The sequence below is a fragment of the Nuphar pumila genome, chromosome 15, assembly GCF_984573655.1.
Source record: "Nuphar pumila chromosome 15, dmNupPumi1.hap1.1, whole genome shotgun sequence".
NCBI classification, from domain to species: Eukaryota; Viridiplantae; Streptophyta; class Magnoliopsida; order Nymphaeales; family Nymphaeaceae; genus Nuphar; species Nuphar pumila.
In genome coordinates this window covers 73,129,197-73,201,285 of record NC_143263.1, presented here as the reverse complement: position 1 = coordinate 73,201,285, position 72,089 = coordinate 73,129,197, and the positions used below count along the sequence as shown (strand labels likewise).

The window sequence follows — 72,089 nt, the reverse complement described above, 5'->3', positions numbered from 1 at the left end:
TGTGGATGCTCTTCAACATGATCCACAAATGATTCTTCTTGAGTTGGTGTATTATTAACAGAATCAACTTCTGTTTCATCATTCGAATGAATAATGAAAGGAAGTTTTCAATTTTCAGGTGGAGTAACTTTATCCTGAATTTCCTCAAAAGAGAGGTTTTGCAATGCATTTATTCCAACAAAACCATCTTCTAAAAATCTAGCTTTATCCGTTTCTACTATTTGTGGTGTATGAGAGGGACAATAAAACCTGAAACCTTTTGACCTTTCTGGATAACCAATGAAGAAACCACTGATTGTCCTGTGGTCAAAAGCTTTAATGTGGGGATTATATAATTTTGCTTCTGCAGGACAACCCCATATGTGCATGTAACTTAGACATGGTTTTCTACCTGTCCACAACTCATAAGGTGTTGTTGAGGCAGCCTTAGTAGGGACCATGTTTAAGACATGTACAACTGTTCGCAGAGCTTCACCCCACAGGGTGATGGGAAGGGTTGAATAATTCAGCATTGCACGTATCATTTTTTTAAGCGTACGATTTCTTCTTTCAGCTACACCATTCTGGTATGCACTTCCCGGCATGGTGTACTGAGGGACTATTCCTTCTTCCTTAAGAAATCGTGCTAATGGTCCTTCCCGTTGACCCATCTCAGTGAAACGCCCATAGTACTCACCCCCTCAATCTGATCTAACTATTTTTATTACGTCCCCTGTTTGTTTCTCTACTTCTTTCTTGAAGTCTTTGAAAACATTATAGACTTCAGACTTTTCAAATAATAAGTAGAGATACATGTATCAGGAGTAATCATCAATGAAGGTGACAAAGTACCTTTCTCCTATATAACAAAGAGAGAAGGGTCCACATACATCCGTATGAACAATTTCCAACTTGTGGTTGCTCCTTTTGGAACCTTTCTTGTATGTGTTGGTTTGCTTGGCCTTTATGCAATCCAAACACGGTTCCTTAACTGTGAAATCAATGGATTTAAGAATCCCTTCTTTCACAAGTCGTTGGATCCTATCTTTAGAGATATGACCGAGTTGACTGTGCCAGAGCATATAGGATTGCTCATCTAATAAGCCACGTTTATTGCCAATCAACACATTTTCTGAGGAAAGGGTTTCATAAAATTGGACATTAGTTTCCAGACGATACAATCCATCACTTACATTCGCAGAACCAACAAGAACTGAATTCTTATAGATAGTCATTTTTTAATTTTCAAATTTAAAACAATATCCAATGGAATCCAGTTTTGACACAGAAATGAGGTTTCTGCTGTATGTAGGTACATAAAATGTATCAAATAAGTCCAAAATAAAACCATTTCCCAAAGTTACTCTGCAAGTTCCAACGGCCTTAACATGTGAGCGCATCTTATTTTCTGAGAAGATGCTCCTTTCATGATCCATTGGATTCCTTCTGTTCAGGAAGACCTGCAAGGTATTGGCAATATGTACAGTGGCACCCGAATCAATCCACCAGCTATTAGTTGAAATGTTGATTAAATTACATTCATGAGAGACGAATGACAAATTACCTTTCTTTGCCAGCCATTTCTTGTGCCTCATGCAGTCTGCCTTTAAATGTCCCTTCTTCTTGCAAAAGAAGCACTTGATAGAAGATTCTTCATGGGACTTGGGGACTGACCCATTGGACACATACGCATCTGAGTTCCTCTTTGCCTTTTTCTTAAAGGCATTCTTCTTTGGTCCATGCCTTTTGTGACCTTTATGAGAAGATATGTGAGCACTATGTATCTTCTCTCCTTTCAGTCTCTTTTCTTCCTCAACACACTTGGACATCAAGTCATTGAATGTCCATTCATCATTATGAGTGTTGTAGGAGATCTTGAAAGGTCCATATTCACTAGGCAGAGATGTCATTATTAAGTGGACTAGGAAGGAATCAGATATGCTGACTTTCATGTCATTCAATTGAGTTGCCATATTTCTCATTTCTAGAATGTGTTGTCGGATGTTCCCCCCACCGGTATATTTCATAGATATTAACCTTGTCATCAAGGTGCTAGCCCTTGCTTTATGTGAGCTGACAAACTGCGCCTCTATAGCTTCCAGAAATTCTTTTACTGTTCTGCATGTGGGTATGGCGCTCCTGATATTCTTAGCCACACGAGACTGCAAAAGCAGTAGACTAAGTCTATTTGAGCGCTCCCACTTATCAAAATCAATTTTCTGTTCAGCTGTACTATTGTCAGTTAAAGGTGCAGGCTCAGGCTTGCACAGGGCTAAATCTAGATCCATATAACCTAATGTGAATTGTACAGTTTCCTTCCAATCATTAAAATTCGAGCCGTCTAGAAAAGGAATATGACTTGGACCATCAGAAACCACAGAATTGGACACTGTAATGACAAAAAGAACATTAATAAATATTCAAGCACATTCAAGATTTGAAAAGGTAAATGCAATAATAAGACCTTTTTATCATTTACACTTTTCTAGGCAAGTGCTAGGGGTCATTATGGTCCCACTTTGGTGAGTACCCATAACACGCAAATGCACTTCGCCTCCCACTATTTGATAAAACTGAAAAAGACATGTAGCCAGAGACAAGTCGACATGGCACCTTTGGGTGCTACATGTTTCATGTACTGGGATACATTCTTTTCATTTTATCCTGCTAGACTCTGAACATGACATCACTGTCTTTGGGCAGTCTATCATTTCATCAAGTCTAACACAATTCTAATATTGACTCATCCCATTATTGGTACAAAATAACTTAATTAAGCATACATTTGATCACTTTGGTGATTACAAATGCATTTTAATCACAATTCAAATACCATTCTTTATGTCAATATTGTTCATATGATGCACAAAAATACATATTTCTAAGACATTAATGAAAACATCATGCATCAAAACATAATGTGAGAAATAAACTTGTTATACATGTAAAGTGCTTAAAACTTCTTAATTGATTCTAAACTGAATGAATCAATCACAACCATACTCCAAAATGGTCCAAGAGAGCCCCCAAAAACATTGAACCGACACCATAACCATTCAAACCGATCATAAAATATTCAAAAAGACTGAAGAAACGGTGAAAATGGCTTCTGAACCGGTCATAAAGCAGTGAAACGGTCCAGAAAACCCCCAAATCAGTTTGAAAAAGCTTTGAACCGATCAAAAAAGTACTGAAATAGACTAGAACAGTCAAAACCAGTTCTATAAAACATTGAACTAACCCTCAAACGCCTAGAACCGGTTCGGTTATGCCTAGAACCGGTCCCAAAAAACAAGGAACCGGTCTGAAACTGATAGAACCGGTCCCAGAACCGGATGAACCGGTTCTGGAACGGGCTTTTCCAGTTCCGAACAGATCGGTTCTGGAACCGATTTGTTCCCTGTTATCCGGTACGGGAACTGGATCGGGTCGGGTTCAATGAGGAACAATATCTGGGATCCAAAATCCAAATAGATCCGGGTACCGGGTCATTAGTCCGGGTTGGATACAGTGTCAGACCCGGATCCAGAAAGCTTTATTGGATCTGGGTTGCGGGTCCGGGTCTCTGAATCTGAAGGAGACCCGAACCCCAACACGGGCTGGGTCATGACTCCCCCGGATCGGGTCTGCAAACACCAGACCCGATCCAAAAAGTAAAATAAAACCTATTAGGGTTTTATTTTCATTCTTCTCGAAACCTCAAAGAGAAAAAAAAAGGGGGGAAATGGCTGGCGGTGGGCCGACCACCAGCGACCGGTGGGCTGACCAGCGGTGACTGGCGGGCGGACCACCGGCGACCGACGCCTCTGGAGGAGCACAAAGCATCGCCGTTTTCCGGCATTGAGGCTCGACCCAAAAGCAAAAAGGGGGTAAAGACGAGGCAGCGGCGAGCGGACGTCGGTCCTCCGGCGACTGGCGTCTCCGGCAGCAAGGAGCAGAACAATGTCGGGAAAAGGTTTTCCCAGCGTCACTCAGCCACCTTACGCCGGCAGACATCCCTTGGATGCCGCATGTCGTCGGACGGCGAAAGCAACCCACTCCCCTCCGGCGCTTCAGCCCGCGGCGACCCCGGATCCGGCTGTTCCGGCGGTAAGGCCCTTCCCTTCTCTAGTTTTTTTTAGCAGTATCCCGACGACAAATGCCGTCGATCGAGACACGAGAGAAGAGAAAAATGGCATAGCCAAGTCGCTGAGTCGCCGAGTCGGGTCTCGAACCGAAACGGTTCGATTCCTGAGACGAACGATTCGACCCGGTTTAATAAAATCGGGTCTCTCTACGGGTCAGGTCCAACTGGATCTGACTCAGATCCAAAAGGATCCGAGTCAGAACCGGTTCCAAAAATGGACTCAGCCCTAAGGAAAAACACCGGTTCATGTTTTCCCTCTTTTCTGTTTTAACAGAAATACAGAGAGAAGAAAAAACATGGATCGTAGGGGGACGAACCAGACTTATAACCGTGGCTCTGATACCCCAATGTGGAGAATCATAGGAGAAACACATTGTGTATAACACGTTGGTGAAGAGATATCGTCACATACCTATCCCTGCCATGGCGTTTATGCGAGAGACGGGCAATCTCCTCAGCCGAACTGCTCATGTCGATGAGTACAGGCTTTCAAGCAGTGGGTGAGCAGGGACCGATCTCTGTAAGCCTTTAATTTCACACACAACCACTGCCCATCATGTGGTGTATATGTAGGTATCCAAAGGATACTTCCGAAGGGTCACCATGCATCATACCAAAAGGTATGATGTATGGGAAGAGGCACTTACGAAGGGGCACCTTGTTTCCCAACATTACTGAGATGGGGGAAAGAGGGATTCAAGGATAAAAAGGCGAATAGAAGCTGCCTTGCATCTCTCCAAGTAGTTATTTGGTGTCTTTGGAGCCGTAGAAATAAAATTGTTTTCCAGGGAATCTGTTTCTCCTCTCAAGAAGTATTGGTATATTGTATTAGTGTTGTGTGAGAGAGGTTTTTTTTATTCATTGGTTACAACAACAATCATTCAGTTTTCAAAAGAAAGTGGAATGTAGATCGTTGGTCACCCACTAGCACCAATTGGATCACAAGTAACATTTGTTATGGTAATGATGATTGATGAATGAAGTTTAAAAACAAAAAAGGAGAAGCCAAATAAGCAGCTATCTATTTCAAAAATTTATCTACGTGGCCTTCATTAAGCGTAAGCCCTACTAAACCATGACATAAAACTAGGAGTGTCAGGTTGGGTTTGGCTAGGACCAAGTGGAACTAGACTTGGACCAGATTTTCGAGTATGGTATTAGGTTCGGACCGAGATCTAATCAAGTCTATTATAAGAGAAACCATACCCGGATCTGATAAGAACTACATGAGACCATACCTGGTAAAATAATATTTTTTTTATTTTTACATATAAAATTTGGGGGTCTTAATTGGAACTCAGGTCTGGTCCGAGTCTGATATAAAATTTCACAAACTGTACCCGGGTCTATGTGCTAATAGGACCTTCGAGTATGGACCCAGGTCTTAATTGGGTATTCTTATTTGTCACCATACCAGGACCCTATAGGGTTTGGTCCGGGTTGGGTCTTGCTAAACCAGACCCATTGACACCCCTACATAAAACCGACCTTATTATGGGCATCTGTTGACATCTAATTCTAACAACTTATTTTGTGACTTTTCTACCTAGACCAATACGTTTTTTAGGATATTTATCTTAAAATAGAATCTAATGCTGCGTCGGTTTCACTTATATGGACGGATTCGGATTGCCATTTTCAGTCAGAGCTCCAGATGAAATCTAATCTATGCATTTTTTTTATATATGTAATTACCAGCTAAAATCAAACCTGGACTTTGGTCTTACTTCAGATTTGGATACAGATCAAACTTACTGCTTAAAATCAAAATTTAGATTCAGATCAAACACGATTAATCCTGTATTGTATCCATTTGAACACCTAGTTTTGCAGAGAGAGAGAGAGAGAGAGAGAGAGAGAGAGAGAGAGAGAGAGAGAGAGAGAGAGTATCAACATTACGAAAGGTTCAACAGACGTTGAAACCGGCAAACAAAACACACAGGACTCAGATCGACAAAGAACACATAAGCCAAAAAAAAAAGGGCACAAAATACAAATCAGAAACAAAGGCGATCAATCCGGATCCGGGGGAAGCCTTAGCGACAAGTGGCGCTGAAGATCAGGAAGACAGATGCATAATGAGGCATATACATCTGCCAGAATATAATTTACTAACTTGTTGAAATTAACCGGGATCAGTCTGAAAATAGCATTGTTGCGCGACATCCAAACAACCTACCAGAAAGAAAGCAACCATGTTCTCCAAATGATCTGCCAACTTTTACATCTACAAACTGGTTGGGGGCCCCACAAGAGGTCCACAGCGAAAGACTCCTAACCTTAAAAATATTCTGAAAGACCTGGCATTCCCAGAATAAGTGCAACGCAAATTCCTGACCCCCCTCGCAGAGAACACATTTACTCACAATACAGAAACCTATAGACTTGAGGAAGCTATTCGTCTGCACCTGATCTTGCAGAATAAGCCAAGCAAAGAAGTGCGCTCTCGGAGGAGGACATTTGCCCTAGATAATACTCGTAGGGAATCAATTCACACCTGCCGAAAACAGAGAAAGGTAGGTGTCTCTGATGCGGAAGGAGCCGTTCAGGGTGATCGCTCTACAAAGAAACTGGCTCTGAGCGACATCGTCGCCCTCGCCACCCCACACAGCAGACCAAGCTTGAATCCACGATCTACGTAGGTGCGAAAGGAGCGTCCTAATCGCGCGCTGACCCCCAAACAAAGACTCCACCGATCCGTATTTAGCCAGAAGAAAGTTTGCACAAGGGGACCCCGGTTGGTACGCAAGCTAGCTTTGCTCAACAACCAGAACAATACTTCTTAACCTGGAGTCCGAAATCCCCAACCCCCCTCTATTCTGCGGCAGACTTATATTGTCCCAACTCATAAGGTGACGCTTTTTATTGTTACCTTGCCCAGACCACAGAAACCTGGTCAATAACCCAGAGAGCTTCTTATTGATCCCCATAGGCATAATGAACATAGACATAAAAAATTTTGGCATCGCATTTAAAATATGCTTGATGAGGGTAAGTCTGCTGGCAATCGAAAGGTAGGAGGCTTGCCAGGTCAAAATCTTAGTCTGAACCTTTTGGAGAGTGGTGTTCTAAGCAACCGATGAAATACGTGAGAGCTGAAGCGGCAGAGCAAGGTAGGAGAAAAACTTATCCGAAGTGGCACACTGAAAGATCTTCTGACCTGTGGCCTACATATGCGAAGGAACATTGATCATGGAAACACATCACTTTATCATTGTTCAGTGAGAGACCCGACATCAATAGGAAAAAGAGGATGATGAGCTTGACTCTTAACATTTGTTGGATGGAGCCAACGCCGAAAACAATCATGTCATTGGCGTAAGTAAGAATATTACTCTGGAACTCCTGAACTCCGAGTGACTTAATAAAACCACACCCCACGACTCTCTTGAACAAGACCACAATACCTTCAGAAACGCTGTTAAAAAGCAGAAGGGACAAGAGACATCCTTGCCGAATACCACGCCCAATCTTGAACTGCTTACCACGGACCCCGTTAATCTGAATTTGGGATTGTGCATTAGTGACAACTCACGCACCTAACTAGAGAAGCGTCGACCAAATTCAAAGTTCTCCAACATGTGAAAGAGGAAAGGCCAATGCACCGAGTCATAAGCTTTGTGGAAGTCAAGCTTAAAAGTAAAGAACGGCCTCTCGCTGGACTTGAAAGAGCGAACCACCTCTGTGGCCAGAATAAACTAATGTTGCAGCCGTCTACCGGGAATGAAGGCAAATTGAGCTTCTGAAAAAAATCTGATTAGCACTACATCCTGGTAGCCAATACCTTGACGATGATCCGGTAGATTCCCAAAGAGAGAGAGAGAGAGAGAGAGAGAGAGAGAGAGAGAGAGTAAAACATTAAAATAGTTATGAATGTTGTTCGTAAGGTGGTGATTGCAGTGATATATGAAGAACACATGTAAATCGTGCTTCGGGTAGCAAATGGTTTGAAAAGAGCTCTTAGCCACGCATCCCTGGTGCCTTCTACCAAAAGCAAAATACCAAATTGTAAAAGCTACATCGGTGATCTTTTGATGACAGATGACTTTTTCCAGTAATTTGCGTCCTTTATTTACCTCAGCAACATGAGAAACTCCAACCCAGTGTTGTCAGTATCCGTGACGCGTATAACTATCGTATCGCCAAAAATAGCTTTAAATTAATTTTGATATTATTTTAATGGTGTCTTGATTGACACGATAATATTTTTTAAATTATTTTTTAGCCGATTCAGAATGATTCATTTGAGAATCCTGAATCGTTAGCCAAACGATACAGGTCAGATCCGGATACTGACAACATGGCACCAACCAAAAATACCAAATGAAAACCGAAACCTGGCTGTCCATTTGAACATCAAGCAATAAAAAGCAAGGAAGTAGATCCAGTGTGCTCCCCAACTAGGGGAGCCCCCCCCCCCCTCTCTCTCTCTCTCTCTCTCTCTCTCTCTCTCTCTCTCTCTCTCTCTCTTTCAAAACAGCCCGAAGACAACCTTAATTTTTGTAACCAACCAATATGAAAAGGCAGCAAGCTTATCCTCTGTTAGTTTTGGGAGCGATGACCACTTTATATATATATATATATATATATATATATATATATATATATAGAGAGAGAGAGAGAGAGAGAGAGAGAGAGAGAGAGAGACTGGAATATGTTTATCAACTAAATATGTTTGCTGGTATGAATCCAGATTTTCACAAGTTTTTTTGTGCAAATCTAACCCTGCAGGTACATGACTGTTGGATCATGATCAAGAACTGTGATTTTTTATGCTTGAAAATTTATGAAAATTTTAAGCTGTTGATTTTCAATCTTTAAAAGATCCTTCTTATACATCATAATTGGATAATACAAGAGTCTATCTCTACACAACTAAGTCTAAGTGTCTAGATCAAATCCTTTAGGTGAAATTAAAAAAAAAAGTCAAAAAAGCTATGAAAAACATGGTTCATACCAGTAAAGATATTTGGTTGGTAAACATATTTTAATTAGGTATCATATATATATATATATATATATATATATATATATATATATATATATATATATATATATATATATATATACTAGAATCTAAGATGTGATTTACAATTTTCATGGATTTTTTTTTCTTTTCTCTTGAATCTAAGATGTGATCTATGTGCTTGGTTTTATAAGAACCCACTCTTTAATCATCTGATTTTGATGCATAAATAAAAAATTTTAATGTCTTAAAATCAATGGCTCATAGTCTTCATAAATATTCAAGTATTCAAAAATCTTATTATATATATATATATATATATATATATATATATATATATATATATATATATATATATATATATATATATATATATATATATATGAAGAGAGAGTAGGGTGTACGTTACATCGAACCAATGTGTGTTGTTGAATGCATGTGGATCAACAGTGCACTTTTTTTGTGTTGTTTACACTTTTAACTTGGTCTTGGGACCGCCGCTAAAAGTTTCAAAAAATGCAAAAAAAAAGAAAAGAACACGAGGATGCCCCTGACGCCTTCGATGCTAGGGTGTCTAGTGTTACTCCAGACTCTCTCTCTCTCTCTCTCTCTCTCTCTCTCTCTATATATATATATATATATATATATAGAGAGAGAGAGAGAGAGAGAGAGAGAGAGAGAGATTCCGCACCCTACCTTTTTTATTTTTATAATCTCCTTCCCAACATTTGTTGTTGGCCATCCCCTGGTAAACACGCAGATCAGGTCCAATAAACCTTGGATGCTTTTGTACCCAAGGTTCCTTGGGATTCGTTCATCTCTAAGATGAACGATACACATCCAAAATGTCTTAAGTTGGATGGGCCCCATATTTGAGGAACCTTGGATACATTAACGTTAAAGGTCCTCCGACCTCCTAATCTGCTCTCGAAAGCACCTATAAGGCTATAATTCGGGCAGGAACCTTGGATACATTTACGTGGACAGGTTATATGTTCCCCCCAGGAACATGCACTGTAGCTACAATGAGTATTCCTGGGTCCCCACTGAGCGCCGCGTGGCACTCAGTGGGGTGTACGGGGGAGCGGTACACTGTCGTACATCCTGCAGGCCAATGTACGGTAGTGTAAGACTCCCCCGTACACCCCACCGAGTGCCACGCGGTGCTCAGTGGGGACCCCAGAACACACACTGTAGCTACAATGTGTGTTCCGAGGGTGCACACGCAACACCCTGTGATTGAAATTTCTATTACCCCTAAGTCAGGTCGTACGTTAATCCTCTTGCCAGCTTGACAGATCTTTCTTTATTTTTAAAAAGCCTGCAAAGAAGTTTTCCAAAATTAACATGGCAGATGGAGATATCATGACTTAATTTTTTCAAATTCAAGTGTTGACACGAAACAATCTTTGACCTCGTGAGTGGGGGTCTTCCTAAGTCAAACCCACCCATTGAAGTTGAAGTCCTCCTCACTCTTGTTGCTCTCTTCCATTTTCGATGGTTGAGATCTCTAGCTCTCCTCACTCCACTTACGTCCTCGTCGTCGATCCTCCTTCGCCGCCTTCTTTATTTTTGCTTTCCTCATTTGACCAATCGACAATAAATGCTGCCACTAAAGAGAGTCCCTCTTGGCACTTTTCCTTCGCTTCGTTGGTCGATTGGATTCTGTGTAACTCTACCGAGTTCCTAATTTTCTATCCTTAAATCAAGCAACGATCTTTATCGAGATCTTGATTGGTCTTTTCATGATTATCTTTCTTCAACTTCGGAATCTGCGGTGGATTTTATCGGTAGGCCTGCTGCTGGAAAAGATCATTGAGGAACTCCTTAGAATTTTTCTCTTCTGGTCAAATCTGAATCGAAGGCGAGTATGGGCTTATGGATATCTTAAGCTTTGTTTTCAAAGATTTCTAAAGTTGCCTCTAAAACTTGGACGCAAATCTCAAATCTTTGTCTGAAATAACTGAGACAAGTACTCTATGTAACTTGGTGATCTCATCTACATATAAGTATGCTAGACTCTCTATTATCTAATTTATCGTAGTCGGTAGAAAGTTTGCCAACTTCATAAGGCAATCCATTATGACCCATATAGTATTGTACTTGTGTCGTGTTCTGCACAGACTTATCACAAAATCCATGGTAATGTCTTTCCATTTTTATTGGGGTATCTCAATCATCTGGAGTGTTCTGCTAGGTCATTGATGTTCTATCTTGACCTGTTGGCATACCAAGCACTTCGACACATACTCTGCAATATCCATTTTCATCTTGTTCCACCAGTAGTTTTGTTGCATATCCTTATACATCTTGGTGCTACACGGATATATAGTATACTTAATTCTATGCGCCTTATCAAGTTGATGCTTTTGTAGTTGTTGATCCTCTAGCACCCATATTCTTTGATTATACCATATGCTACCATCATCTTCTATATATAGGGCTAACTCATCTTGTTTGCATGTTGCAACCATCTTTGAGAAGCTCGGGTCATTCTTCTGTTGAGATATAATACAATCCATGTATTTGGTTCGCACAACGAGGCTTATGATCCAAATGCTACCTGAATCCACATCAAAGGGTCTCCACTCGATCAGGTCCTCGAGTAGTCTCCACTCGCTAATAATCATACTTGCTAAGCTTCTTGCTTTTCTGCTCAATGCATCGGCTATTACATTGGCTTTTTTGGGTGGTAGGATATGAAAAGTCATAATCTTTGAAGAACTCTAACTATTGCCATTGTCTCATGTTTAAATTTTTCTGTGAGAAAATATATTTGAGACTTTTATGATCGGAGAAAACCTTAAGTTGCTCTATGTATAAGTAGTGTCGTCACACTTTAAGTGCAAAGACTATAGCTGTTAGCTCCAAATCATGTATAGGGTAATTTCATTTATGCACCTTCCATTGGCGAAAAGCATAAGCTATAACCTTGCCATGTTGCATTAGTATGCAACGAAGTTATGTACCTGATTTTTCACTATAAACCACAAATCCTCTTTGGCCTGAAGGTAGAGTGATCACTGGGGTTGAAGTAAGCCTCTTCTTTAGCTTCTGAAAGCTTTCTTTGCACTGCTGAGTCCAAATAAATTTTATTCATTTGTGAAGTAGCTTGGTCATTGGTGTTGTTATCTTAGAAAAGTCTTAAATAAATTTTCTATAATATCCCATAAGACCAAAAAATTTGTAGATATCTAACACGCTCTTTAATTGTTTTCAGTCTAAGACTGCTTCTACCTTAGCAAGGTTCACTGACACCCATATCTTTTGAGATCACATGTCTCAAAAACATCACCTGCTTCAACAAAAATTTGTAATTAAAATTTTTTGCATACAACTGATGTTGTCTAAGTGTTTCGAGAACAGTCTTCAGGTGCTCTCTATGGTCTTCCTCACTCTCTAAATAGATCAAAATATCATTAATGAAGACTATCACAAACAAATTTAGATAAGGATGAAAGATCATGTTTATCAGATCCATAAATATCGTCGGAGCATTGGTTAACCCAAAAGGCATCAGCAAAAACTAGTAGCGACCCTACTGCATCCTGAACGTTATCTTCTGCACATCTGAATCTTTGATTCTCAATTGGTGATATCCAGATCGGAGATCTATCTCTGAGAAAACCTTGGCATTCTGAAGTTGTTCGAAAAAATCATCAATTCATGAAAGAAGATACTTATTCTTGATTGTTACCTGGTTCAACATGCGGTAATCAATGCACAAGTGCATTGACCCATCATTCTTCTTAACGAACAACAATAGAGCACCCCATGGCGAGACACTCGACCTAATGAATCCCTTGTCCATCATTTCTTGAAGTTATTTCTTTAATTCTTTCAACTCTATGTGGACCATGCGATAGAGAGTTGTAGAGATTGGGGTCATGTCAGGAGTCAACTCTATAGCAAAGTTGATCTCCCTTGTAGGCAGTAGGCTTGACAAGTCATCAGGAAACACATCTACAAATTCATGAACCACGTACAAGTCCTCTATCAAGGTTGTGCTGGGTTCTACTAATGAAACACTGACCAAAAAGGCCTCATAACCTTTCTCCATGCAACGTTGGGCCTTAAATGCTGAGATCATTCTCCTTTTACTCTCTGTCTTACTAGCGGTGTACTGAAGCAGAGGCTGATTGGGACAATTAAAACATATTCATCACTCACAATATTCTATACAAGTGTAATGCTCGTATATTCAATCCATACCCAGAATTATATCAAACCCAATCATATCTAATACAATTAGGTTGGCAGAGAGGTTCTACCCTGGAATGATAACCTCCACGTCTGGTAAGTAAGTGCGAGCGATGGTTGTAATACCCGTGATTTTTTATTAGATAAATAAACTTGAGATTTAGATATTTAAGTTGGTACATGGATATTTTTAGTGTTGCATTTGTTTATTCATATTTGGATCTCAGATATCCTATTTGGATCTTCAATGTTGGATCCCTAATATCTTGTTCAGAACTTCGATATTCCATTCGGATCTTAGATATCGGATCACAAACATTTTAATTGGTAACCAACAAGGGATTTTAGGCAAATGGATCAGATCTCTGATATTGGATCCTCAATATCATGGTCATATTGGATACTGGATTCAGGAAGAATTCAGTGGATCAACAAAGTTTAAATTAAATGTTAATGAGAAAAATTCTATTTAGACCTATAACACTTTATTGGGATCCGTAATAGCCTAGGCAATGTTTGGATCCACATTACATTATTTAGATCTTGGATATCGTATCCTTAAATTTTAATGTCAATTTTATATCGATAATACTCGTGTCTAGTTAAAACTTTATTTGGATCCAAAATAAGATCATTTGGGATCCATGATAACGTATTTGGATCCATAGTAATTTAACTTGGGTCTATATTCAAAGTTTTAAAATATTAGTACTTTAAAAACTAAAAGGAGATCTGAATCTGCGAACAAACCCAAATAGGCCAAGTATGAATCCACTGAAGATTTGGGTCGCAGGTCATGAGTGTGGCCAAACCCAACCCCGTGCCCGATAGGGGGCCAAGAAAATAATAATATATAATAGTAATAATATGATACTAACGGTTGGATCCATATAGGTCCAACCCGTGGACCCAAACAGCCAAAGAATCATCAGTGGATCGCAGGTCGTGGACCCGATCGATCTACATCCCGCACCTCATCGTGCGTTAAGTAACAAAAACAAATTGAAACCCGATTAAAAGGGGCGTAGGGTTCATTTCTGAACCCTAACGCTGGGAGAATGGGGGTTTGCGGCAATGCGGTCGAGGTCGGCGGACCTCCCTATCGCGGTAGCAGCAGCCACCAAGCTCATCAAAGGTAGGATTTACTGTTATTATCCTTGTTTAGACGTGACGTGTGTTTGAGTATGTTGTGTGGGTTGCCAGAAATCCATAGTAAAAAGGGGGATTCAGGGTTTGAGGTGCCTGGGAATCCCTAAATCTCGAATTTCCGACAGTAGGATTGGCTACGGTTTTGTAGGGTGCCGAAATCCCAAATCTCTGATTTGGAGATTCAGATTTTTGGACAATATGGTGATACTTTGGTGTTGGAAATGAACTACATATGGGGCTTGGTGATTGTTGGTGTGATTGGATTGCGAATCTGATCCAGTGTATATTCCTTTGAATTTTTCGGTTCAGACCTATGTAGATCCTGTTGAATTTTCTTGATATAGCTGGTGCATATTCCTTGGAACTTTACGGTTTAGATTTATCGTGTATTCTAGTTGTGGTAAGCTGTGTTGAAACTCAATTCCTTCAATTTCATTTCGAGTATAACTATATAGTTTGGTCGATATTGCTTTCTGTTTCAAGGTCGTCGCCTATGAGCAGAACCATATAACCGTAACATTCAGATATACTAAGTCTTTGGAAATAATCAAAGGAAAGAAAAAGAAAACAAAAAACTTCAAATATGGATATACACATATAGCCTCCTGCATACTGAATTCTGCCATAATTCACCTCGGAACGATAACAAGTGGGCCACATCGTGGATGTTCATTGCTAATTTGTCTTAATGTTTAATTTGTTGCAAGCTCTACAATGGAAATACTCAGGCTATACCATGTTCTAATTAGTTTCTGAGTCTAAATTAGTGTAAGTTTTGAAATTTTAATACTCCGAATAGCCTAATCTTATGATTAGTTTATATGCATAAATTCATTACAAATCTGAATTTGAAGAACTCAAACGGCTACAATGTTTTGTTTCGTCTCGATGCTTATCACAAGCTCTTAAAATTGAAATGCTTAGAGTATCGCATGTTCCCGATGGGGGAGGTGGCACATATCGATTTATGATAACCTAGAAAAGTGTACAGAATATGTTGGGCTGGCCTAAAATGTAATAAGCATGGGTCAGTGTCTACAGGTGTAATTTCTATCATAGGTCTGTATTTTTTGTATGGTCATATATGCTGAAAACTACTCATGCTCGTTACCATGTGTTGGGACGTTGCAAGATTGAACCTAATATTAAGGGTCGGCTGGTGCTGGCACTTGAGTGGCCAAGGCAGGGATTTAGGGATTTCACATATGATTGGTTGAACTACTTTCTGAACTTTAGTACAGTAAAATCATGGATTCCAGTTGATTTTAATGAACCCTTCACTTTTGCTTGTAAGGATGGGTCTTACGTATCTGTTTGTGATTGTTCAGGGGAGAGCTCTTCTTGTGGTCCTACTGTTCCCCTCCACCTTCCTTTACTTTGTCTATCTTGTCACTATATATTGTGGATGCATAGTTCATTGCATTTTTGTTTGACAAATAATTTATGCTTTCCAATATGTGGTAGCAGACAAAGGGCTTAGCTTATACTGTTAGGGTAGACTTAGATAACTTGTCTGGTATACACTTAAGAAAATGGATATTGTGGTTTCTATATAACTTGAGTTGTATGTTTTTATATACACATGTTTAGGGAATGCTTCGTAATGAATCTGTAGTCATTCTTATGGTGGGATTTATATAACTTGAACAGTGGGGAATAGTAGTTCATATGCACATTCTCTATGCATAATGGGAATTGCGTTTTGGTTATTGTCTAAACTCTGCATTTTATGCTGAAAATGAGTTGGTATTTTTAGAACATCCTCATGTTATTACACATGATCTTCATCTTTAAACCCTACTTCTTGCAATTGAATGTAAGACGCATGTACTATGAATTACATTTGTAAATCTCATTACTTACAAATGAAAATAAGCAACAAGTGCCATGAATTTTACATAAGGTTGTACTTAAAATGATACTCCTTTTTCAGTATAGTGGTACAACATTAGGTGACTGCATTTTTTATTTGCATGTGCTTATACTCCAAAATGCTAAGTCTCTGCCTGAACCTTCATTCCATAATCATACACTACAAGGTGTTTATGAATTTATAGTTTGCTTATACCATCTGGTTAATAATATTGATGACTTGACAAAAATGATGCTATTCTATTGATACTATTAAGCTGCATATTCTCTTGTGATCAAATGCCTATTAAGCTGCATATTCTCTTATGTTCAAATGCCTATTAAGCTGCTTATTCTCTATTGTGCAAATGCATGTTAAGTTGCATATTTTTCTGAAGTGAAAAGGCCTAATAAACTACATATTTTTTAGAATTATCAAATGCCAACTGTGAACACTCCAAATTTTCCAAAAATTCCAAAAATTCCCTTTTTGTCCCTAACCCACATTCTCTGAATAATCGAGTCAATTTTTAACCAAAATTCCATTCATTTCTCAGATTCACTAGAATCTAGAGTCAATTTTTATTTCTGACCCAATTTTTGATCCAAATCGGATATCTGGATCCAATTCCGATCCCGGATCTCTTATTGTTCCAAAAAATCAAAAATTTCAAATTCTTTTTTTTTAGGGACCAGTCTCAATTTGAGATTCGAATTCTAAATGTTTGATCAAAATTTCTGGACCCGGATCCCTTCCTAAAAACCCAATTTCCAAATCTAACCCGATATTTTCCAAAAACCTCATTTTAGAAAATCTTGAATACTTTAAAATAATAAATTTTACAAAAACCCTTCAAAAACTTCATTTGGGTCCCGCTTCCCTAAAAATCCCTTGCATTTTTAGAACTCCTCTCAAAAACATAAAGAAAGCATTTTAGAAGAAAATAGCCTTTCATTATTTTGAAAAGCCATAAAACATAAAACCTTCTTTTTGAAAATTTCATAAAAATATTGGACCTCCATTGAAAATAAGCCTAACGGTTTTTTCTTATAAAACCGACCCTCAAGGGGGTCGATTCTTCATCGTCTTCACCCCTCCATCCTTCTGATTTCCGGATTTTTTTCTTCCTCACGCCTCTTCTGGCTCCCGATCTCCTTCTCTTCCTTTACTCTTCTTTCTCTTCTTCTTATTCCCTGGCTTTCCCTTGAACAGCTGAAGGAAGCCGACGAATCCCACAACAAAGCCACGGTAAGGATTTCTGTCACTTCCCTCTTTCTTTCTGTTTTACGAATTTTTGAGTTACTTTTATTTTTTTTTTAGCAAGCCTCTTTGTAGCATTGATCTACGTATAGTAGAATCAGCTTACAAATGACAATATTAATAGGAATGTTCTCATTCCGACATATTGTTCATTTTTCCTTCTTTTATTTTTGTTGTTTCAGTCACGATTCCAATCTACAATCAGTTTTATGATTTTTTGATTTCCCTTCATTATTACGATTTTATGTTTGCATTTGATCTCTGATTCCATTTTCTGTAATCAGTTTATACTTTGATTTTCTTTTGGTTCAATTTCTTTTTCACATCTATTTCCTACTTCATGATGTTTCATTTTCATATGGCCCTACACCGCACCATCGATTGCCTGGTGATAGCATTTTGCATCATACAGTATATGTAGCCGAGATGTTGAAGGCTCATGACAGAACGTCGATTGTCATCCTATCTCATGGCATTGTCTAATCTCACCCATTCATTGGGTTCCCTTTTACACGTTCATTGCATCATCTTCTGCTTCAGTTTTACATTATTATCTAAGTTTTAATTTCAACATTATTTCTCATCTGTTTTTTTTATTATCCTTAGCTGCATTCTTATCTTTTGCATTTACTTTTACAGGCTTCTAATTACTTCAATTATCTGTTATGTTTTTTTTTTTGACATTAGAGTTCTTGTTTTGGTTTACAGTAGATCGTCCTCCTAATTACATTTTATAGTTCATTATATTTCACCCATCTTAACTATATTTTGCTTCATTGCATTTCTATGGTATTTGATGTCTTTTTTTTTTCAGTTTGGTTTGCTGTTTTGTTTTCCTGGAAATTTTTTTTTTGCTTCACTCGTTTATCTGCATCTTTCCCCTGTTGTATGTAATCAGCACCGATTTCTCTGCATCATCGTCCACTCTGATTTTGATTCTTGTTGTAGCAACGTGACTGCACCTACTCATCACATTTCATAACAACATGCTATGTTTATTGGATTTCATCAGCAACATGTTTTGATTTTGCAAATCTTTGTTTCCTGTTTCTGCATTTGTTATCTTTCATGTTAGGTAGATACCCATTTTTCTCTGTATTTCGATTTTCATTTTCCTTTGTTGATTTCCTGTCATTGTTGATATTCATCCGTGATTTGCTATTTTCTTATATGTGTACCTATCGTAAACATCACCGACTGAGACAACCGAAAGTCCATTCCTATATCACGATGTTCATTTCTTTGAATTTCATGGCTACTTTTACACAACACTCACTATTTAGCACATGCCCTTTGTGCCATTTTTCATTCTGCATATTAGTTTTCTTTCTTTCTTCGGTGTCACTTTGCATTGTAGTAGTTTAGGTTCATATCTAAATTTACATTTACATCTGCATATCTCAAGACATTGCATCTTCTGCACGCTTCACCCTATACCCATCTGCTTAAAAGCCTTAGCTCCTTAAGGTTTTTCTGTGGAAACAAGAACCCCCACTGCTGACTGAAATTTGCATTATTCTGGACCTGTCAAGTAACCATCCACACCTTCACCTACTGCACCTACATCTTCATTGTACCCCTTTGCAAGCCAAAACTGATCTGCATTCAAGGCACACTGATGTGGAAAATTTGGAAAAAGGAAAGATATGGTTGCATGCTCAAACTCCTATACAGACTTTGCAGCACACTTCTGAAACATCTCAACAAGATGATTGAAACACTAAGTCTGGCTTAATGGTCGTGGGTCAGAAATTCTCATCTATGACCAACAGGGATATAAATTCAAACTTTCAAGCAAATTAAAAGGTAATGTCTGCAGCAGAAGTGCACTACTTACAAAATCAGTTACAACAATAAAGCCGTGGTACAAGTGGACAAGCTATAGGCAAAGAGTCTGTCAACCAAGGCAAGCTCTAGGCAGGTCTGATTCTGGTTTTAGACAGAGCTGGGGCTCCCAAGATAGACATACAAGTGAACCACCATCACAGGCATTACAACTAGAAATTGTTGGCAAAGTTGCATCTTTTGATCCGAATCCATGTGCTAAGACTAAATTTTACAGGCTCAGCTGCTTCATCTTTGATTGTTAGGGATAGTAGTGGTATGAATCATTAGTTATTTGCCTTTTAGTTCAAGCTCTCCCTGCACAGGAAGCTCGAGTCAAGTTGATCATGCCTCAGAACTGGTGCCATTTAGTCAAGTTTCTGGTCAACAAGATGTGTCACAGCAGTGTAGCCATGTTTTTGACCTTTTCAAGATATCCCTAGAGTAAACCCTCTTTTACTATCGCAACATCTGCTAATTGCTCCTATCACAGGCTCCAACTATCACCCACCAATTGTCCCATGTTGCTATCAATAACCCCTTCATCTCAATCACCATCTCATACCCTCTCACCTATTTGCATTTACCTGTACTATGCCACTTTCATCACCTAGCACATAGCCATCCACTGCCTTCACCCTTCACTATCTCACCAGCCATCCCCAGCCTTACACATTGCCGCATATTCACTGCACTACACAGCAACCTCATACCCAGTTCATCCAATCATCTACGACAATCCCTCCTTTTTACAGCACTTTCATGCATATCAATAAAGCATTAACAATTGTATTGAATCATTCAACACCATCTACACACCCACTCCACCACAGTACCATATCTCCAACAATTACCCCTTTCACCCTTGGCATTTCCTGCAAATTGCACTCTTCATGAACACCTTTTCCTTCCAGCACCTCACATCCACAGCTGCTGCTGTGATTTCCCAGCCCCTGTTACAACACACAGCCCCTTCCAGCGGCATTCATTTCCTTCATTACTGCCCATGCCTCATATCAGTCTCTTACCCGATGAAGCTACAACAGTAGCTACCATGCCTCCACAAATTTCGTTCATCCATTGCACAGTCTTAGCCACCTGTTGTGACTTACAGCAACACTATCAGTCTCCAATCCCTTCAATGTATTTTTCTGCAAAAACCACCTGCTGGCCCTTATATAACACATTTTTTTTTTAGCTGCTTTCCACCCTTAGCATCCCTGGTACCCACCTTGATGGATTCTCCTCACTCTTGCAGCCGTACAAGGCATGACTGTGAGTTCTTCGCATCCACAACAGTGCAAAACACTGTTGTGTACTTCTTACATTTGCAGTGACACACGGCCTTGCTGTGACCTTCTTGCATCCATAGCCTATAACATCCACTTGTTATATCATGTATACTTCCACTAGTTATATCTATATTTTCACTGCACTTTTTCACCAATGCCAAGGCTGACTCGTACATATTCATGTTACCATTGAATGTATGCATCTCACATGCATCCTTTCATCAACATCTCCATTTTAGCCTCAAATTAAACATTTTTAATCTTCTTTCCATGCTTGATACTTGTTTCATACTAACTTTATCTTTTTGCAGGAAATGTATGAAAAAGGTTACTTTTCTTCTTATGCTAGGAATTATAATTTCCATTCCAATTTCAGAAATGTAATAGCTAGGTATTAATGAGAATATTTACATTTTCAGCCTTAGATTAGAATGGATGAGCATGTAAATATCATTTGTTTCATTATTTTTCTTTATTTCTGAAAATTCATGAATAGAAACACGAATGGCACGTGCACCATTCTAATAAGAAGTGATTAAATCCTAAGTTGAAGATTTACATCAATGGCCATAGTCAGAATGTGAACAAAATTTAAGATTTTCATCTTTTATGGAATAACATTGGATCCACACTGGGTCCCTCTTAAAAAATCATCATATTTTTTAAATATTTTCTTCTTTTATCAGAGTTTAAATTAAAATTAACTCAAAATATATATCAATGGCCATAGTCAGGATATATTGAGAGTTAATTTTATTTTAAACTCTATAAAAGCACCATAATATATTTTATTCTTTACCTGAATTTAAATATGATTATTATATAATACATTCAATGACCATAGTCAGGGATGTATTATATCTTCAATCTTATTTTAATTCATTTAAAGAATGAAATACGCTTTTCAAAACTCAATTTCAAAATTCTTCAACTCATTTCATCATTTAAGATAGAATTATATCATGTTTTCAAAATTCTTTTCAAAAATCCCAGTGATCTTGAATATCAAATCTTCAGTTTCTATTTCAATTTATCCTTCTATCTTATTTCAAAGATTCAAAATTCAATTTCAAAGTCCAATTTGACTTTAAAATTTCAACTTCATTCTTTATTCAAAATTCTATTTCCAAATCCAAAACAAATTTCAAAGTTCAATTTAACTTTGAGATTCCTGATTCATCTTCTAAATTCAAAACTTCAAAATCAAAATTATTCTTCTTCTTCAAAATTATGCCTAAAGATTGAGTCTTGATTCTCAATTCAAAATCAAAGTTTTGAGATTGATTCTGAGTCTCAAAATTCGATTTTTTCCTAAGTTTTAAGTTCAATATGGGTTTTCAAAACCCATATCCCTCTTCAAGAGATCCAAATTCCACCTTAGGTTCTAAATTTAGAACCCAATTCCATATCGGATTCAAATCTTCCAGAACCAATCTCATCTTGGATCCCAGATTTCGGATCCAGATTCCAATTAGGAGTCCAGATTTTGAATCCAACTCCATTTTAGGAGCCCAGATTTTGAATCCAACTCCATTTTTTCGGATCTCAGACTTCTTATCCAAATTCCATCTAGGATTCCAGATCCCGGATTCAACTTCATTTTGGATTTCAGACTTTGGATTCAATTTCATTTAGGAATCCAGACTTCAAATTCAATTCCATTTTTTATTCCCGATTTCAAAATCCAATTCTACTCCCAATTCCAGATCTTAAGACCAATTCCATCTTGGATTCAGATTTCAAATCCAAGTCTATCTTGATTTTCAGATTCCAAAAACCAATTTCATTTTTCATATCCCATCTAGATCTTTTAAACCCAATTCTATTTTTAAACTCAATTTGGATTTCTCAAATCCCATTTTGATTCCAAAACTTCGAATTTGGAGTTCAATTCCATTTCAAATTTCATCTCCTCTCCTAAATCCAGGTTCAAAATTCAAATTCAAAGTCCATTTCTGACTTTAAAACTTCATTTCTTTTCTTGTATCTCAGCTTCAAATCATTCTTTTCAATTCAAGATTTATTTTTCTGACTCTGATTATTTCAAGACTTAGAATTTCAAACATCTTTTCAGATATATCTTAAGTTCTAAGTTGGATTCAACTATTCAAAAATCATTTTTTCATTCCCTTATCACATTTACTTCAGAATCACTTAGAAAATCTCAGATTTCCAAAAAGTGTTTTCTCAAAAACATACATTTCTACATTTGCATTGCACAAGCATGATTCTTTGTGCATTTATACTTAGAATAAATTCTTAGATCATATTTCAGCAAAGCAAAAGACATAAAATTCGATCCTTGGTTCAATTACCCCTGGTAAAGGCGCCAGGAACGGTCGAACCTCGTACCGACGAGCGAATCCCGTCTCTCCATTTTCCCGCAAAATATTTCAAAATGGAGGCGAGTAATCTTTTAAAATCTTTTCAAAAATTAAGGTCAAGTGAGACCTTCGCAAAAGAGTTTCTCTCTCTCTTCTTCCCTTTCTTTTCTCTTATCTTTTCTTTTTTGTCTTTCATTTCTCCCTTCAAAAAGGAGAAATAAAGGTTGGAAGGGAAAAGATAAGGAAAAGAGAGAAGGAATTCAAAGAGGAAAAATTTTGCGATGATCACACCAACTAAGCTATATATCTTGTGGAATGTTTAAATGTGAATGTGTTTGGAGAAAATCATATAGTTGTATTACCAAATCTTTGAGATTACACTGCATACTCTCTAAAGAAAACAAATGAGTCTATGTTTATTTGGCAAGAGTTGTGAGTGCACATCACCCTGTGTTGGGACACTGCAAGTTTAAAACCTAATGGTATGTTGTGGCAGTTTGCTATTGAAAAAAAATATATAATGTTGATGATTGATGATTTGGTAATCGAGCCCAACTGGTTTAAAGGTACTGAGGCTTTTATGCTTGATGGTTTAAAGGTACCGGAGCACTTTGAGTGGGTCTGCACAATTAAATGGGTAAAGTTTTGGTTAAAGGTACCGGAGGCCTACTACTTTAGTAGTAGGAATCAAATTTTGAGAAACTCCAGTATCTTTGAGTGACTGGGTTCAGTACAGGAAATGCCCAAACACATGGAGAAATATAATTAATAAGAAGAGCAACCCACTCAGATTCGGGCTTACCTTGGAGAGGGTAAGTGGTATACAACTCCGAGGACATGTGTTTCTTGCTTCGACCGACAATGGCTTATTGGTCCCTAGTTCTTGGAGTTAGGAGACCTGAACTACCAATGTGTCCTATGTGGTATCTCTACGTTCTTCTGCAGAAGTTAGGGATGCATCCTATTTGTTTGGGTCTTTGGGAGGTTCTCTCGGTTACTGACCGCTCCCTTAGGATTACAGTTTCAGTTAGAATATTCAGGTTAATAAAACACCAATGAATAATGAACCCTTGAATGTGCTCTTCTGTTACGGTTGCCTTGGCCCACGTGTATCTATGAGATAATTAAAGAAAAACATTAAATCAGAATATCTTAGGTATTACCTTTGAATAAGTAGTGACAAGTTTGCAATTTTATACATGAACAGTTACTTTTGAAATGTAGTCATTTACTTTTAGCATGCAATAGAATTTGTGGCTATGAGATTTTTAAATTTTGCTAATACTTTGACCTGTTAGTTAGTTTTTATAAACTGTTGCGGTCGTAGTGTAAATCCTTTACTTATTCTTGTATATGCTGAAAATCACACACGACACCCACATCACATACTTGATGCATGATAAACCTGCAAAAAAAATTATAGTATTTCCTACTTAGACAATTGTAGTCTAATTCCAATTATCTTACTATTTTTCAGGTGAATAATAGAATGTTATGAGCGACACCGGGTTGGACATCGATCGAGATATTGATTTATTGTATTCCTGAGATATCTTAGATTAAATTTTAATTTATTATTATTCATGTTATTTGGAACTCTGATGTCATAAATCTATTTAGAATAAAATTAATGTTATTGCTTCGATTACTATTGTAAAGTGCTTGAATGCTTAATTAACCCAATAAAATGATTGTTTCCGCTGACATGAAAAAAAATGGGTTAAAATTTCAGGGCGTTACAATAGTTCTATCGCTCGAAGGTGTGATAATTTTCAAAATATAGCCCAATGTTATCGATGTTATATCCATCATTTTAGTGAACCGCGTGAACACAAAAAAGTAATGACCATATAAAAAAGTACTCTAGCATCAAATTTGGTGATAAAAATAGTATATTCGATGACATCGATATCCTCTTGTAACTCTTCTGCAAAAGTCCTGTGAACCCTACCTATCACCTTCTTATGTCCCTGTGCTTGGGACTGCTGTTGCCGCTACTGCTAGGGCTGTTGTGGTCATTGCTGCTATTGCCCTCGTGGTGCTGTATTTGCTCATTTTCATGCTAGTATATTGGGACAATTCTTGATGTAATGTCCCATCTTCTGACAACGTAGACATGCACATGTTGCCTTGTAGCAGACTCCCCCATGCGGCTTCTGCCAGAAAGAATATAGTGTGGTAATTTATTGTGGGCGGCTAGTCCCACCTTGCTGCATCTTGGGCTTCTTGATAGGTGGTTCCTTACTTGATTTGACTGTAGGTCTCTGGGTTCTGTTTTCATTACCCTTCGACCTATCAAAATGCCTAGACTAAGTCTTCTTGGAAAACTCTCACTCATCTTAATATACCGTCTCAATGGCCTTGTTGAGATTTTGGGATCGACTTGTCAGAACTAGAGTCCTCAGTTCATCTCGTAGCTCATGCACGTACTTCTTTGCATGAACCTCGCCAGTGATGTACGTGTTCGGACAATACTTCTCTAAATGCTTGAACTGAGTAGTGTACTCATTCACCTTCATGTTGTGCCCTTCTGGAGGTATAGAAACTTCGGTATCTTGCGATCTCTCATAAATTGAGGAAAATAAGTGTCTAGGAACACCGTAAAAAACTGCGACCAAGTAAGCGCCTGTCGCTGCCACCGATGTCCATCGTGGTGAAGATGCTCACCGATAGAAATTACACCATCCCTTCTCCGGCGCAGCCTCCATTTCTGAATTCCATTCCCCCTGCCTAGCACATTTCTTTATGAAGAAGACTCTGTCATCCAATCCTCAGGAAATAGTATGACAACCACTATGCTTGATCCAAGACGTTGTATGTTGCTCTGGACAATTATTGTATTATAGAGTATGGCATTTCAAGGTTACAGATTGTGCTCCTTGTGTCTTGAGGCTAGTTACCAACTCACTTCTGTTAAGTCATAAGAATGTCAAAAGCCAAAAACCTGACCATAAAGACTTCATGCAAGCATGTCAGAATCATCTGACCCTCAAGCTTTTGATTTGAGATTCAATGAACAAAGATAGTTAGCCTCTCAAGATTGACTGGACACTTGCTCAACCTTGAACTGACATAGAACTTGGGTATGACTGAGCTCAGACCTTGAGCTAGTCTTGAGAACTCTTTTTTACTGAAAGCAAATTTGGCAAGTCTGATAGCACCAATAAGGACTATGTTCTTGTGTTTGGTGATATGGATCCTTCGGATTGAAGAATTTTCCATCATGTTATTCAGTCAAATTCTGTTGCTATTCTGAAGCTCTGTATCATCCATTTGTTGTAAGAACCATTGGATAAAGATATTCTTTTATACAGAACATATAGTTATGTGATTCTGACAATGCCTTTATATTCCAGATTTGAGTGCTATAAGTTTAATATCATTTATAGTTATTATTATCATTTTTAATGTGAAACCAGCCATTTAGCCTCATTCAACTGTCAATTAGCGATATCTTTGCACATTTATATGCACTTTAATACTAAGGCGTGAGTTGCACACTGAATGTTATCGATCGGTTCGTGATTGGATTTAAGTATTATCTCTAATAACCATATAATATCTGTATCAGTATTTAGTGGGCGTCATCACACATCTACATCTTGTCCATTACTTGTACGAAGAAATGTTATCGCAATAATGTATAAGAGAATATTCCATTTATGGATTCATCTTTTGTCTGATATCCCAAAAACAGCTCCAAGTTTTCTGAAAAGACATTTCAGGAACTATATTTTCTAATGAAACTGCCAAATAAGAACTTCATCTGATTAACTTAGTTTAACCGTGAGATATATGTAATAAAATTGTTAAACTGCTCCTATTGTGAGTCGAGCTGAATGCCTATTGTTTGCGTTCAGCTTGCCTATATTATGAGTTAACATGCTCTTTATAAGCTTAGGACAAGCCCAACCACGAGCAGCTCGTCTCATTTTTCAGCTCTAGTTTTGATTGGGGTAAGTGGCAACCAATCCATATCCAACCAATTTTGGGCCGGGAATTGCTAAGAGAATTAAGGCTATGTATGAGAGCCTTGAATCGGAGGTTGTGTTGTGGTTTTCGCCATGCTCTATATTCTCTTGCTGTTTGGGAACAACGGAGTTGTTGAAACAATGCGTTGGGACTGATGTTGGCAGGCTCAACACAACATTTCAACACCTTTCACGGAGAGGGTGTTGTGTGTTTGGGGTCCCGAGCCTTGCATGGTGCTCAGTCGGGTGTACGGGGGTGCCGAGCACCTCCTACACCCGACTGAGCACCACACGCACGACGCTCAGTCGGAACTCTTGAACATGCACTGTAGCTACAGTGCGTGTTGGGGGTGCACATATAACCTGCCCCGCCTTTCACGAGATGATGTTTTTGGCAACTTCATCTCTCGACATCACACATTAGAAAAACAATATTTTGGCGATACACAAGGATTCCAAACATAGAGCTAAAGATGGATACGGTCCCTTATGTCCATTTAAAACTGAAGGCTATTCCTGGCCAATTGGTACAGACGAGGTTACGCTCTCCACCAGAGGTGAGGGCGATGAGGCCTACTTGCAAAATAGACAACAAAGTTGTTCAATGAATTTATATGATCCTCCCTTTCTTAGATAAAAAAAATATTACGAAAATGTCGTCATATGAGAACGGGGCAGGTGTGAGCTTCCAATCTTGAATAAAAAAAAAAAATCTGATGTGGTGTGAGGAAGAGCTGATGTCATGTGGAGCTCACAACTCTAAATCTAATCACGCAACTAATTTCAAATCCCTATGTTTTAAAATTTTAAAAGAGGCCATTTTTTTTATTTATGCAGCCGCCCATATGAACATTTCTGGAGATTTGGGATCGCGAAAAATGCCAAGATGGGTGGATGTCAGCCTCCCTGCACGACGCTACATATAATGTGAACATAATTTATAATTTTTTATTTTTGAAAGGCAAGCCGATGTTAGGCAGACCCTTACTTGTTATACAACTATACCATTGGGTTTTGAACCTGCAACTACCCAAAACAAGGTGATGTGTACTAGCTGCTCCTACCAGATATGCTGAGTGCAGTTGGTAATAATTTACAAAATTTGTTCATGTTCATGCGTCTTTGGCCCGACTTAGGGGTTGAGCTAGAGATTCTTTTCAAATCCTGTCCATTAAACTTAAAATCAGAAACATTCACCGTCCCTAGCCCGAAGTGGGACAAAATGAACGCGAGGGATTTTAACAAACATTGGATATGGTGGATGATCGAAACAATGTCCGCCGCATCCTTAAGAACCTATTCTTTTTTAACACCTTTCCCCCTGTTACAAAAAGAACAGGATGCGAATAACGTATTTAAAAAAAAATCAAGGATAAGGGTCCCCCGACTCTCTCTCTCTCATTGGCAGTTAGGGGTCATGATGCAGGAGATGAGGCTGCCGGCGAGGCAATGTGAGGCCGGTGATGCCGTCAGGGATGAGGCCGCCGACAAGCTTTCTTATTTTCTTTCTTCTTTTTTCTTTCTTCTTTTTTCTTTTTTTTTTTCTTTTTCTTTTATTTCGGTTTGCATCAAATTTCTTTTTAGGACAGTTTTAGGTTTTCATATGCGAGAGTTTTCTTAGATTAAGGGATTTTGTTTGATTTTCATAGATTAGGTTTTTGTTTGATTTTATTGATTAGGGTTTCTTCTTTGTGATTAAGTTTTATTTTTTTTCTATTAATTAAGATTTCTTCTTTTTCATTCTTTCCCATCAAACAAAAGACATCTGTTGGACTTAAATAAAAAGAACAGAATGATTTTCGTCCAACCCTTGACAAGGGTTCAAACATACTCTAAGGGCACATTTGATTTACGGGATGAATGCCACTCAAACAGGGACGTGCAGCGTTTGTTCCCGACACGCAAGAGGTGCAATCCATGTGTCCCACGTGCCCTTTATAAAAATTAAGAGCAGAGACAAAGTGGTGGTCTAATATTCAAACGCGACGTACGTGAAAACATGAGCACAATCAAATTCACCACATCACCATCATACAACACGTTTAGCCGTTGAAAACGGGAGCAGATCATGTCATGCTGACATCGTGGCCATCCGATTTGCATTTTAAAAAGCTCAAAAATTAACAAAACCACGTGGCATTCATCCAAAATGCAAACAGACGGCCACGATGTCCGCATGAGCAAAAACTTATACTTCATCAACCCGGTGGGTACCTCTTTTTTTTTTCACATTATTTTGTTGAAAAAAAGAGGTAAGCTCACCACTTTTGAAATCGGCCGGTCATTGCCCACAATCTCTCAGTGAAAAGATCCGGTGCAATACGATTGTACAAATATTTGTGCATTAAGCACCTGATACCCTCCATCTTGGGGACAAGGCATGTTAGTTTGTGGTCATCTCCCTTGTCATGCTATATAAAAGACAACGCTGCGCACGCACAAACACAAGAAAGGTTGGTAGTTCCTAACCAGTTAACCCCACCCTGACATGCGCCAAGAACAGATCAACCTATTTTTTTAGTTGATTAGGTATTTTTCATGTATACATGATTTTTAAGAGGATGAATTGCTTTATGATAAAAAAATATGTTTTTTGTTTTGTTAAATTAATTTGACACATATTTTTAATCAAACATCAATGATGAATGAATGTACAGCTTTAGATTAAGAAAGAACTGCATAATACTATGTTTTCTTATTTAAATGGTGAGAAGGGATAGAAAGATAAACTACTTAAGACCTACCTACCAGTGAATACACATATGTGCACTGCGTGCACACACACATGGGCACATACCCACAGATATATATATATATATATATATATATATATATATATATATATATATATATATATATATATATATATATATATATATATATATATAGTAGCTGTCTGCCAATTTTTTAGCCTACCACCAGCTTATCGCGAGCAAATGATGTTTTTGAGTTGTTTTTTACAAATCTGACCCTGCAGATGTGTTTGGCATGGTCTATTTTCTGGAAACGATACTTGGATCATGTTTTTTTTATAAGATTTTGATTGATCTTTTCTCCTTCGGGATCTGTGATGGATTTTATCAGTGGGCCTGCAGCTGGGAGAGATCACTGAGGAACTCGCTTGTTTTTTTTTTCTTCTGGCGAAATCCGGATGGGAGGTGAGTATGAATTTGTGGATATCTTTGATTTTTGTGAAATTTGAAAGGATGATCTTTCTAAGGATTTTAGGCGCATTCTATTACAGGGAGACCTTAAATCATGGAATTTGGATATTCCAATTGGTCATGATTCCGGTGTTTGGATTGATGAACTTAGGTTCGATCGCTGCGCTGTTGAGGCTAGGTGTAATGGGCGTCGTTAATGAACAAAATCTGTTTTTTTTTCACTAAAATGCATTATTAATACCTTCTTCTTTTTTCTCTCAAGTGAGAGCTAAGGTTGTGGCTGAGTTTGGATTTCCTATTTATAGGATCATAACATTATTTTCTGGAAATTTTAAATTTAATTGGGAAATCGATGAAGTTTAATCATTTGGCAGTTCAAATGGTTAAACTTGACTATCTTGACAATGTAATTTGTCTGCTTTCCTGCTTAATAGTTGAATTGGCAGGAGTAAAGTGAGATAGGAAATGCATATGTACATTAGCCAAAACACAAAACAGAATACAGTTTTAGTAAGTATACCAATCCCAAAAATGTTTTCCTTTAGATTATGCTTCTTCTGCAATCACATTTCAAAAGAAATAGTACATTGAAAATCCGTATTAATGAAAAACACCAAAACAAGAAGTTCACCTAATGAGAAATTCATGTGATTCGCATAAGTGTGCACATGCCTTTTTATTTTTTTATAAGAGCACATATATGTCATTATGGAGGGATCTTTTTCAATAAAAGCAACTACAAGATCTTTTTTATGTTGGATTTTAAATCCACCTAAGACTTAATAAATTGTATACTTGTTCGTGCCAAATCATAGAAAAGAACAAAATCCAAAACTTGGTGCGGAAGCGTACCTAAATCCATTGGTGCTTAGGTAGATATTCACAGGTATGATCTTTCAGAACCTCTATACGTAGTTTTGCCTTCTTCTCTAAACTTAATGTGAGAGAGATAGTTTTCTCTTGATAATGATGCGAAGCCTGAAGAAAATAGCTACTATATATGGTTTGAGGACCATATAAATCTAATTGTAACCATCTTAAGGTATATTTTTAATTTAGCCTATCATAAAATTGAAAATTAATAGATAAGGGCACATGAGGTCTCTACACATAATAAGACCATACCATATGAGATATTATATGGTCTAACTGTATGTGATTACTTTATATGGGCCTTAACCTTAGACAGCCTATAATGTATGATTAAGCATATATAGGCCCACACGATTTTTCTAACAATCTCTCACTTTGGCCATATACGTTACCTTATAATCATGCCTTATAACCTTATGAGTTCAAAAACACTATCTTATCAAATGATATCTCTAATAATCTGGTTCATTGATCATGTCAACATAAAACCAAAGTGATCTTCATTATAAACATCGTAATTGAACCAATCAATGATCATGAATATTGATATAACCAAACGACATAGATCAAGTATGGGTATGAAGCATAAAAATTATATGTAATGTGATTCAAACATGCCTATTTCCAACTGGTCATTCCTTATTCTTTAGTGAGATCACAATAAATGAGTACAGAATGAAACTAAAACCTAAACTTTATATTGAAGCATTAAAATAAAATTTTATTATATTATAGAACGTCCAAATACAAACTCTCACTAAACCAACATATCATTAAATGATAAAACACCCATTCGAGCAGTATGCTCACGAAAGACCTTGGGTGGCAAGCCTTTGGTAAGTAGATCTATAATCATGGAGTTTGTGCAAATATGTTCTATCGATATCTGACCATCCCCAAACTCAATATCCTCAAAGAAACAAGCATTTTCTATCTCAAAAAAGGACTTATTCATAGGGTCATAAAATTTATAACCTATAGATCTTCCAGAATATCCAATAAAATAGCAGCTAACTGTTCTTGAATCTAATTTTTTTTCATGTGGCCTCTAAGGCCTAGCCTCGGCTGGACATCCCTAAATATAAAAATGCTTCATACTAGGCTTTTTACATGTCAACATTTCATATGGGATGTTAGTTACTGCTTTAGATGGTACTCTATTCAATACATAAACTGTAGTCTTTAATGCCTCTCCCCAGAGAGACTCTAGTAAGATAGAATGAGAAATCATACACCTTACTATATCTTTTAAGGTCTTTTTTCGTCTCTCAGCAACATCATTCATGCTAGAAGTGCCTGGCATGGTATACTGAGGGATAATACCACATTCTTCTAAGAATTTAGCAAAGGGCCCTGGACATTGTTCACCTGATCCATCATATCTACCATAGTATTCACTATCACGGTCAAATCTGAAGGCCTTAATCCTTTTGCCAAGTTGGTTTTCAACTTCAGCCTTAAATGATTTGAACACATACAAGGACTCAGACTTTTCATGAATTAAATATAGGTACCCATAATGAGAATAGTTGTTTATGAATGTAATAAAATATTATTGACTATTCCAAGAAGCCGTAGGGAATGACCTACGAATATATGTATGAATTAATTCTAAGTCATTTATTCTCCTTTCGCCACCTAATTTCTTTATGTTTGTTTATTTTTCTTTTATGTACTTGACACAAACCTGAAAGTTAGTGAAATCAAGGCAATCAAGAATTTCACTCGTCACAATGTAAAACCCCCCTCCGGCAAAGTCGCCGGAGGGGATAAGCAAAAAAAATTAAAAAAAAAAAACAACGGTTTCCCCAAAGGGGAAACCGTGTAACGGAAGGGGGTGGGGATAAACCTCACCCCCCAAAATCCACGGGGGTGAGGGTTATCCTCACCCTGCGTGAGGGCTATAAAAGCCCTCACGCAGCCTCCCTCCACCGCATCTCAACGAGCGGCAGAGGGAGAGACAGAGAGAGAAGGGGAGCGAGAGAGAGAGTGAGGCACTTACCGACGACGACGGCGGTGACGACGACGAGGTAAGTCTTCGTCCTCCCCATCTTCTTCTTCATCCTTCTTTTCTGATCCGAGCGCAAAAGGGGGGCCGACAGCCATTGCTGCCGGCGAGTTGTAGGATTTGAAAGAAAAAAAAAATCGACAGAGATAGAGAGAGAGGGGTCGGCCGGCCTCTATGACGGCCGACTTCGACAGCCGGCCCCGGCGACCAGCCGACACTGTTGGCCGACCCAGGCTTGTGGGTGCAGAGAGAGGGTCAGCAGGGGCCGACCCCCCCTGCACCTGAGATTGGAAGGGGCACAACCCCTTCCGCCCTTTTTAATCGGGGGACCGGTTCGGTCTGGGCACCCGGACCAAACCGGGTTGGTCTGGGTGCGACCCAGACCGAGCCCACCGGTCTGGGTCGCGCCTAGACCGAGTTCTTAAAAAAAAAAAAAAAAAAAGAGGCCGGTTCGGCCTGGGTGCGACCCAGACCGAACCGGGTCAGGTGAATTGGGTGAACCGGTTCGGATCGAACCGGTTCAGGCCAAATCGGTTCAGATCAAACCGGTTCGGGTCAAACTGGTTCAAGCCAAACCGGTTTGGTGAATTCTGGTTCAAGTAGAACCGGTTCAGACCGAATCAGGTCTGAACCGATCCGGTTTGAACCAAGGTCTGAACCAAATCAGTCGGGTCTGGATCTAGGTTTTCAGTTCGAACCCAGTTCGATCTGAACCGGTCCTAGATCCAGATTAACCGGGTCTAGATCTGACTGGATCAGTCTCAGATCTAGACCCAGTCAGACAGGTCTGGACCCAGTTAGATTATCCTGGATCCAGTCAGGCAGATCTGGATCCAATCAGACTGTCCAGGATCCAGTCAGGTAGGTCCAGATCCATCCAATATATCCTGGATCCAGTCAGAATAGTATGGATCCAGTCAGACCAGTTCGGATCCAATCAGACTGTTGTGGATCCAGAAGAGTTATGGATCTAGATCCAAACAGACAGGGTTTGGATCCAGATCAGAATTGGATATGGATCTGAATCCAAACAGATAAGGTTGGATCTAGATCACAGATGGATCTGGATCGAGAAATTCTAGAGTTATACCGAAATCCGAAACGACCAAAATATCCAATCGGATACCCAGGATCCATTTCAATAAAGTAGACATATCTTCGCACTCCGAACTCGGAATCGAGTGAGGTTTGGTGCGTTGGATTCGTATTAAAGAGGGGAATCCATTGGTTTATGAACTTCAGTCAAACTAGTAATTCAGAAACCGTGGTTTCTTGAGAAAGATTCAGGAAGGGTATTTTGGTAATTTGGTAAGAGGTTTCGTGAATTAATCTAAATATGTTGCTTTAATGACCAGATCCTATTGTTAGAGCTTCGTGAGGCCGATTTCGGAGAAATCACATATTCGCACTTGAGGTAAGGGATGTTATAAGTAACTTTAGATGTGAATAAACTTTTTTCACGTTGCTTGTTATCGTAGTGCTATAGATGTTATGTGATTAGCATGATAGCTTTGAGTGAGACCATGATATGCATAAATTTCATGCTTGACATTATGAGTTAATTTATACATGTTTATTGTGATATGCATGTTAGTTTTGATATGTCATGCATGATAGAAAGCGATTGTATTTGTGATTGCATGTCTAATTGATCATTAATATCATGCATTGTGATGAGATTAAGTTTAGATTAGGGTCTCATTTAGTTCATTCATTTAGTATAAATAGATATTTAGAATTCAGCATGCAGGACCCCTTAAATCCCGGAAGTGGCGACCTGTGGCAAGAGCTAACTGGTTCGCGGCAAGAGTGCAACCACCATGGAGAGTGGGCCGCTGGTGATTTAATGATGTAGAGACACTACATCATTGTGTGTTAAGTGAGAGAGGTGTGAGTCCTAATGTCATCATGAGATTAAGAATGAGATTGTTGTGATCAGTCATGACACCACTCGTGAGAGAACGAGTGAACTATGAAATTGAGAATATTGTTCAATGTGTGAACTTAGTTATGACTTAGGATTTCACTCACACTGGTTTGGGACTCTGGAGGACCCTAGATGGTTGATAACCATTATGGTTAGGATGTAGCATGAACCATGCCGAGATTGAGAGCTTGACCTCCCCGCTAGCTAACGGTGGGGTCCCCGTGGTGGTTCACTGCAGTGCCTGGTGGTCTGGGGACCACTGGGAGTGTATGGTTCATTGTTTGGCCAACATGTAGAATTGAGATGTTCTACAGGGTTGCTACGCCCATAGATGACTATTACCAGTATAGCCAGCCTAGTGATAGTTGAGAGAGAGTGTATTTGAGAATGATAATGGGGTTAATTAAAATATACAAACATGTGTGGTGTATCGAGAACTAAACTAAGACTAGGGGCTTAGAGCCCACTACAGTTGTAAATTGATTGTTTATTTACTTATAATTATTTCTTACTGGGTTGTAGACTCACCCCCATTTTTGTTTAATTACAACTGTAGGTTCCAGGCATTAGTATCAGTCAAAGTGTGAGCAGTTTTCAGCAGAGCAGTTGATATAATTTCTTTTCCTTGTCATTGAATAAATTGTAATTGTTCTTTTTCTGTTATGAATGATGAACATTGTAAGAAAAAATTGATTATGGAAATAAAATAAAAAGTTTTTTTTTAGCCACGCTTTCTCTGTGTAAGCTTTGCACTCTTCCCTCTGGGAAGTAATACCAACCGGACTTGAACTCTTGAGGTTTCAGAACAGGGTGTTACAAAGTGGTATCAGAGTCAGGTTTACACAGAAAAGTTGTTCATCATTCATAGCAAGATTCAATGACAAGATGTAAGTCTCTGCTCAAATAAGACACGTTAGTGATTAAATTATTGCGTATTTAGGAATGGCTAACGAACAAGGAAATAACGAAGTTCTACGGGCTCAAGACTCTGTTGAGCCTCTCATGGTAGAGAGAGAGGAATTCTTCGCCGCAATGGCAATGGTTACTGGAGTCATCACGAGCATGACTCAAGTGGTTAGAGAGTTGACGCGACAGCCTCCTCCGATCTACATCATACTCGAAGATCGAGATTCTTACCATCAGAACTACCCCTACACTATCCAGGGGAGACGTCCTCCACCTTACGGAAGGAGGAATCACCAATGCAACTGTCAGAGAACAAGGTCGGCACGTGGGCGGATGAGAGGAAATCGGATGGCGGCTCGAGGAGGAATCGGGAGAAGAGCATCTCCGAACACAAATTTTGTGCCTCGGAGAGGGTCTCGTATGGTCAGCGCACGGGGACGACATATGTCCTGAGCTAGTTATGCGGCTGCCCTGAGTGGGGGAAACCAGAGGGTTCCACCTCCATTGCAAGAGTTTCTGTTTGAAGAAACTTGGAGGGTTGCATTCCAGGCAGCCGAGGCAACTCGACGAGCAGTGGAAGCCAACCGAAGTGACCCAGGGTTTGGGCAAGGTCAAGCAATTTTGGGAAATTCGGAAGAGGAAGGGGAGGATGAAGACCCGAGTGATGATCCTGCCTCACCTACATACACTCCTGCCACACCTACCCACACATCTTCCTCACCAACGTACACTCCTGCTTCACCTCAGTACGACCTGAACGCTCCTCCTGAGACCCAGACTCAAGGAAATACAAGGAACAGGCCCTGCTTCGGATGGATAGAAGAGTGATTATGATTAGCTAGTTTGCTTAGTAGAGTCGCATTATTTGAATTACATTGTTTTTTCTTTTTGCTTGCTAATAATGTGACTTGAGGAACGTGAAATGCTTCAACTGCCAGCAGATGGGTCATTATGCCAATGATTGCCCACAACCTGATCGAAGAAACAACGCCCCGCCAAAGCCGAAGCCAGCAGTACCAGGCCGCGCCTATGTGACTGCTCTTCAAAAAGCTCTTGCCAACCCTGAAGTGGTGGAAGGTACACTTCTTATTTCTGGTGTTCTTGCTCGTGTATTATTCGACTCAGGAGCCACACATAGTTTCACTTCTTCAGCTTTTGGGAAGCGGTTGCCAGTGGCACCTTCTCGATTGTGTATCTCTTACTTAATAGAGACACCTATAGGATCAACCACCATTGTGGATACTGTGTATTCTAACTGCGTTGTGAAGATCGAAGATTGCGAGTTGCCTGTGAACTTGTTACAACTCGACTTCAAAGATCTAGATGTTGTTCTTTGCATGGATTGATTATCGGACCATCATGCCACTATCGATTGTAGAAGAAAGTGTGTCAGCTTTCAAATACCCCATTCTCCAACTTTCACGTATCAGGGTGTTAGGAAACTACTCAAGCCGGCTATCATATCTTGTTTAAAGGCCAATATATATATTTAAAAGGGATGCATGGGATTTCTGGCTTACATGAAAACTGAAGAGAAAGAAGACCTCACAATTTCAGATGTAGACATAGTTCGTGAATATGATGATGTTTTTCTAGTAGATCTACCAGGTCTCCCTCCTGATCGTGAGATTGAATTTCAAATCGATCTAGTTCCGGGAACAACACCCATTTCGAAGGCTCCCTATCGGATGGGACCTGCGGAACTCAAGGAGCTCAAGGAGCAGCTACAAGAATTATTAGAGAAAGGTTTTATTCATCCGTCAGTATCTCCTTGGGGTACTCCGATCCTATTCGTTAAAAAGAAAGACGGATCATTGCGCATGTGTATAGACTATCGTCAATTGAATGCAGTAACCATAAAGAATAAATACCCATTGCCTAGAATTGATGATTTGTTCGATCAACTGCAAGGAGCGACATGCTTCTTGAAGTTAGATTTGAGATCGAGTTATCATCAGCTGAGAATTAAGAAGGAAGATGTGGCCAAGACAGCATTCAGATCAAGATATGGCCATTATGAATTCATGGTCATGCCTTTTGGTCTGACTAACGCACCAGCTGCCTTCATGGATATGATGAATAGAGTCTTCAGACCCTATTTGGACAAGTTCGTCGTGGTATTTGTCGATGACATTCTCATATACTCTACCTCGAAGGAGCAACATGAAGAGCATCTGAGGATAGTTCTGCAGACACTTAGAGAACATCAGCTCTATGCCAAATTCTCTAAGTGTGTTTTTTGGTTAGAACAAGTGTCCTTTCTTGGACACATTGTTTCTAAAGACGGGATTATGGTAGACCCCGCAAAGATCGAAGCAGTCACCAATTGGTCAAGACCCAAGAATCCTACTGAGATTCACAGTTTTTTGGGATTAGCTGGGTACTACCGACGATTCGTAGAAGGATTTTCTTTGTTGGCGACTCGTATGACAAAGCTCACAAAGAAAGACGTAAAGTTCGAGTGGAATGATAAATATGAGCAGAGTTTTTAGGAGATAAAGAAGTGTTTGACCACTGCCCCAGTGTTGGTCTTACCTTTTGGATCTGGAGGTTTCACTATTTATAGCGATGCCTCTCACAAAGGATTGGGTTGTGTTCTGATGCAACACGGAAAAGTGATAGCTTATGCATCTCGTCAGCTTAAAACTCATGAAGTCAACTATCCGACGCATGATCTGGAGCTAGCAGCGGTGGTATTTGCCCTTAAGATATGGAGGCACTATCTCTATGATGAACAATTTGAGGTCTTTACCGACCATCAAAGCCTTAAGTATTTGTTTTCGCAAAGAGATTTGAACTTGAGGCAAAGGAGATGGTTGGAATTTCTGAAAGATTATGATTTCGAGCTAAAATATCATCCCGAAAAGGTGAATGTAGTCGCTGATGCTCTTAGCAGAAAGGCAAAAGCACTAGCTAGACTCGCAGATTGGGAGTTATTTTCCTCGGTGGCTCATCAAAAGGCAAAAGCTCAATGCTTACCAGGTCGGTTATTATTCGTGCAAACCACATTGAAGTCAGAATTGTGGGATCAAATTAAGGAAAAGCAACCCTTAGACCCAGAATTGATCCAAGTAAGAAAGAAGATTTCAGAAAATGAGGAGTCAGAATTCAAAGTTGATGATCAAGGACTTATTAGATTTCGTCAAAGAGTGTGCATTCCCAAGGATGATCAACTGAGAAATCAAGTATTGGAAGAGGCACATCATTCTAGATATGCCATCCATCCTGGTAGCACTAAAATGTATCGAGATCTGAAAGATACATTTTGGTGGAGTGGTATGAAGAGAGACATTGCTGAGTTTGTTAGCAAATGTCTTGTATGTCAACAGGTGAAGATTAAGCACCAACGACCAGGTGGCCTTTTGCAACCACTTCCCATACCCGAGTGGAAATGGGTGAATATCTCAATGGACTTCGTTTCGGGGCTTTCAAAGACAAAGAATGGGATGATTATCAGTGTGGGTGATTGTCGACAAGCTAACTAAGTCAGCTCACTTTTTGGCTTGTAAGACAACTCACTCGTGTGACCAATTGGCTCAATTATTTATTAGAGAGATTGTTAGACTCCATGGAGTACCTGATTCAATTGTTTCAGATAGAGACTCGAAGTTCACATCACGATTTTGGCAAAGTTTTCAAGAAGCAATGAGGACACAATTAAAAATGAGTACAACTTTTCACCCTCAGTCAGATGGTCAGTCAGAGCGAACCATTCAGACCCTAGAAGACATGCTACGGGCATGCAGTTAGGAATATAATGACACGTGGAATGATATTCTTCCATTAATGAAGTTTGCCTACAACAACAACTTTCAAGCAAGTATAGGCATGGCTTTATTTGAGGCATTGTATGGTCGACGATGTCGAACTCCCTTGTGTTGGGATGAGGTCGGAGAAAGGAGTTTGTTAGGGCCCGAGATGGTTCAGCAAATGACAGACCAAGTAAGATTCATTCGAGAGCGTCTTCTCACAGCACAAAGTCGACAGAAAAGTTATGCGGACCAAAGGCGTCGTGAGTTGGAATTTGAGCAAGGTGATCACGTATTTTTGAAGATATCTCCGTTTAAGGGAGTAATGCGTTTTGGTCGAAGGGGAAAGTTGAATCCCAGATATATTGGACCATTTGAGATACTAGCGAGGGTTGGTCAGACAGCATACCGTTTAGCCCTACCACCTTTCTTAGCTCGAATTCACAACGTGTTCCATGTTTCCATGTTGCGAAAGTACGTGACAGATCCCTCCCATATATTAGATACACTCGAGACTGTATTGGATTTACAAGATGATTTGAGTATGAGAGAAAAGCCCATAGAGATTTTGGACACGAAAGTGCAAAAGCTGAGAAATAAGGACTTATCTCTGGTATTGGTTAGATGGAGTCATCACAGTAATAAGAAGGCTACTTGGGAGCGTGAATATGATATCCGCGAGCAATTTCCACATTTGTTTCCAGGTAAGATTCAGAACGAATCTTCTTTTAAGGGGAGTAGAATTGTAAAACCCCCCTCCGGCAAAGTCGCCGGAGGGGATAAGCAAAAAAAAAAAGAACAGCGATTTCTCCAAAGGGGAAACCGCGTAACGGGAGGGGGTGAGGATAAACCTCACCCCCCAAAATCCGCGGCAGAGGGAGAGACAGAGAGAGAAGGGGAGCGAGAGAGAGAGTGAGGCGACGACGACGACGGTGACGACGGTGAGGTAAGTCTTCGTCCTCCCCATCTTATTCTTCGTCCTACTTTTCTGATCTGAGCGCAAAAGGGAGGCCGGCAACCATTGCTGCCCGCGAGTTGCAGGATTTGAAAGAAAAAAAAAATTCGACAGAGATAGAGAGAGAGGGGTCGGCCGGCCCCTATGACGGCCGACTCCGACGGCCGACCGACACCGTTGGCCGGCCCCGGAGGCCGGCCCAGGCTTGTGGGTGCAGAGAGAGGGTCGGCAGGGGCCGACCCCCCTGCACCTGAGATCGGAAGGGGCACAACCCCTTCTGCCCTTTTTAATCGGGGGACCGGTTCGGTCCGGGCACCCGGACCGAACCGGGTTGGTCTGGATGCGACCCAGACCGAGCCCACCGGTTTGGGTCGTGCCTAGACCGAGTCCTTAAAAAAAAAAAAAAAAAAGAGGCCGGTTTGGCCTGGGTGCGACCCAGACCGAACCGGGTCGGTCCGGGTCGCACCCAGACCGAACCGGGTCAGGTGAATTGGGTGAACCGGTTCAGGCCAAATCGGTTCAGATCGAACCGGTTCAGGCAAATCCGGTTCAGGTCAAACCGGTTCAAGCCAAACCGGTTTGGTGAATTCTGGTTCAAGTAGAACCGGTTCAGACCGAATCAGGTCTGAACCGATCCGGTTTAAACCAAGGTCCGAACCGAACCAGTCGGGTCTGGATCTGGGTTTTTAGTCTGGACCCAGTTCGATCTGAACCGGTCCTAGATCCAGATTAATCGGGTCTAGATCTGACTGGATCAGTCTCGGATCTAGACCCAGTCAGACAGGTCTGGACCCAGTTAGATTATTCTGGATCCAGTCAGGCAAATTTGGATCCAATCAGACTGTCCAGGATCCAGTCATGTAGGTCCAGATCCATCCAATATGTCCTGGATCCAGTCAAACTATTCTGGATCCAGTCAGAATAGTATGGATCCAGTCAGACCAGTTCGGATCCAGTCAGACTGTTGTGGATCGAGAAGAGTTATGGATCGAGATCCAAACAGACAGGGTTTGGATCCAGATCAGAATTGGATATGGATCTGAATCCAAACAGATAAGGTTGGATCCAGATCACAGATGGATCTGGATCGAGAAATTCTAGAGTTATACCGAAATCCGAAACGACCAAAATATCCAATTGGATACCCGGGATCCATTTCAGTAAAATGGACATATCTTCGCACTCCGAACTCGGAATCGAGTGAGGTTTGGTGCGTTGGATTCGTATTGAAGAGGGAAATCCATTGGTCTATGAACTTCAGTCAAACTAGTATCGCAGAAACCGTGGTTTCTTGAGTAAGATTCAGGAAGGGTATTTTGGTAATTTGGTAAGAGGTTTCGTGAATTAATCTAAATACGTTGTTTTAATGATCAGATCCTATTGTTAGAGCTTCGTGAGGCCGATTTCGGAGAAATCACAGATTCACACTCGAGGTAAGGGATGTTATAAGTAACTTTAGATGTGAATAAACATTTTCCACGTTGCTTGTTATCGTAGTGCTATAGATGTTATGTGATTAGCATAATAGCTTTGAGTGAGACCATGACATGCATAAATTCCATGCTTGACATTATGAGTTAATTTATACATGTTTATTGTAATATGCATGTTAGTTTTGATATGTCATGCATGATAGAAAGCGATTGTGTTTGTGATTGCATGTCTAATTGATTATTAATATCATGCATTGTGATGAGATTAAGTTTAGATTAGAGTCTCATTTAGTTCATTCATGTGGTATGAATGAATATTTAGAGTTCAGCATGCAGGACCCCTTAAATCCCGGAAGTGGTGACCTGTGGCAAGGGCTACCTGGTTCGCGGCAAGAGTGTAACCACCATGGAGAGTGGGCCGCCGGTGATTTAATGATGTAGAGACACTACATCATTGCGTGTTAAGTGAGAGAGGTGTGAGTCCTAATGTCATCATGAGATTAAGAATGAGATTGTTGTGATCAGTCATGACACCACTCGTGAGAGAACGAGTGAACTATGAAATTGAGAATATTGTTCAATGTGTGAACTTAGTTATGACTTAGGATTTCACTCACACTGGTTTGGGACTCTGGAGGACCCTAGATGGTTGATAACCATTATGGTTAGAATGTAGCATGAACCATGCCGAGATTGAGAGCTTGACCTCCCCGCTAGCTACCGATGGGGTCCCCGTGGTGGTTTACTGTAGTGCCTGGTGGTCTGGGGACTACTGGGAGTGTATGGTTCATTGTTTGGCCAACATGTAGAATTAAGATGTTCTACAGGGTTGCTACGCCCATAGATGACTATTACCAGTATAGCCAACCTAGTGATAGTTGAGAGAGAGTGTATTTGAGAATGATAATGGAAGTAATTAAAATATACAAACATGTGTGGTGTATCGAGAACTAAACTAAGACTAGGGGCTTAGAGCCCACTACAGTTGTAAATTGATTGTTTATTTACTTATAATTATTTCTTACTGGGTTGTAGACTCACCCCCATTTTTGTTTAATTACAACTGTAGGTTCCAAGTATTAGTATCAGTCAAAGTGTGAGCAGTTTTCAGCAGAGCAGTTGGTATAATTTCTTTTCCTTGTCATTGAATAAATTGTAATTGTTCTTTTTCTGTTATGAATGATGAACATTGTAAGAAAAAGTTGATTATGGAAATAAAATAAAAAGTTTTTTTTTAGCCACGCTTTCTCTGTGTAAGCTTTGCACTCTTCCCTCTGGGAAGTAATACCAACCGGACTTGAACTCTTGAGGTTCCAGAACGGGGTGTTACACACAAGCCTTTCAATTCTTTGTTTAGAAATATGACCTAAGTGAGTGTGTCATAATAAAGCAAAATTTTCATTCGTTAATTTTTGTTTTGTACCATAAAAGCCTGAATGCAAGTTTCATTATATGAGGCAATAGTATTAAGCAAATATAGGTTATCAACCATAGATAAAAAATTGGTCATAATAAGATTTGAATTAAGAAACAATTCAAATTGACTATTTCCAAATAAACAAGAATAACCATACTTATCTAATGAGAAAATAGAAACCAAATTTTGTTTAAATGACGATACAATATATGTTTCTTTCAAATCTAAATAACTATCAGTCTTTAATAGTAACCTAAATGTCCTTTTTACCTCAACTTGAACTGATTTGCCAACGCTCACATAGATGAATCTTTCAGCATCAATTGGAGTTCAACAACTTAGGCAACCCTGCATAGACATACTTATGTGAGTGGCAGCACCAGAATTCATCCATCAAGTGTGTTTGGGTACAGAACTTAAATTAACTCTAGAACAAACCAAAGTATGGAGCGTACCTTTCTTTTCACGCCAAACATGATATTTGGTATAGTCCTTCTTCATGTGACCCTCCCCTTTGTAAAAGAAACAACTAGACTTTGGATCCTGATGTCTCTTATTTTTCTTCTGTGATTGAGAGTCCACTGCAGCTTCCTTATTCCTTTTTTTTCTTAAATTTATCTTTAGAGGCTATTGTCAAGTAAGCACTTTCTGTCTTTTCTTACTTCATTATTTTTTCTTCTTTCATATAGTGGAAAATGAGCTCGTTAAGAATCTATTTGTCCTTCTGACAGTTATAATTGACCTTAAACTGATTGTATTGTGTAGAAAAAGATATCAAAATTAAGTAGATGAGTAAGTCCTAAGACAACTCTAACTTTAGTGTCTTTAGTTTTGAAGCAAGATGGGACATTTTTATAATATACTCCCTAATGTTTCTTTTACCTTTATACCTCATTGAAACAAGACTCGAAAGGCGAGTGTTTGTCTCAGCCTTTTCGTTTTTAGCAAAATACTTTTTTATCTCCTTTGAAACCTCTTGGCATTAACCTCTTCAGACATAGTACCCCTAAAGGATTTCAAAATTGCACGTTTCATGATCATAAGACTCATGCGATTGGATCAATCCCATTGTTCAGAGTTCTTTTTATCCTCAGTAATACTCTTATCCATAAGAGCAGGTGATTGATCTTCTCGAAGTGCAAGATCCAAATCCATACATCCGAGAATAATCATAACATTCTCTTTCTAGTTTTTGAAGTTAGAACTACTCAAAACAGAGATCGAATTTATATTTGCAGATATCGTAGAAGTAAAGGTATTAACTAAAACAATAACAAAACAAACTTACAATTAACATGCAAATTAATATTCATTAAGATAAAACAAATATATTTAAACTACGGTGAACCCTATCACAAGATACCTAGAACAACATTGACATTTAGTCTTTGGACAAAAATGTTAACTTATAAATGGTACTCTCATCACAGTAATCAAATATGAATAATTAATCTTGTCAAACAATAAGCCTTTCGTTGGACCGACTCGTTATTCACATGAAAAACTGTACAATCATCTCATATTCATTACTGAAAAATATATATTTGGGCTCAGCCAAATAGTAATCTTTCTTTGGGTTGATCACTATTCGCATGAAACCTAAATATATAAATATCTTAATATTCCAAATGAGTCAATCTATACAAGAGAGGTTACTTTGGTAACATGTTATTTCAATCAACTCATTTTAGAATATTAGATGCTTATTCTGAAAAGAATATCATAGTTCAAATATGTCAATACATGCATATAAACAAAAAAAAAACCATAATCATAATCTGTATAGGATCGAAAAGTAACCAAAGACAACCCTCTAAACGAACCCAAAATGCATACTTAACAACTTAAATCTCATAAAAAAATCTTATAAAAAAATTATGCCATTTGTTTTTATGAGTTTTAAAGCACATGCGAAGGGGTCTGACCTATCAAGTCGACCCAAACCTATCAGCGGGTCAAAACAGGCCTGACCCGTCATGGGTCAGACTCCAACACCATAGTCGGTACACGGTCTAGGCCATCAGGTCAGGTTTGACCAGGCCTGACCGGTGCGTCAAGTCAAGCCTGACCCGACACGAGTCTGGCTCCCACACCCGAGCCAGTTCAGTCCCCTTATACTGATGGAGACCGAACCGGGTCAACCCAAAAGGCTGAACTGGCCTGGCCCGATGCACAGAGGTGTTAGCTGACTTAATTAAGTCCCCGCAACTAAATAGGGACCGAACCGGGTCAGCCATTCCCCCAAAAGAAACAAAAGACTGGCTCTACTGAGGGTCATATCGGTCGCAGGTTTGTCAGCTGAAGGCTGAACCAGCCCTGGCTCAATCGGCTGAAGGCTGAACCGGCCTTGACTCGGTTGGCTAAAAGCCGAACCGGAACCAAGCCTAATGGTCGAATCGATCGGCTCACCTGACTGAACCGACTGAAGTGGTGGAAGCCAGAACTTGATGCCAAAACCCACTGGCAGAGGGCCGAAGTGGATGTCGTTTCTCGTCGATAGAGAGCTGAACCAAACACTATCAGCCATCGGTCCTCAAAACATCCGATGATGGCCAAAAATGTCCCTGAGTTGCCGCCAAACCTAAAACCATCTAGTCGGAATGGGCGTCTGCCTCCACCGTCTGACGATCTGAGTAGGCGAGTGCCCGTCCGACATTCTGAGCAGTCGGGAACTATCACCCGCCATCCGACGATCTGAACGAGCGGCAACCCATCCCCATCCGGCTTGCTGAAAAGGGGGGAAGGTAGATCGGCCCTCCCGCCTCTTGATTTCAGTGATCTAAAAGAGGAAAGGGCCCTCCCATCGTTTGGCAATCTGAACGGGAAGCAGCCCGTTTGGCGAACAGAATAAAAATAGGGGAGGGCCGATCGGCCCTCCCGTCCAGCCGACTGGAAAGGGGGTGAACCCCCCTTGCCGGAGATGATCTGACAGTTAGAACAGGGAGGGTTGATCAGTCCTCTTGTATGTCCGATATCCCTGAGGGGAGGGTCAAACGGCCCTCTCTAGAGTTCGGACACTACCGAATGGTGCGAGAAGGGTCGTTCGACCCTCCTTCGCTCGCACCCCGCCATCATTCGGAAAGAGGCTCAGGAAAGGGGATCCAGTCCTTCTCCTTTCCTCGAGAATCGCACAGGCAGCCAACGATGCCTGCATTAAAAAAAAACAAACTGACTAGCACCGATCACCACCAACGAAAAACATAATGTAAAAAAATGAATATTTCAATGATTCAACAAGAACAAGCCGCACTGATACTAATTGTTGGATTTTAAATTCACAAAAGAATTAATAGATCGTAAACTTGTTCATGCTAAATCATTGAAAAAAAAATAATCTAAAACTTGATGCAGAAGTGTACTTGAATCCATTGGTGCTTCGATAGATCTTCACAGGTATGATTTTTCAGAACCTTTATACGTGGCTTTGCCTTCTTCTCTAAACCTAATTAGAGAGGGACAATTTTCTCTTGATGATGATGAGAAATTTGAAGAGAATAGTCATTATATATGGCTTGAGGATCGTAACCTAATTGTAACCACCTTAAGGTTTATTTTCAATTTAGTTCATCATAAAAATTGAAAATTGACAGATAAGTACACATCTGCACATAATAAGATCATACCACATGAGATATCATATGGCCCAACCTTACGTGATCACTTTACAATTCCGGTTGGGTAATCCAATAAGTGCATCCCAGATTAGCATGATAATTCTAATGATCATTCACATATTTAGTGCTGTCAACGAAGGTGGTTTTAAGAAATCACAGGAACTGACTTGAGCATCTTTTGGCACAAGTGTAACCAGATATCTTGAGACCAAACTGGTTAGTTGGTATGTTTCACCTTTGTAGAAACACGGTTTATTTCCTCAGAATTCCAGTTATCATAAATAGGGAATAAAGCAAATAAAAGGAATTCCACCAGACCTCTGGAAAATTTATATACAAAACAGATAGCTATTAGTTGGTTTTGGTGTTGTAGATTGAATTCATGTTATTCCTATTTGTTTTGCCCAAATTATTTCCCCCTCAATCAAGAACAACAAATCTCTTTGTGATAAACAGATCCATTTTATAGTTAATTATCACAAATGGCTCCAAAGGGAGGGTCGGACTAGTGACATATATACAATACTTGGGTTAGGAATATTGATGATGTACCATTGGGCCTCATCCTTCAAATATTATAAACGCAGTAGAGCATATATAGGAGACAAGGAAACATTTTAAGCAACTCAAGTCAGACTGAAATAAATTTTTTGGTCTGCCCTATCAAAATTCTTCACATAGTATTGAGTGCAGCAGGAGCAAAGATTACTGGGCATGTTTTAAGGAACCATGATCATGATGAAACAAAGCCCAATCCAAGTCAAGAGACAAATCAAAGATCCCTATATATTTAGCAAATGAAACAGAAATTTAGTTAATCTCTCAACAGCTTGAAGTAAAATTTAAATTCAAAATAAAAATTGGGAAAAGACACTAAAACCCCAATAAGATAGCCATCTAAGAAGAAAGGTATGTCAACAACCAACCAAATTTTATAGCTGACCAAAAAAAGTAGATTAGCAGTATTAATAATTCATCATAAAAGATCAAATTATAAATTCAAGTATTCAACTCTTAGGTCACAAAGGTACCGTGGCTGGTATGTGGTATGAAACAGACAAAATACATAGACAGAATACATAGTGTAATGTATAAAAGAGGGTGAACGAAAAACAAGAAAAAAGGAGTCAAGAACAACAACCCATAATCATCACTAATAAAAGTCTGAAACGGCAACTTATCGGCCATGAAGCTACGGGGATTTTTTTCCCAATTTTTTTTGGCAAAATAAATAATTGATTTTTTTCCCAAAAATATGGAAAGGAAGAGAAATCAAAACGAAATTAACATTTCACCTGGATTCTAAGATAAAAATTGTATATTAAGATAAAATCACAACAGAGTCAAGATTTATTCATTTAAATGGTAAAATATGGCATTTCGAAGAAGTGGTCATTTTATCATATTTTACAAATGCTTACAAAAAACATCGCATTTTTTTTTGTGATTTTTGGTGACATTCTCCAGATATCACGATATTTTTCACCATGAGAGAGGTTATAGTACTCCTTAGGGCGAAAAATAAGAAAAAGAGAAAAGTATGAACTTTTAAGTTCAACTCCTACTTGGAATTTATTATGTTTATTACATTTATCTAATTTTTTAAATTTCAATATGAAAACCAACCTTGAAATTCACCCCAAAAAAATCATGCTTTTTCTTTATGTGTTAGACAAACTCCACCTATAATTGATTTATTTCCCTTCAGATCTCATACATATCATGTAAAAAATAACCTATAAAACCTTTCAATCAAATTTAAACTTTGCAATATTGTAGGAGAAATCTGAAAACTTTTACGTTTAATTTACTTGTCAATTTTTAAGGCAGTTTTCCTACAAATTTTCTGCTTTAGTGATTTGCATATCTAGATCTTCTGGAAAAATCTAATGTTATTTTCTAAAAAGATATTTAATGCACAATAGTGCGCTATGGCGAAATGTGAACCCGTTTAATCACAAAGTCAATCGTGGGCGGCGCAACATCTTGGATGGAAAACAGGCTACTTAGTACCCTTCTTTTCCCACCCTCACGCTACACATTTTCCTCTCCCTCTCCCTCTTCTCGCCTCTCCTTCGCCCGTCGCCACTGCTCCCGCCGCTGCGCCTCCTCTCCTCTCCCTCTCCTTGCCCTCTCCCTCTCCCCTCTCGCTGGCGTGACCTCTGGCGACCACTCAGGCAACATCCAACTGCTCCGGCGACCACCGATACCCCCAGAGCCACCTCCGCTCGTGTCTCCTTCTCTTTTCCCTCTCGTTCTCTCTTTTCACCTGCTGCCGCCGGCGACGTCAGGCCTTCCCCGGCGACCCCAAGTCCCTGCCGTTGCTAATCATCTCTGCTGTTGGAAAACACCAAGCCGCTATCGTCTCTCGCCCTATCTGCCATCCCTCCCCTTTTCCTTGGTAATTAACCCCTCTCTCTCTCTCCCTCTGTATTAGAGTTTTTGTAGTTTTTTTACGGCGTATTGGTCTCTCTCCCTCTATATTTCTTCTCTTAAATTTCCAAGTGAAATTTAACACTTGGAAATTTACTTGATTTGGAGCAAAATTATCAGAAAATGCAGACTGGGTCGGGTCTTTTGGCTCTTGTGCTCCAAATTATCCTTCTGCGCTTGTCCACAACAAGGGCAGACCCGAGATCCAACACCTTAAATATAGCATGCAACAACCAACGTAAGAACAATACCACTGTTTATGTCTCCAACTTCCTCAACACAATGGACAACATCAGCAACCAGGTCCGGACCGACCAGTTTGGACTCTCAGTCAGAGGCTCGGGTCTGGATACGAGCTACGCTCTTGCGCAATGCTATGGCGACCTCTCCACGTCCGACTGCGACCTCTGCTACAACGGAATCCGGACATTGCTCCCACAGTGCTTCCCTAACACTGGTGGTCGTGTCTTCCTTGATGGATGTTTCACGAGGGGTGAGAACTATAGCTTCTTTGATGAGATCTTCGGGTCACCGGATCGGATCAATTGCACCAAGTCAGCCCCGAAGTCCGATGCATTTACTGGGTTGGCAAGGCGGGCAGTGAGTAAGATGGTTCTAGAAGCTTCTGGAAGTGGTGCAGGGTTCAGCCGGGCTGCAATGACAGTCGGCAACGAGTCAGTGTACGGTTTGGCAAATTGTTGGAGGACTGTGAACTCTAGCCGGTGTAGGGAATGCTTGACAAATGCATCCACGCAAGTTTTGGGTTGCTTACCAGGGTCCGAAGGGAGGGCCATGTACACGGGATGCTTCCTAAGGTATTCCGACACAGATTTCTTGAACAACTCAAACAAATCCACCAAAGGTTCTCTCTCTCTCTCTCTCTCTCTCTCTCTCTCTCTCTCTCTCTCTCTCTCTCTCTTGAATACTAATAAATTAAATTTTTATCTACTGAGTACCAACGCCAAATGCAACTTTGGGAAGTAGAAATATTTTTAAATCTAGCTTTGGAAAATTGAAAGCTTTTAATGGTTTTAGTTAATGTTTTGATTTTTTAGCAAAGCATGTTTAATGCTTTTACTAAAACATGCTTTTAGTTAATGTCTTAATGAAGTTTCAACTAGGGATGGCAGGGGGCCCCGCCCCGCCTCGCCCCGTTTGGACCGGGGATGAAGGGTATGAAACGGGGATGGAGGCGGGGACGAAGGTTAAAATCCATCCCCGTCCGGGGGTGGAGGCGGGGATGGACGTGCACTTTTCCCCACCCCGCCTCATCCCTGTTTGAACCGGGGATGGAGGACATGAAACGGGGATGAAGGCGGAGCAAGTCATGAGTGCCATATATATATATATATATATATATATATATATATATATATATATATATATATATATATATATATATATATATATATATCAACAACAACAAACAACAACAACTACGCCTTCATCCCAAAACAATTGGGGTCGGCGATATGAACCAAAAAAGAAAATCATTTTGGGTCTTTCATATGAATCCTTCTCCTCCAATCATTTCTATCCAATGCCATGTCCTTGGTGAGATTCAAAGCCTTCATATCCTTTCCTATCATCTTCATCCAAGTCTTCTTAGGCCTACCCCGACCTCTTTTAACTAATATATTTTCTCATTTCTCCATCCTTCTAACTGGAGCATCATTAGGCCTTCACCGAATATGTCCAAACCACCGTAAACGATTCTTTCTCATCTTATTTTCAATGGGTGCAACGCCTACCTTCTTACGTATCTCCTCGTTTCAAATCTTATCTTTTATTATATTTTCACACATCCATCTAAGAAAACGCATCTCAGCTACACTCATTTTTTGAATATGATGTCTCTTGACAGCCCAACATTCCGTACCATATAGTAAAGCGGGCCTAATTGTCGTCCTATAAAACTTTCCCTTTAACCGTAATGGCATTCTACGATCGCACAACACTCCAGTTGCACTTTTCCATTTCATCCACCCAACCTTTAATTTCTCCATACTTTTGAATGATAGATCCCAAATATTTGAAACAGTCATCCTCCGGTATTTCTTGCTCACCAAGCTTCACTACACTCCCATCACTACTTCGTTGCTTACTAAACCGACATGCCATATATTCTGTCTTACTCTTACTTAACTTAAAACCTCTTGCTTCCAATGTCTGTCTCCATAATTCTAACTTAGCATTAACCCCAACTCTAGACTCATCAATCAAAACAATATCATCAGCAAACAACATACACCACGGCACATTTTCTTGAATTGATCTCGTAAGCTCATCCATCACTATAGCAAATAGGAAAGGGCTTAATGCTGATCCTTGATGTAACCCAACCGTTATAGGAAAATTGGTTATCACCCCTCCACAAGTGCGGACATTAGTTACTACTCCTTCATACGTATCTTTAATTATACGAATGTACTTGAAAGAAACATCTTTCTTCATCATTGTCCACCAGAGAACATCCCTAAGTACTCTATCGTATGTCTTCTCCAAATCAATAAAAACCATATGCAAATCTTTGTTCCTCTCTCTATATCTCTCAATAAGTTTTCTAAGAAGATGTATACCTTCCATAGTTGATCTTCTAGGCATAAAACCAAATTGATTCTTCGATATTATAACAACCTTCCTCAACCTATACTCAATCACCCTCTCCCAAAGTTTCATAGTATGACTCATGAGTTTTATACCACGATAGTTTGTGCAATCTTGTATATCACCCTTATTCTTATATAGAGGCACCAAAGTACTCTTCCTCCACTCATTAGGCATCTTATTTGTCCGTTAATTCTTGTTAAAAAGATTTGTCAACCATTTTAAACCTTTCTCACCCAAGCATTTTAAAGCCTTGATAGGTATACCATCTGGGCCAACTGCCCTTCTTGATTTCATTTTCTTCAAAGCCTCTGCAATTTCTTTCTTTTGAATCTTGCGCATGAAGTCACGATTCATCTCATGAAAAGGAATGGAGAAGTCTCCAAGATCCTGAGCATGACTTCCATTAAATAGCTTATCAAAATAATCTTTCCATCTCTCCTTAATCTCCTCATCTTTGACTAAAACCCTTTGCGTTTCATCTTTGATACATCTAACCATACTCAGATCCCTCGATTTCCTATCTCTCATCTTTGCAAGCCTATAAATATCCTTCTCGCCCTCTTTGGTATCCAACTTGTCATAAACCTTCTTATATACCTTATCTCTCGCGTTTCGAACTACTTTTTTAGCTTCCTTCTTTGCTATCATATACTTCTCCAAATTCTCATTATCACGACTCTTACTTAGATTTCTATAACACTCTCTTTTAACCTTAATAGCTAATTTGACATCCTCGTTCCACCATGATGTATCCTTACCTAGCGGTGCACCGCCTTTAGACTCACCCAATACCTCCTTAGCCACATTTCTCATGCCACCCGCTATCTTATTCCACATTGATTCTGAATCCTCCTCGAGACACCAATCAGCTTCCTTAACTACCTGCTCTACAAACATTCATTGTTTAGCTCCTTTCAGTGCCCACCACTTAATTCTAGGATCTATCCTATGTCTATCCCTTTTGCGGTATTTTCTAATTCTAAGATCTAAAATTAAGACTCTATGTTGTGTAGCTACACTTTCTCCCGGTATAACCTTACAATCGATGCAACAACCCCTATCTCTCTTTCTAAGTAGGAAAAAATCTATCTGACTCGTATTAACCCCACTTTTAAATATTACTATGTGAGACTCCCTCTTCCTAAACCAAGTGTTTGCTAAGATCATATCATAGGACAAACCAAAATCTAAAATTCTTTCTTCACTTTCGTTTCTTTCTCCTATACCATAGCCTCCATGGATACTCTCGAATCCATCCCTACTAATGCCTACATGTGCATTAAGGTCACCGCCGATGAAAAGCTTTTCTCCATAAGATATCCCTTGTACTACTCCATCTAAATCTTCCCAAAATTGACGCTCAATAGAATCATCTAAACCTACTTAAGGTGCATAAACACTAATAATATTAATAATATCAGTACCTAATACTAATTTAATAAGTAAAATCCTATCACCTTTCCTACGGACCTCAACTACATTATTTATAAACTCACGACTAATAACAATCCCTATTCCATTCCTATTCATATTCCTATTCCTAATTATTCCTGTATACCAAATCTTATATCCCCAAGGTTCTATCACTTTTGCTTTCTCACCTACCTATTTGGTCTCTTGTAGACATGAAATATCCATCTTTCTCCTACACATAACATCTACTAACTCTACCAACTTACCAGTTAAAGACCCTATGTTCCAAGTGGCTAACCTAATTTTATGGTCTTGAACTATCTTCTTTACCCCCACCCGTCCAAGAAAGTGAGGGAACCCTTGCCTATTTGACACCACACCCGGGCGCCGGTGTGACGCGTCGCTTTTGAGCGATGACCTAGCGACCCTTGCTCATTTATCACTGCCTTCGAGCCTATAGAGTACAACGCGTCGCTCAGTAGGGAACGCCCCAACGAAATTCTCATATTGGTTCATATTCATAGGGTGTGACTAAGATTTTATGCTGGCTGTCACTGGCCTACCGCAACCCTCCTCCTTTATCCGGGCTTGGGATCGGCAGTGTATAACTAAACAGTTATACACAGGCAGAGTTAACTATATATATATATATATATATATATATATATATATATATATATATATATATATATATATATATATATATATATATATGTGGTGGTTTTGTATCATGATAGCTTATGGCAATACACACTCTTTTTTGTATGGATCTAGCCCAGAGTTACTGGAAGCGCCTAGGTAAAAGGGGAAGCGTGCTTCCCCGAAGTGCGCTTCAGAAGCGCGAAACGTCGCGCTTCCGAAGCGTGCGGGGAAGCGCGCTTCTTATCACAGTGGTTTTGTATCATGATAGCTTATGACAATACACACTCTTTTTTGTATGGATCTAGCCCAGAGTTACCGGAAGCGCCTAGGTAAAAGGGGAAGCGTGCTTCCCCGAAGTGCGCTTCGGAAGCGCGAAACGTCGCGCTTCCGAAGCGTGCGGGGAAGCGCGCTTCTTATCACCCTTTCCCCATGCTTTCCCAATTTTTTTTCATTTTTTTTGTATTTTTTATTTTTTATTTTTATTTTTGTCACTTCCCCCTCGCTTCCTAGGTCGCTTCCGGTTCGCTTCTTAGGTCGCTTCCGAGACGATTCCCGACTCGCTCCTAAGTGGTCCCACGCTTCCCGCTTCCTAAAATTTTGAAAGTGCCTCGCTTTCTGCTCCCGCTTCCTCAACTGGCAACCATGATCTAGCCACCAAATGGTAGATCTAACCTGATCTGTTTAGCATAGTTTATTTAATCTGTTACAAGGTTTTAGCATGTCTAATACCTTATAAGATTCATTTTTGAGATGGTGAAAAATCAATGACTCACAATTCATGAAAATAAGGATGGATTCCAAATTGTATAAATCATCATATTCAAAATTGTATAAAACATTATATTTAAATTAACTTTAACACGTGAAAATAGTAAACCGAACATGTTGACATCATCTAAAGGTTAAATTTTGCTATTGGAGCTTAGATCTATGTCGATCAAGTGTGTACTACAGTAAGTTACAGTGGTACAATACCACCACAAAAGCACCCTATATATATATATATATATATATATATATATATGTGTGTGTGTGTGTGTGTGTGTGTGTGTGTGTGTGTGTGTGTGTGTGTGTGAGAGAGAGAGAGAGAGAGAGAGAAGGGAGATGGTCCTTAGGACCCTCCAAAAGCCATACTTTCAAGTATTTTTTGCTTATTAAGATTTTTTATGCTCAGATGTGTATTTTAAAGAGGTAAAAAAAACAATGACTGATATTATACTAAAATTTGATAATAAAATATTTTCATTTTTACATCAAATCAATTTGAAAGAATGCTTGTTTGCTTGTTTCTTAGTAAATAAGCAATGATTAACACATTTAACGGTTCAGATAAAGTAAAAAACACCTGAAAGTATGATTTTTAGAGGGTCCTAACCGGACCTAACGAAAAAGGGGTAAGAGTAGGACCATCCCCCTTCTCTCTCTCTCTCTCTCTCTCTCTCTCTCTCTCTCTCTCTCTCTATATATATATATATATATATATATATATATATATATATATATATATATATATCTTGTTACTGAATATGGATAATTCATTTCAGTGATTCAAAATTCACGGTTTCATGCAATACCCTTTCAGTTTAAAAAATTATTTGTTCTCGTTTCCAAGGCCAAGCTTTCTGTTCCATGTTTGAAACATGTAATCGTAATCTCCATTTTCTTGGTAGTTTACTAGGTGATCCTACTCCAAAAGCCTATTTTATTTTTTTTAATGTGTGAAGAAAAAAGTAACAAGGAAAAGGCTATGTTGAGCTCATTGAATACATTTCTTATTCCACATACTACACCCTAACCATGATTAACCAAAACGTATGATTTGTTAGCAGCACCACTGGGCTGCTTACACTGAGATCAGAACTCATCTTTTTTTTTTGTCAATTTTAAGCTTGTGTTCTGATTGTTGTGTATGCATTAAATGTACAGTGGGTAGAATCGTGCTGATCATAGCCGTGGTGAGCGCAGTTATATTCTTGATAGTGGCAATTTTCATTGGAACATATCTTTGGAAGAAGAAAAGAATTGCCGACAAGAGAAAAGGTATGCTCGTGTGCTCATGCCATTAACAACTTGACCATGACAGCCATCATATTTTCTCAACATTTGTTGGGCCAGAATTGGCTTAGCCAGGATCTTGGTTCTCTAGATCAATGAAAGACCTTGGATGCTCATTAGGCGAATTCAGCTAAAAGAGATGAAGTCACCACAAGAGCCATTCTGAATGATAAATAGTGTCATTTTTGCGGAGTCCAACCAGATCGACAGCCACAGAGATGCCATCAAACAGTTGTTTGGTCACTGTAATCCTTGTACCTAGACCTCTTCCGTGTCGTTTTATTGTGTCATTTCCTATACCAAGTTCAGTAGCATCTTGGCGAATGCCAACCCCCAATGACTACCTTTATCTTGCAGTCTTCACTTGCTAGACTAATGCAGTGTTACTGTAAGTCATTTTCCACTACAGTAGTAAGACATGCAGTCAGTATGGCCAAGAGGATCCATGCATAATATCATGACTTTGTTGTTCTTCTCCTGGCTCTCATCTCAGAGATGGCTCACCTCCCTACAAAGTTGAGGCAGGTAACAACCTACCTGCAGCTAACCTCATTTGAATGGTGTACATGGAATGGCATTCCCATGCAGGATCTGAAATAGTAGCACCGGTTTTTTTATCAAATAAAATCATATTCTTATGGATAAGAATGATAAGACCACTTATTTTCTCAATGCTCTCTGCATGCAGCCTCTGTCGTGAAAATGGAACCAAAACTTTTGAACAGTAACCTGCATTTCAGTTACTCTGCACTTGAAAAAGCTACCGGAAACTTCAGCCAAGATAACAAGCTTGGACAAGGAGGTTTTGGTACTGTTTACAAGGTAATTGATCTATAGTTGTGTAATGAAAAAGGCGGAAGCACCAATAAAGCAAACCACTCTTTTAGAAGAGTGATGCCAAGAACCAAGAACACAAACACTAAAAGTGTATACAAAACCCACTAAAGGGAAAAGTGCCTAAAAGGCATAAGTTGGATATTATTGAAGAAAGAAAGAAGAGGGTGAAAAACCCATAACAATACAATTGAGAGCCTCCTCTATTTATAGAGGAGGAAACTAGAGAGGAGGGACCACAAGGGGGCTCCCATCTAGTCGTTGGGAGCCCCAACGGTCATAAATATGACCGTTGGGGCCCCAACGACTAGATGAGTGGGGCCCCTTGTGGTCTTACAATATGAAAAACAAAAAAGAAAAAAAGAAAAAGAAAAGGTAAAAAAAGAGAGAAAAGGAAAAATACAAAAAGAAAAATATTACATGGGGATTTACCAAAATACCCCTATCGGGTTTTGGGGGTACAAGAAAACAAAAAAGAAATATGTATATATATACATATATGTATATATATACTTATATATATACGTATGTATATATATATAAGTATATGTATAAATATATATTTATATATACATAATTTAACATAGTTGGTCATTCTTAAGAAGTGACCACTTCAGTTTGTTCTAAATAGCACTCTTAAAAATAAGAATGCGTGCCTTACACAAGCCTCATGGGATACCTAACAAAATAAACACTGTTAACTGAAGACCATGCTTTTCTGTTTTGGAAGTTTAAATTTCTGGGCATTTAATTTACGAGTATTTTATTACAGGGAGTGCTGGCAGATGGAAGGGAAGTTGCTGTGAAGAGGTTATTCTTTAATAATAAACATCGAGCTTCAGATTTCTTCAATGAAGTGAACATGATCAGCAGTGTGGAGCACAAGAACCTGGTGAGGTTGTTGGGTTGCAGTTTCACTGGACCAGAAAGCCTTCTTGTCTATGAATACCTACACAACAAAAGCCTTGATCGTTTGATATTTGGTATGTGGCCTTTTTCACGTTTTGTTCATTACAGTCTGCATACTATTGTTCAAAAAAGGGGGAAAGGGCGAACAAAAAAAAAACAATCAATAAAATGTAATATTGTCATGTTCAGAATATAAAGCTGGCTAACTATGCAATTGCTGATATCAGAAAATTTAACTTCGGGTTGTCCCTTATCTTGCTTATGATAGAGGCAAAATCGGACTATTTGATCATCATTCTGCCATTGGCAATAGGCAGTAAATCTGACTACTTTCGGTTCAATGACCATACATAGTGGCCCTTGTGTTTGTTTCCTATAAATATGATATACCATTCCACCCCTGCTAATGGCATGCCATTAATTCTTATGATTCTAATACGTCCTCATCAAGTTAAAATAAAGACGAATAACTATACAGATTTGGGTATGGTACCTCACCTAGCAAGTTCACCAGGTTTTCTGATAAATTGTGGCATCCCTATCCCAAACGGAAAAAAAAAAGAAAAAAGAATTCCTGTATCCTACTTGTTCTGTATTTGACCAACATGATTTCAATATTTCCTTGTTCATGATATATGATGTATGGATTCAGTATATTTCACACAATTCCCTAGTCCATGTGGGATTTCAGTTAGCAATCAAACATATATTAGACTCTCTTTCTCTCTCTTACAAGCTAAGTTCCTTATGACAGATTCAGACCGTGGTAAGCAACTAAACTGGGATAAAAGAGTGGAGATTATTATAGGAATTGCAGAAGGTTTAGTGTACCTTCATGAAGATTGTGAAATCAAGATCATTCATAGAGATATAAAAGCAAGCAACATCCTGATCGATTCTAAGTTCCAGGCTAAAATAGCTGATTTTGGCCTAGCAAGGTCCCTTGAAGAAGATAAAAGTCACATCAGCACGGCCATTGCGGGGACACTGTAAGTATAAGAGCTACTTGACGCAGGCCGATGAAGCCAAGGGCTTATGACTTGGCAGGTTGAACAATTTGAGATCCATTGCCCAAACACCACCATTTTCTTCTGCTTTTCTTTTCATCATTTGGCTGATCAAACCTAATGGTTGGCTTAATCAACAGAACTGCATGCACTGCATTGAGATAAAAGCAAGCATTTCTAAATTGTTCCTAATGATTAGACTGCTCTCAATAGTTTGCTGTCAAGTTCCTCATCCATGTAACCATTCTGCATCACATTTCTATCATTGGTTGTCCATGTAAGATTCTATTACTTGTGAACCAATAATTCTTCTTCTTGCTCATTTAAAACTCGTCTCCTTACATGTAGCTTCAGATAAAGACCATATTTTTCTTGTGAATTGGCAAGTGACCTGAATATCACCAATCAGTAACATGCCAACCTATTCTTTACCTTCCTAACCGGATCATAATCCATCTCAAGTTTTCACTAGAGCTAGCAATTCACATTCCATTATAGCTAAGAACTAATGTATCTTTCACATCCTAAATAATGTGACACAGGAGATATGTAGTAATTATTGCTTGTTTCTACTGCAGGGGATACATGTCTCCAGAGTACCTTGCTCATGGACAATTAACTGACAAAGCAGATGTCTACAGTTTTGGTATTCTCCTACTTGAGATTGTAAGTGGTGTGCAGAACAACAGAAGCTCAGTGGAGGAGTATACAGAGAGTCTTCTTACAGCAGTAAGTTTTCTTCATCCTTCTCCTTTTCCCTTTTTTGTGTTTTTTTTACCGAAACATCATCCTTCTTCTATGCACTGGTCTAATATGAGTTTGACTTGGTTCAAGTTAAATCTGGCCACATGGTGGTCATAGACCAAATAGACCACTAGATGGTGAAGAAACATGGCCAGCTAGCCAAGTCAAAGTCTTCCCTGAATTGGCTGAACCTCACTTGAAGTTGAACTGTAAGGATTGACCATTGTCCGACCTGGACCCAGCCCAACTAAAGAGCCACTTACTCCAAAATTAGAGAGCTGTACATTCATGTTATAGAAGACTAATCTAGTCTCAAACTTTTTACCAAACTGAGCGCTTCGTGAGAGAATTGTTATGCTCTGTAGGTCTAGAGGAGGCAGAGAAGTCCCTCCTGCACACTGGGGAGTACACCTAGCTTCAACCTTGCTGCAAGGGATACCCCTAGCGGGTGTCAAACCGTGTTCATCCCATGTCATAAGTTGCTAATCACGATCTCCCCTAGCTGGGAAGGTGGAGCCTTTGTGGCCATCCAAATGCCAAGCTTTCACTAACAAGTGCATACATTCTTTCCGGAACTGTAGGCATGGAGGCATTTCCAATCAGACACCGTCCACGAGATGATTGATCCAAATCTGATGGCGGGGAACAACACTCATGAGAATCACATTGTAACAAGGCAGGCAATGAGGGTCGTGCATGTGGGGCTTCTTTGCACACAAGAAGTCTCTGCACTGAGACCCTCTATGAAGAGAGCTCTGGACATGCTGTTCATAAGAGATGAGGGCCTACCACCACCCTCCCAACCTCCCTTCATAGACGAAACGAGGATGGAATTCAATGAGACCTTTGACAGTTCTGTCCGTCCCTACAACCCTTCATCATCTTCCACAGCCAGAATCTCTCACAGCAGTTTCCATCCAAGATAAAGGAGCAGGAGACAGACAAAAATGACCAGATTCTCCTTGAGAAATCTGCCACAGGGGAACTAGCTATTTCCTTAGAAAGAAAGTCCGCACAGTAAATCATCTTTGTAAGGCAGTTGTGAAAGCGTATCAATAATCCAGGAGTTAGCCAACTATTGTGTGTTATGATGTATACACGTGATTTTTTTGGGTTTTAAATCAGAGGTTCTATGAGAAAAAAAAAGGTAGGAATTTGAAAAGGATGACATGATGGATATTGACATTTGAGTATCACATATATGGTGAATTGGATTCAAAGAGAAGCATTTCTACATCCACATTGCTATTAACTTTTTTTGCTTCCTAATCTCAGGGCACGGTTGGAGGCGCGAAAGATGTAAGAAAAGTGATGCAAAATGAAAAAATTCTTAAGGATTTTTAGACCCTTCCAAACAAGACTTTTTCATTGAGTTTTTTTTAAAAAGTACATTTTTTTATGAGAAACATTCATTCATTGTGGGTGGAAGAATGTTTTTTATGGAGAGAAAATTTATTTTTACGCTCCCCACCTCCCATCTCACGACCACCACCATCCATTTCACCACCCTTCTCCTCTCTCATTTTTTCACATTTTTTCACTCTGGTTTTCTCATACTACATAAAATAACAAAAAACTTTCTTTCGGAGAACTAATAAAAAATTCTTATAAGCAAATTTTTTTTCCTATGAGAATTTTCTCTTCCATAAGTGCCCTGCTTACTGAAGTTGATGCAGGAATTTTGGATCGAAAATTGTTTTATATAAGGTAATTGGATGATTAGGTCGCACTGTCGAAACCCTGGGAGCTTAGGTTGCCTATCAAAGAAAAAAAAAGTAAAAAATGACATAAGAGTATCCCAGATTTTTCCATGATTCAGATTCATGTCCTAAAGTTCCGGTAATATGAATGACTTATTTCTCTTAGTTATTCAAATGAGTTAGCAGCCTCCCTCAGTTTAATTGTATCATTGTTAGTGATCAATAAATTTATGATTTTTCCCATTTACACTCATTAAATTTCTCTCTTTACCCAGTTTTTTTTAAAGACTCTTTACCCAGTTCTCTACACCACTCTCTCTCTCTCTCTAAATGCCAATTGAACCATAGTAACAAATATGGCTGTTTTTTTCATTTTTTCTCATTTTTTTCGTGAGAAAAACATAAAACGAAAAAAGAGGGCATAATTGTTACTTAAAAACTCGTGATAAAATGCGAGAAAAAGAAAAAACTAATATTACAAAGGGGGAGGAGCTCTCCTCTCTGCCTCCCTTCGATATGGGACTATTGATGCCTTCTTTTTGAAAAAGCACTTATACGGCTGCTTAAGGCTGAACTTTGGAACCGGTTTGTTTTATTATCCCTTGCATTTTTCAAAAAAAATTCTTATAGTTTTTTGGGTTTTCTTTTTTTTATGTTTGAATTATTTCACTTAATCTTAAAAACAATATACATCTTGTATAATAATATTTAGGGTTTTAATAATTTTAATTTATTCAAGAATTTCCAAGATTTTTCCAAGAAAAATAAATTGATGCAGAGCATCCTGAAGATCCGAGCTTTGAAGATGAATTGGATCCAAATCCAATTCCTAAGATTTATTTTAGGATGCAATTCGAGGCTGATCCAATCGTACAGGACTATCCGGTCCAATTGGATCTCTGCCAACCCAAACCCATTTTGATTATCATGTTTCAATTTCTGAGATATTTTGCATCTTTTTTAGAGATTATATTTTTATTATTTTGATTCCATTTTGGCATGTGAGGAATCACATTAAACATGTTTTTTTATTTTTATTTTTTTAGGAGCTGGATTCTACGGATCCGGATAGTTCTGGTACCCTGTAGGACTTTTTTATGGTACTAGAGGGTGTATGGGGTCCAATAGTAGTTTTTATTTTTTCACAAATTCACTTCTCTAATGTGAGGGTGTATGGGGTTCATCTTGTGGCGTCAGTTGCTTCTCAACGATGGTCATTATCAATTTCAGCCCGGATATCACCATTGGTTCTTCGTTCTAGTCCTTTGCTACTCTTATTCACATTTATTTTGTGATTGTTCTTGATTTATCATTGTTAAGTTGTATTGGATCATTAGAGAGTTGTGAATGCATGTTAGAAGTGTTTTTATGTTATGGATTGTCTATTTTGATCTTGAGTTTTCTCGAAATATTGATGTGTGTGAATGAAACTCGGATCCTGTCAAAAGACCAAAATGTTGTTATGAGATAATAGAGGTATACCTGATAAAACATCTGTGTCAGACTCAATACTGAACAAATTTTCGCATTCTTTAGCTTCCTGAAAATTTAAGACAATTTCCTATAACTTCGTAGTTGAACATTTTTTGAGATTCATTCATTTGAGCCTTTGAATCTAGCTGGAAAGACGTCAGACTGACAGAAGTCCGCTGTCTCTTTTTGCTACAGAACCGTCATAGTTGTATTCGGTATTTTCTCATTATCTAAAGATTCCCTATATGAAATTTAGATTTTTTTTATTCTGTGTAAAGCTAAGATTTAAATATACATCTTTCTTGTTTGGCGATTTCATTGAATCGTTGTCTTTGTTCTCCAAAAATATCAATTTATGCTACTGTTATTTTGTTTAAAGCTTTGTTTCTTGTTCGTTAGCTAGTACCATTTTTTTATAACTTCAAAAATTCATAGCAGATTGTAGGAATATCAAAAAATTGCAATCTTTAGTGTTATGGAAAGGTTTGGATCTGGCCTTTTGTTTCCAGATTCGTTGGAAAGCTGTGCGAGTCATGCACAACTTTTATTTGGATCGCTTCTATCGAAATACAGTGCTCGGGTCCCGAAAACCCGTTTCTCAGAGTTCTGTCCAGACTCTTTATCGTTTAAGCTTCCGCGTGCGTTTGGATCATGCATCGTGGATCGGTGTATACCGAGTCCACACCGTACCATTGAATCATAAATTTTTTGAAATATCTCGAGCACTCTTTTTGTGACTATGAATTAAACCACCTTGTGTTGGGACATTGCAAGTTTGAACCCCAAATGGTGTGGTTGTATAACTGGCAAGGGTCTGCCTAAACCCAGATCTCTGTCAAAAAAAAAAAGTCATAGTCAGTTGGCTTGCCTCAAACGAGTCGATCACATGACACAAAATTTATGCATTAAGCACCTGATCGCCATCAGGCCTTGGGCCCCACAGCTAGCAGACCCGGTCCCTAAGATGGAGGGTGATCAGGTGCTTAATGCACAAATATTTGTGCAATCATATTGCACCTGATCTTTTTACGGCTCAAATGGGAGTGGTGATCAGGTGCTATCACATGGCACACTTTGAGTATGCCGTTGACTTTGCCAAGGACTTTGACTCAATCTCTTAGAGATTTCTCATTATGAGGGACATAGGGATTAGATTGATAGAGCAACGGGTCACTTCGGCTACTGTGGCCATTCTTGTGAATGGCACCATGGGGGATCTATCAATATTTTCGTCAATCCAAACTCGTGGGCCAGATCTTTACTGCTTGGTCCCAAGAGGCTAATGAAGACCAAAAGGGGGGCGTTTCTGTGGAGATGTTGGTTACATTCTGGTGGGTCTTGTGGGAGGAAAGGAACTCAAGATTATATCGGGGCGAACTTCTTTCTTAGCCTCTACTATTTGCAAGCATAGTTTGCTTGATGTTTGATCCATGGTTCGGACCAAGGTTGTAAAACTAAGAAGCGGAAGCTAAAAACAATACAGAAATCGGAAGCAAGAAGTGTGGTATTTTAAAAATTATAGGAATTGAGAAGCGAAATATCAATTTGAAAGCGAAATATGAATAAAAAATTAAGCAATATGGTAACTGAATAAGAATCATTCAAGAATAAAATAAAAACTAAAATAAAATTGATTATTCTTATATTTCATGATTTTCAATAAAAGAGCTAAATTTTTGTTAAAATCTAACAATGATGGTTACCAATTTAGAGAAAGTATATAGGAAGTGAGTGAAAGCTTGCGAGGAAATACATGAAAAACATGAAAAAAAATGTGAAAAAAAACATTAAAAAACATACCATGCATGTGAAAAGCATTGAAGAAGCGTCTGAAAATCGAGATTCTCATAAAGTTTTGAAAGTGATCGAGTATCATGCTTTTGTAATGAGCTTTTGGGAACCACACTTTTCACCTATGTAAGAAGCTTTTGGTAACTTTGGTTTGAACCAAGCGGGGGTTCGACTCTCTCAATTGGCTTCAACGACACTTTAATGCATTTTCTGACTTGTTAGCTTCGTATGATGTCGATCCTAGACGGCAACTTCTCATCTCTGATTGTAAATGGTTTTTACCTATTAATGACAAGTTTTCCTTTCTCTTAAAAAAATAAAACATGAAAATTGCATTCCCAGCATCAACAACAGTTCAATTTCATACTGAGTAGCTCCAAGGAAATATGTTGGTCTCGTAGAAACAATAGAGCTAGGGTTTCATCGGATTACTTATAGAGGCTTGGATAGTTTCTCAAGCAGCCTTCTATTTAATAGGTAATAAGTAATGGTTGTGAGCTTGTAAGTAGAACACAAATTAAATAAAACACCTTTAGATATTTTCATATTGATTCCTAATAAAACTATTTAGAATTGAGAAATGAAGGAAATCTTACTACTTAAAGATGGAAGAGGTTAGCTTGTATGGTAGGAGCAGTTTTGGGAAGTTGCAAGTTAAAATCCCAATGGTATGATTGTATAATTGGTGGGGAGCCGACCAACTTGCCTATCAAAAAAAAAGAGGGGCATTGGTGTGCCAAAATAATTTCCTTGAGGAACTTTTTAAAACTTACATTGAGGTTTTGTCACGTTCTATATTTGGTCATGATACCCCCATTACACACAAGAGAGAGAGAGAGATGATCATGTTTATGTAGATGAGGGCGTTAGAGATAATCTGTATGGGCATTAGTGTCACGAGCTTACTTTTTTTTCAATAAGACAGTGCGGCGTGATGGTCCTTCCTTACTGCCACAAGCCTTTCTATCGCTCTGTCATGGAAATAGAGTGCTTTGCAAACCCGCGACATACCAAGCTGGCCCGCCTAACGGCCAAAGGCCGTGTACCAACACCTTTTCATATGCTAAATCATTTTCATTGGCCTTACGCACCACCCCGTGTGCAGCTGCCTAGCTGAAGCTGATAAAGTGCATTTTCAAATGTGTATTCTATGTAGACCATGCTGCTTAGTGCATAGTCATCTCATACCAGCTATCACTTTCGAAAGAGGCACAAACTTTGCCTTAGCCTTGCGTGTCATAGAGAGTATTGCGACTCCATGCGCACGACACATCAAAACCTCGCCATCGAAGGAACAAGACCTTGCGGCCCTCAGTCCGAAGACCAATTGATGATTGAACATTATAACGAAGAGCACTACCCAAACTCATCCACCGGCTCCTAGGTATTCACTCGCCCAGCCTTGAGTCACCATACTCGGTTGAAACCACCTAAGATGATCCCTTGGGGAATTATCCCTAACCCACATGCACCCCCATGCATCCAACCACTATGTGTGGGTATCTTGCAAGCCGAGAGGTCCTTAACCAAATCTCCAAAGGCAACATCCTCTGATCCGGTGACTGCTTAACCAAACAATGCTCCATATCTGTGCTGCCACACAGCAAAGCACTAACGACGATATTGATGCCTATCGCATGTCGTGCTACCATCTCACGTCATCGATCAAGCAAACACATACCGCGTGTTCCTACGCTCGATGCATTTTCCACTTAGTAGAGCTCTGCACTGCACATGCCCCATTCTGAAAGATCGGCCCAGGATAATTAGAATAGAAATTAGAAAGCCTTAGCACTTAGCACTTGCTTTCTTCAACCTTGAATGAAGTTGAAGGTGTTGGTTATGATGGTTGAACAAAAACTCTTATTTTTTAAAGGAAGAGCACATAATAGGTATTATTTTATTTTATTTTTTCATAAATTGTATATACTAAATTTAGTTTTGGATTCTACGACCATCCTCTAAATTGGGTGATGTTTACTATATTGCCCCTTCCGTAATGATCTAGTTCTCATAATGTTTGGTGCATATGAATCAGGTAATGAGCTTCCGAGGTTTTTACAAGCTTCCGGTAACAACGGTTATTCATACTAGATTAATATAAAGGGAAAGATTAAGATTTTGTCATGTTCCCATTGAAGAGTTTCAGACTTGATCATGCTCCCATGCTATTGTCGTTGAGTCTAGTTGAAGGGTGAGAGTGTGTTTAGGGGGTCATGGGAAATATGATTTGAACTTAGCAATTTCTTGATTTAGTTCCATTTTTGAAAGTTTTCAACATTATGGTTCAACCCCAAAACATGACATGCTATATCCAAGGCCATTGTCTATTAAGGGTATGGTTGATGGCTTGTCACAGATTTGATGGACCTAACAAAACAGACAAAACACACATTTTGTTTGTTTTGTGACAATTGTACTATGTCCAATGTTTGTTTTGATTGTACACGTAAGCTGTGTTCCTTATGTTTGTTGTTTGATTTACGTTGTGCAGACAACTTGCACACACATGGATAATGGTTAGATACTTTTATTTTGGATACGACCCAATGCGTCCTACCATATGTTGTTTATTATGGATTTTAACTTCAGATATAGATCTCAGATTGGATCTAAAAACAAAAAAATGTTTAAAATTTGGGTAATTTGACATAAAATAAGATTTGATATTTTTTGATATATAAATGCTTCAAACTGAATCCAAGTACGAAAAATGTTTAAATTTTGAAAATTTGAGAAAAAAAATAAGAATTCATAATTTTTGTATACAAATGTAAAAGCCATAAATAAAATATAAATTCCTAAAATACAAGAAAATAAACCATAAATAAACCAAAAACCCCTAAACTACAAGGAAAATAAACTATAAATAAACCAAAAACCTCTAAACTACAAGAAAAATAAATTATAAATAAGCCATAAAATAAAAAAAATCATAAATAAACCATAATAAAAATATAAAAACACTAATAAAAGAAAATCAAAGAAAAACAACCATAATCATATACAAGAAAAGTCGTAATCAAATTAACTATAAAAAGCCTCATTTAAAGAGATTTGATTCAAAGCTCTAATAAAAGAAAATCAAAGAATAAACCTAATCAAATTAACTATAAAAAACCTTATTTAAAGAGATTTGATTCAAAGCTCTAATAAAAGAAAATCAAAGCAGAAACCTTAATCCAATTAACAATAAAAAACACTAATTTTAGAATTTTGATTCAAAGCCTTAATCAAAGAAAAAAAAACCTTATCAAATAAAAGAAAAATCCTAAATAAATATATTTGATTCAAAACCCTAATCAAACTAAATATAAAAAGTGCTAATTAAAAAAAAATGATTCAAAGTCCTAATCAAAGAATTTTTTTATTCATATCTCTATTCAGAGCCCTAATCAAAGAGAGAGAGAGAGAGAGAGAGAGAGAGAGAGAGAGAGAGATTTGGGTGTCATCGTGGGTGGCCTGACCGCTGCATAGGGGTGAGAGAGAGAGCAAGCAGGGTGCTGTGGCCAGCCCCCGGTGGTCTCGTCAATTGTTGGTAGCCTCGCCCAGCCAATGCACAGGGGTGAGAGAGAGAGAGAGAGAGAGAGAGAGAGAGAGAGAGAGAGAGAGAGAGAGGGTTGGAGTTAGACCACCCTCTGCTCAATTTTTTAAAGTCATTCTCCCCATCTTGTTCTCAATGTAACAAGGAGGGTGGAACAATTATATCAATGAAAAACAAACGTGATGAACGACCTTGCGTGCATCCATCTTTTGATCCATCCCCCATTCTCAATGGCCCCACCATCCGAAAACAGATATGGGATGGGGGATCAAACAACCTTTAAGCACACAAGTTAGCACATGGGTCTTATGAGGATCTTGAAAATGAAAAATTTGCAAAATTTTAGTTCAAATCCAAGAGAAATCATATTTCAACATAATTTTATTGATCAATAAGAATTGTCTCCTAGGTTTCATTGTAAAACCCACCCGACGAAGTCAGGTGAGGAAGATAAGAAAAAAAAGGGAAAAATCTAAACGAATGGAGAAGACGGTTCCCCAACCGTCTTCCTCCACTCATCGTAGAAACAAGGTGAGGATAAACCTTACCCCCCCCCCCCCCCCCCGATCATCGGGTGAGAGTGTGAGGCTTATCCTCACCTTAACAATGAGTTTCTACCCACAAGAGAGAGAGAGAGAGAGAGAGAGAGAGAGAGAGAGAGAGAGAGAGAGAGAGAGGTTTACCAGAGGACGCTGCTGAGAGGAGCCACTAGCAGGTACGCCCTCCCCCTGTTCATCCTCCCCTATTTTTCTTTTTCATTCATTTCTTTTAGAAGGCCGGATCAAGTTCGAGACTATTTTGATTAGTTCTAGATCCAATATATAACTGGATCTAGATCGAGTTTGTTATTTAATGTGGATTTAGTTAGGAATAGGCTGAATTGGATCTAATTCAGCCTATTCCTAACTAAGACAAAACTGAACTAGACCAGTTTGCCTCTGGCTTAGACAAAAATTAAACCCAATTGGAACAATTGGATCCAATCCAGTTATACCAAACTGGATATGGATCCACACCTGTTAGTAAAAAAATCCATTATGGATTTTGAGAATTCAATTGAGTTTGAAAGCAATCCCAGTTGGGTTGAGACTAGGTTTAGTAAACCTAGTATTCTAAACTTAGACTAAACTTGTTTTGACCTAAGATGAGTCATGCTAAATCATAAGAGTTGAAATGACCAAATTACCCTTGTGTGTACCCAATATTTGATTAAGTAAAACATGCATAACTTTGCACTCTTAACTCATAATTGAGTGAGGTTTGGTGTGTTGGACTCGTATCAAAGAGAAATCTGTTTGTCTCATGTTTCTGGTCAAACTAGGGTACACAAATTGAGATATGACAAGTAACATTAAGAGGGGTATTTTGATAATTTTATTAAAATATAAACAATGTATGTGTATTAATATGAGCATGCTTGTGTGATGATCAAATTCTATTGTTAAAATCATCGGAGACTCGATTGTGACTAGAATACAATATTCACATTCAAGGTAAAGGATATTATATGTATCTTAATTGTGAATAAATCATATTGTATTGCATGTTATCATTATTGTTGTATATTAGCATGTTTAAAAGTGTAACTTTTGATTATGAACATAATATGCATAGAATGACTATGCATGAGTTAATTGCAATAGGATGATTATAGGTACATGTCAGTCATGATATGTCATGCATATTTGAAAGAACTATTATCTTATGACAACATATCTATGTTATAATATTCGAATAACATGCATTGTGATGAGATTATGATTAGCCTTGAGTCTCTTGAATTTAGTCATGTTGTTTGAATTGAGATTAGCATGCTTAACCTCTTAAATCTCAAAAGTGGTGACCTGTGAAAAGAGCTACTCGGTTCGCAGCCAGAGTTCAGCCACCATGGAGAGTGGGCCGCCGGTGATTTAACGATGTAGAGACTTTACTTTTTTGTATACTTAGTATGATATAAAGTGTAAACCCTAATAATATTTTGAGATTGAGAACAAGACCTGTCGTAATTATTTTATAATAACACTCATGGGAGAACGAGTGAGACCCGAGTTTGAGAGTAAGGTCAAGGTAATAAACTTAAAGTATGACTTAAGGTTTTATATTCACATACTATCTGAGACTCTAAACAACCATAGATAGTTGAAAGTCATTTATGGTTAGGATATGGCATGAACAATGTCGAGTTTGAGCCTAACCTCTTGGCTATCTACCAGTGGAGTCCCCCTTGTTGTTTTACTATAGTGCCTGGTGATCCGAGGATCACTAAGAGTGTATGGTTCATAGTCTGACCAACAATATAGAATTAAGATGTTCTATATAGGTTGCTATGCTCATAGACTGCTATGACCGATATAGGTGATCTAGTATTATAGTTTGTAGTGAGTCAGTGTTAGATTGAGAGATGTAAGGAAGAAATTTAAAATATACAAACCTTGTGTGGTGTGTCAAAAACTAAACTCAGATTAGAGACTTAGAGTATACTATAATTGTAAGTTAAAGTAATTTATTGCTTATAAATATTCTTTACTGAGTTGTAGACTCACCCCCTATATAATTACAATTGTAGGTTCTAAGCACACTAGCGTAGGCAGGACGTGATCAGCTACTCTGACTGAGCAATATAGTATTTGTTAGTTTTATTTTTTTGTTATTGAGCACTCATGTAATTATTATTTTTGTATGTTATGAATAATGAACCTTGTTAAAGAATTTGAGTCTATTAGAAAAAAAAATAGTCATGTTTTCTCTATGTGAATTGATGTGGATCTGAGAATGGCTGATCTGCGATCTAAGATCCAAATGGATCCTGATGCACGGAAGCTAAACTGGATAACTTGAAAAACTGACAGTTTTCAATACGAGGGTGTTTGAACCCTGTTGATCTCCAAATGAAAAGACAACGCTAAAACAAATTTTGTAGAAGACAAAATATCCTTTCTAATGATCTCAAAAACATGAAAATATGACCACTGATGGTCGAGATACAGTTTGAACACCAGATCAACTGACCAATGTTCACAGGTGGGTCTGCTGGGATTATTCAGTATGGACAAACCAGAATGTTATGGTTTCCTATAGATTTAGTCAATGACCCGAAGAAGAAAATTATAGAAAATTTAGTTTTAAAATTAGGAAAACTAAAATCACTCAAATCGGACATCATATGACTCCGATACGACTTTAGCAAGATGGCAGACTGGTACAATCTTATACAATCACTCGTGGGACTGTTTCGTCCATTCCAAGACACTTTTGACTTTATAGATGATTGATTCGGCAAATTTGTTTAACATAAAAGTTATAGAAATTTTAATTATCGAATCAAAGCAACAAAAATAACTTGAATAAGATTTGAATGACTCCGCTATGAACCAAACAAGGTGTCAGACTATTACAATCCCGACAGTCACTCGAATGACTATTTTCTCAGTTCTAGACTAGTTTGGACAACCAAAATGAATGAATCAGAATATGTGCTAAACATATAAGTTGTATCCACAGATGTTAGCTTTCCAACAAGCTATTATATGATAATTTTCATGAAGTAAATTAAGAGTTATGCTTCAATTAGTGTGACTATGTCTGATAAACAAACAGTCATAGAACTGCATGTTGTTATATGATTCAATAACAAATTTAATTTAATCCAAATTTTAGCATTAAGACTTTCTTGTTCAACCTGCACACACAAATACTTCTAAATGTATATTCTTCAATGTTAAATCCCTTTCACCTTATCCCAACTTCGATTAGACTATGATAGAACTATAAACAAACCATAAGTACTAAACAAACTAGTATGAAATTTCTATTCAAGATACAATGCATAAAAGATAATCTTAAATCAAACAAGATGTATAACTAGTTTAAACTGAGACAAGTTTAAACAAACCCGATTAAAAGTCACAAGGTAAAGTTTTAGCAAAGTATCAAAATTCACGCAAA

General features: G+C 38.7%; 3 protein-coding genes across 3 annotated transcripts; all 3 read left to right on the top strand.

Moving 5' to 3' along the window:
- The first annotated feature begins 36,762 nt into the window (after nt 1–36,762).
- On the top strand, nt 36,763–37,167 carry LOC149815591 (uncharacterized). Its single transcript, XM_089990579.1, has one exon. The coding sequence runs from the start codon at nt 36,763–36,765 to the stop codon at nt 37,165–37,167; it is 405 nt and encodes a 134-aa protein (XP_089846705.1).
- A 2,572-nt stretch (nt 37,168–39,739) lies between these two features.
- Nucleotides 39,740–44,163, top strand: LOC149815590 (uncharacterized). The gene is made up of 2 exons (XM_089990578.1): nt 39,740–40,274; nt 44,141–44,163. The coding sequence occupies exons 1-2, from the start codon at nt 39,740–39,742 to the stop codon at nt 44,161–44,163; spliced, it is 558 nt and encodes a 185-aa protein (XP_089846704.1).
- A 4,961-nt stretch (nt 44,164–49,124) lies between these two features.
- Nucleotides 49,125–60,594, top strand: LOC149815589 (cysteine-rich receptor-like protein kinase 2). The gene is made up of 8 exons (XM_089989197.1): nt 49,125–49,390; nt 49,543–50,284; nt 56,014–56,127; nt 56,831–56,964; nt 57,749–57,959; nt 58,640–58,874; nt 59,471–59,621; nt 60,218–60,594. The coding sequence occupies exons 2-8, from the start codon at nt 49,546–49,548 to the stop codon at nt 60,560–60,562; spliced, it is 1,929 nt and encodes a 642-aa protein (XP_089845323.1). The 5' UTR covers nt 49,125–49,390; nt 49,543–49,545; the 3' UTR covers nt 60,563–60,594.
- Nucleotides 60,595–72,089: the final 11,495 nt, after the last annotated feature.

What these genes read in the sequence shown, in the direction of transcription:
- LOC149815590 (XM_089990578.1), top strand. Translation starts at nt 39,740, where the DNA reads ATGGTTCAGCAAATGACAGACCAAGTAAGATTCATTCGAGAGCGTCTT. An exon ending in ATTTCCACATTTGTTTCCAG is followed by an intron (nt 40,275 to 44,140) that starts GTAAGATTCAGA and finishes TGTATTGTGTAG; the next exon opens with AAAAAGATATCAAAATTAAG.
- LOC149815589 (XM_089989197.1), top strand. Translation starts at nt 49,546, where the DNA reads ATGCAGACTGGGTCGGGTCTTTTGGCTCTTGTGCTCCAAATTATCCTT. An exon ending in GTTTTGGTACTGTTTACAAG is followed by an intron (nt 56,965 to 57,748) that starts GTAATTGATCTA and finishes ATTTTATTACAG; the next exon opens with GGAGTGCTGGCAGATGGAAG. An exon ending in CAGAGAGTCTTCTTACAGCA is followed by an intron (nt 59,622 to 60,217) that starts GTAAGTTTTCTT and finishes CCGGAACTGTAG; the next exon opens with GCATGGAGGCATTTCCAATC.
- LOC149815591 (XM_089990579.1), top strand. Translation starts at nt 36,763, where the DNA reads ATGGGTCATTATGCCAATGATTGCCCACAACCTGATCGAAGAAACAAC.